The following is a 72,089-nucleotide window of genomic DNA, read 5'->3' on the forward strand; positions in this document are numbered from 1 at the left end:
CAATTGATCTATCCTTCTTGGTCTTGATCATCTCCCATTGCGCGTCTCGACGTCCACAAATTTGGTAAATTGTATCCTTAAGCTCCTGGTGGTAGACTTCTCCAATGCGTCCCATGGCGATGTGTGCGGCCATGCTCTTCCCTAAATTCCAAGTTGGTGCTTCGAAAACCAATCTCATGGGTTCCGTAATTGGCACAAACGTCCTTCCTGGAATGATAACTTGAATCTTCCAGCTCTCCTCTTCGAGTAATGTGGCGTTGTAGGTTCCGGTGATGCTTGGTATTCCTATGTTCAAGTACTTGGTGACTTCCTTCAAGTGTCGACCAAACGGCGTGTCTTCATCTGGTTGCATGAACTTGCTCCTTGCATTCGCCATTCCTAAAAGAGTAGAAAGTGGAGAGGGGTCAGAAATGAGAAGAGAGAAGCTTTCTAGGGCTTAAGCTTAGTGGTCGTGTCCTATAGTCAGCGTGTGCTCTGATACCAACTTTGTAGCGACCAGACCTCAAATGGCCTGTGCTTCTGTGCACCAGTGTCATCCCTGGATCAATAATGCTGACACGCACAGTACAAACGAAGGATTTATAACAGAGTAGCAATCACACACTTATTACATCGAATAACTCCGAAGAGTTTAAGTATGATAAACATGGCTTAAGGCCATCTAACATCGATAACAGCGGAAGACTTGGAAGATAAGTGAGTCCATCACTCCAGCGGCATCACTGAGTATAAGACCACGACCTAAGGCACCTTACTCGTCGTCTGAAAAGTCTGCAACATGAAACGTTGCAGCCCGAAAACGGGTCAGCACATAGAATATGCTGGCAAAGTAACACATAGAGAGCAATGAACAATAATAATGCTATACTATATGCATATATGGCTGGTGGAAAGCTCTATGGTTACAGTTTTTGCGAAAAGCCAATTTTATCCTACTTCAAAAGGAATAAATTTTATTTAACTATCATGGTGGTTGAAACATTGAGAAGGTACCTCCAACTCAATCCCAATTAAGTATCATCATTAACCCAACAAAATTAATTATAAGTATCACGGTGATGAGATTCAAATGATAATCCAGGTACTAGATACTCAAGTTGTCCATAACCGGGGACACGGCTAATCATGATTAGTTTGTACACTCTGCAGAGGTTTGCGCACTTTTCCCCACAAGACTCGATCGCCTCCGCTTGATTCTCGCACTGCATGATGTTTGAGAAACGGATGACCGAGACACAGTCTTTCAGAAACAATCACTCTTTACTCTGGATGGACCGGTACACCTACTTTCCCCTACATCTGCTAGTCCACCTCTTCAAGAGATCCTGTAACCTACTCAGCTATGCTAGAGCCCATAATAGCTTGTGGCTGCACACGGAAGTTTCTAGCATGAATAATCTTATGATCCCTTTGAGCCTGGGTGGCGGACCTTATACATACAGACAACACTGGGTTCTCCAGGTGCCTCAATCCACCCAGATGTGAGTTTTAGTTGCCACCTTAAGTTGAACCATTAATAAACATCTCACATCTGTCATGGATATCACTCAAACCCAATCCACGTCTACGAGCATAGCATGGCAATATAATAGCAACGTAGAAGTAACTCCCAAGGGTTTGATAAAGTAAAACAGGTAATAGGTACTACCTCAACTACTTCCCAGTTCCCACAATTTAATTAGATCCTAATCATGCAAGTGTTTGAGGGAAACAGATCTAATGCAATAAAAACTGGGTATGAACGGGGTATGATCAAAGTGTTACTTGCCTTGCTGATGATCCGCAAAACCTAGCGAGTCGAAGTAACAAGCGGCACACTCCGGGTACTCTATCGCAAACAAACAAGTATACAATCAGTACTCATCTAATGCACAGGTAAAACTCGAATGAAAGATCCAACCAGAAAGGTCAACTTAAGAACTCCGGTTTGCAAAAAGAATCAACTCGAAAGAAGCAACGAAAGTCAAACGGCGAAAGAAAGAAACTTCGTTTGCTAATCTGGATCTAGGTCAAATTTTACTGTAGCAAAAACTTGTTTGAGTAGGTTAAACGGAAAGAGAATTTCGAGACGAAACTCTAGGCGCTTGAATCGGCTGATTCCGATAAACGAGCGAGAAGTTAAACAGAATCGAAGATTCGATCAGAAATCGAATCTGAGAAAATAACGAGAAAATCCGACGAAAAAGAAAAACGGACGAACGGTTAAATAACGGACGTTCGTTAGTCAGAGAAAACCGACGAACGCGTTCGTTAAAATGAACGGTTCAGTGAACGCTCGCAAAAATAATAAAACCGAAAAAAAAACCGATCTAGGGTTTTTTTTAAAACAAAGGGTTTTTTTTACAGAAAACCGGCAACGACGGAAACGGGCGTCGGCAGTACCTCGACGGGCGGGCTCCGGCGGGCGCGGGGCTTGGCGGCGGGGTGCGGGGCTCGGGGGGGTGCGGCGACGAGGGGCGGCGGCTCCGGCGGCTCCCGGCGGCGGCGGCGGTGAGGCAAACGGCGGCGGCGGCGAGGGGAGATGCGGGCCGCGGCGGGGCTACTCCGGTGGCGGCGGTGCGAGGAAAAAGGAGAGGGGGGTATTTAAGGAGGGGGGGCGAGGTGGCTTGGGGGAGGGGGCGGGCGAGCGGGAGGCGTGCGGCGGCCGGACTCGGCAAGGGCGGCGGCGGTGCTCCCGTGCGGGAAGAGGAGAGGCGCGAGGCGGGCCGTCGGCTGGGCCTTTGGCCCAGTCGGCGCGCGGGCGTTTTTTTTAAATAAGTTTCACGGAAAATAATACGTAGAAAAATAAATAAAAATCAGAAAAATATGAAATAAATTTTTCCCCGTCTAGTTAGAAAATCTAGAATAGGGTGAACATTTTTTTGAATCAAAATAAATATTTTGAAAACATGCAATATTTTTAATGCAATAAAAATTGCAAATAAAATCCAAATAAATTCCAAATAATGATTTTAACATTTTTCCTCCAGTATTTCAATTGTTTTGGAGAAGTCATATTTTCTCCTCTCGTTTATTTAAAATGAAATATTTTTCCGGAGAGAAAATAATTAAAACCAAAATCCTCGTCTTATTATTTGATAAAATCAAATATGAAATTTAAGAAAATCCCCAACTCTCTCCGAGGGTCCTTGAGTTGCTTAGGATTTATCGAGGATTTTGTCAAAATGCAATAAAACATGATATGCAATGATGATCTATGTATAACATACCAAATTGAAAATTTGGGATGTTACAGCTGAGGTAATAGCAGTATAAGCATCATGCAGCTTCAGAACATCCCTCCACCAGAAAGATCCAACATGAGTTGTTGCCTGTGGAACCCCATGATCATAGTAGTTGTTCCATATCAGGGTCACCCAAGGAATATCAACCATGTTATAGAATTTGTGAAGATGCTTGATAAGAAGGCCTTTATTCTGGATGTTCAGATTAAGAACACCTAAACCCCCTTTATCTATGTTAATAGGTTAGTCCCAAAAATAATATAAAAGTGTATAATAAAGCCCAATAATGTCCAAAATAGAATATAATATAGCATGGAGCAATCAAAAATTATAGATACGTTGGAGACGTATCATCGCCGCAGTGCCTGGCCAGCGGTGGGAGTAGTAGGGGGCGGTGTGGCCTCCGCGGCATGACAGCCGGCCATGGGAAGCAGGAGCACGCGGCACGACGGGCACTGGTTTGGGCTGCTGGAGCAACAAGAACACAAGTTGAAGAAGCACTACCACCGTTGGATGGACATCATACGGTCACTGGAGCTAGATTCGTTCATATTGACTAAGTTGACAAAGCCCTCCGTCCCTGTCAACATAGTAGGCCCACAAGTCAGCCTCCCACTATGGAGGGTCCCAGCTAGCAGGGGGTATTCATTTTTTTGTGCGTAATAAGGAGGCACTTCCTTGCGTGCGAAGATATAGCTGGTGGGTCCGACCTGTCAGCGGGGGGGAGGTTTTTTTCGCGAAATGCAGAGGCCCTTCCAATGGGTCCCAGCTGTCAGGTGGAGGAATCATTATTTTGCGCGTCATAAGGAGGCATTTCCTTGCGTGGGGCCGTGGACCCAGCTGTCAGCCTCTCCAATCACAGTCTAGTTACGACGGATGTCGTTCGTTGACCACGTTGACTACTCCACGCCGAGCGCATCCAAGGTGGTGGACGACGGCGAGGCCCCGGACAACAATGAGACAGAGATTGGAAGACGCAGGAGTAGAGTCGCAGACGGAGAGGTGTACGTGGGTTAACTGGTTCTGGTGATGTGTGGTTCGGCAGTCGGTGGAGCAGAACAGAAGGTGTGGAGGGGTCGAGGGATGGCCTGGCCAACGGTGGGGCAGCGCTTCACAGCGGAGCGTGCTAAGTAGAGCTGCTAGCAGCAGGAGGCGGGACCAGGTGGTCCAGGCGGCGCTGGAGGAAGAAGATGAGAAATTAAAGATGGATGTCGGTCGTTGGATGTAAATCCAATGGCTAACGATGTCAGAATCATTTGTTGACTAAGTTGACAACGACTTGCGTTGGCTTCGACCACTTGGCCCACATTTCAGCCTCCAAAAACGTGGCACGTATTCAACCCATATTTTCCGAATTTATAGCCAATTTGATATCTTTTTTTTAGAATTACAGTCCATTGCTGGGCTGGGTGAACAAATAATGTAGCGTCCATGCGGCCCATTTATTTTTCTCCTAAAAACTTACATGCCATTTGCACTTTCTCGAAATACACGATTTTGCTAGGCTGATTCTAATTATAATGTTGGGTTGGGCGCAGCAATGTTATCAAAAAATAAACAGGGCCTGAGCATTTTGTTATAAATATATTTGAATAATAAGTGATTTATTATTACATTGGTCCTTAAATCTTACCAAGCTTTTGTACACAATCACCAGGATTTTCGTTGCCAAAAAAATCCAGTATTTTATTGTTAAGAAATTATTTTTATAAGTTAATAAGATGTGGGATATTGTTTTCTTACATATGTAAGTATCTTTTAAATATATGATGACAATAACAATAATATATAATAGCATATAAAATAATTTAAATATATATAATATAGTTAGAAGGGAAACAAAAGTTGGACCAGGCGTTCCTATTCTTATATAGAAAAATAGAACAGACCTCTGTGTTTTCTTCAAAAAAATACATAAATTGGGCTGCCGATGTTTCATGAACAATAAAACCTCGGATGGGAGGTCCATAGGCCGGTCGATACATGACGGCCCTCAAAAAAATACAAACCGACATGTCGTGGGCTGTGCATGTTAAAAAAGAAAGCCTACACGGGGCAGCCCAAAAACCAGCGAATACTTGCTGCCCAGTAATAATAAATGATACTACCTGCCAGCTCCACAGCTTCGTTGTGAATTTATCTCCTACGTTGAAGCACCTAAAAAAGGTAACTATGTTGACAAACCCGTGGGCCCCAACGTCAGTATAGCATTAGGAGGAAGTTTTTTCGATGAGGCACTTGCTTGCGTACGGCCATAGACCTGGTGGGTCCTGACTGTCCGCCTCTCCACGTACAGTCCTCTCCAGATTCCTCTCGTTTATTCAGCATGTTCACAACGACAGACAGCGGCGCTGCGGCGAGCGCACAAAGGCGCAGGAGGTGATCGGACCATCCAAGGCAGTGCCTTATTTGTAACGAAAGTACTGAACTAGCCCAGTGGCTAGGTGACACTACCCGACAGTTGTTCCGCCCGGGTTCGATTCCACCTGATGCAGGGAAAATATCTCCAAATTTTTGCCTCTACCATTATTGACATGTGGGTCCCCATTGTCATCTACGCACACCACATCCAACACTTGCCAAAACTTCATCCCTCATTTTCTTTGTTTTTCACACACTCGACATTGTGTGGGCATATTGAAAATAGCATATCTTTTTGACTGTGCATCATATGAATATGTGCTATGCATGAATGTTGATCAACATGATGTTAACTGGCTAGAAGTTCCATTTTCGACCATGAATAAAACTTCCAACTTGATGTTAACCCTGTTTGAAAAGGCCGTGTTAATATAAATGCTCTGCCTCTGAAAGTTGCAGTTTCTTATCTGAAACTGAACTTGCAGTTTCTTATCTGAAACTGAAACTTGCAGTTTCTTCTCTGAGAATCACATTGTCTGCACTTTTATACTCCTATGAAACTACATTTTTTTAAGTGCTAAAAATAGAAATCTAGAATTCATAAAATACTTCATATGCTCAATACTACAAATCTGAAATTCAAAAGACATTCATATCTGAAAGTACTCTCAAAATACACAACACAAAACACAATTCACAACCTGCAAATACTGACAACCCTAAGCTCCTCCTGACAATTCAGAACCTGCCCGACTATTGGACTTGGGGGGGGGGGGGTAGTCCCCTCCTATTCCTCGGAGGCAGACAGCCGCCCCGTGAGACGATGTGAATGGCGAGGGAGAGGATGGCGGGGAAGTGTCGTCGGTCCAACTACTTTTCTCCTCTTGCAGCTGGGTTCGATCGACGAAGACTCCACCGGCTCGCTCTGGCACGACACCCTCACAAACGGCACCCTGTAGATGCTCTATCCTTCAATCTCTGGTGGATGCTCCATCTGGGATCGATACTCCCACCACCGATCCCTCACGATCGGATTCGGTGGATCTGTTTGCTCCATGGTCCAGAGGAGCAGCTCTATGTACTCCCGCGTGACTCCCTTCGGGAGTATCGCCGCCTTTTCGCTCTGTTGTAGATATTTGGCCATGGATGTCGCCGTCGCCGCTAGTTGGTCCTTGTTGTCAAACCAAGACTGTATCTCCAACATCCTAGCTAGCTTCACAGGAGCGCCGTCTGCGATCCTCACATATCGGTTGTACTCCTCCATCGATCTACTTATCCACAGCACCTTCACTCGCCGGCGGTGGTTTTTGAATGGAAGAGGAGAGGAGGAGCGCTGGTTTTGGATTAGAATGGGAGAGGAGCGACGCTGGTTTTGGATTGGAACAGGAGAGGAGGGGCGGTGGTTTTGAAATGGAAGACGTGAGGAGCGGCGCCGGATTTAGATTGGAACAGGAGAGGAGCGGCGGTGGTTTAAGAGGAGAGGAGCGGCGCTGGTCTTGGAAGTATTTTTTTGTTTTGTGTATTTTGGTTCAAAGTTTGACCAAATACTGTATTTGACAAGCAAAATGTGAATGCATGTCACCAAAAATTGTATCGTTTGGTTCGTATCTGAATGTACTTTCAAATTATATATTTTTGCGACATATAACATATATTTTATTTGTGAAAATCATGGTCAATTATGACCCAGAATAAAAGGGAGACTAGTTAATGTGGGGTCGCTTTCTTAATTGAACGGTAAATTTATTTTGATTTTGATCCAGTCACAGCGCACCGGCCCTCTCGTCCAATTCTAAATCGTTGTCGCACGCTCCTCTCCCTCTTCTCCATTGCAAAACCACCACCTCTCTCCTCGGACAAGGATCCCCTGACGTAGCCCATCCTGCCATTGAGACACTGACACATGGGTCCCACCAAGCGCGGGGCCCACCTGTCAGCGACCGAAAGGTAGGGAAACCTCTCCTCTCCATCATCTCCATTCCAAAACCACCGTCTTGCCTCTCCCTCTTCTCCATTTCAAAACCACCCCCTCTCCTCTCCATCATCTCCATTCCAAAACCACCATCTCGCATCTCCCTCTTCTCTATTGCAAGACCACCGTCTCTCCTCCCATCTTCCAAAGCTAGCACCGGACCACTCAGAAGGACATCTATGGAGAGGATGCAACAGTGAATCAGGCGGACCGCCGGCGGCGACCAGGCAAAGTTAGCCAGGTTGAAGGAGATCCTTACTTGGTTTGACAATGAGTGGGAGATTTCATGGACGGTGAGGGCCGTGTGGCAATGTATGCGAAAGAGCGAGACGACGATGATGTACTCCTCGGCGGCAGTCACGCCGTAGTCCTTCGAGTTCATTGAGTATCTCCTCTGGGCGATTGAGCAGACAGATTCGCCCGAGGCGAAAGTCAGGCGGAGGTGGTGGGCATACAGGTCGAAGGTCGAGCACCCAGAGGATAACGAATCTATCGAGTATGGTGTGCCATTCGTGAGGGTGCAGAGCTAGCCGGAGCCACATGGGTATTCATTCTCCCACCGCAAGAGGAGGTCGGTTGGCGCGACGTCGCTTCCCTGCCATTCTCCGCGGTTCCCTCGACGCTCGCCTCATTTCAACGGTGTCCGTAGGGTTTAAGGTAAGCTTCGCACTAACCTAATCTTCCATCTGCTCATGCTTACAATCAGTGTGACAGCTAATAAAAATCATGCTTACAACCAGTCTCCGAGTACTACGCCAATCACCCTAAAATAGCTATGTACCTTTGGGTCAAAGTTGTGACACTGTGTACAAATAAAGAAAAATAGATTGGTGCTTCTTTCAGAAAAGAGTACACCCCTAGAAAACTGCCAATATAAGCTACTAGTATTTTTTTGAAGTCTAAGCTACTAGTATTTGGTTAGAGGATTTGCTGCCAAGAAAGATCCGTCCACAGTGAGCGCCACACATCCCACTGATGGTGGTGGATGCCAATGCTTAGATGGAGCAGGGTTGGTGTCCGTAATTTTTACTTGGCACCTCACACTCTGCATATATGCCGGTTCAATCTGTACATTTGCGCAGTTCCACCAAAATGCAGCTGAATAACCCTGTTTGCACAGATGATGAAAAGCCGTGATTACATTATAGTGGCACTAGTTGATGAAACATACACTAATAAATAGAAGAAAATATTGCGCTACTATCATAGTATGCCATGTTGCGAGGGCGAGATGGGCCCTGCGACGCCTAATACTGGAAATCCACCCAAGTCTCCCTGATATACCTTCTCCTAGTGATGAACATCAGTGTACTGCGGTAGTACAAGGAGGGGCCTTGATACATTCGAATCTCTATTTTTGTGCAGATCAACTAAAATTAAGCACCCCATTGCAGAAACGCTTAAACACTAACAATGGGACTAGTTGATGAAACATATACTAACAAAGAGAAGCACTTTCTTTATCTAATTGGAAATGAAATGATAGAGAGGACACTCGCTCTATTTTAACTGTATTATTACTTCATTTTATCAGCGGCACTAGGGTCGAGCAGGTGGCAAACGAGGTGTACCGTGCGTTGCAAGGATGGAGGCCGGGGGTGCTTTGACTGGGATGCTGAAGCTGGCTCTTTCAGTCCCTATCTTCCCCTCTGATGTTTCTTTGGTAGCATTTGGGTTGTAATCCAAACTTGGTCGAGCTGGTGCTGCGTCCCCTACCTTCCTAGCTTATGTGGCGAACTTGTCTCCTGCTAGTACTCAGTCCGTTCTAGTAGTAGTTGCATAACTGCCCGTTTACACTGAGATGTTGTCGGATAATGGTTCTCTATGGTTGGATTTCTTTAACAAAATCGGAGGAAACCCCCTCTTTCGATATATAAAAAAAGTCAGTGCCAAAACATTTCCTCAAATTAATAGTGCCACGAGATTAAGGTGCAAAATAATAACATTACAACTTTATCATGGCAGTGCCAAAACAGTAGCACAAGAGCAGACTCAACATACATGTCGGTGGGAAACGACACCTATGGGATCACAAGAATCCCTACTACGGTTGCCGGGGCGCGGGGTTGTGAGAAGAGCAGGATTAGCAGTCAACACAAGGATCGTTTACCCAGGTTCGGGCCGCGAGGATGCATATACCCTAGTCCTGCTATGGTGTGTATTTGAGAGAGTTCTTGAGCTCTCGAACTAGCTACCGTGGCTGCGTAGTCCAAAAGAGCCGAATCCCCCTCCAGTATGCCAAGGGCATCCTTTTATAGTCGAAAGGGGCTGCCGTAGTGGCACACAGGAGGTGGAAAGGCCTACAGTGCTGCGAGCTTATCGCTCGTGTTACATTAGAAGAAGCATTTAATGTGTAGCCTAGGTGTCCCTTAGCTTTATTGGGGACGGGAACGAGGCCCGTCCCGTCCATTGCCGCCTCGGCTTGCTTCGACACGCGCCCAGGCCAGCGGTGCATGCGGCGCCATGTAGGCAGGCAGGCAGCTGAGGTGGCGCGGTGGTAGGGTCTTCACGAAGATCTGCATGCCACCACGCAGGTGCTTGCTGAGTTGGCGTAGAGGCCGCCCGTCGCCATGCAGGTGCCTGCCCAGCTGGTTGAGCTAGCAGCTACTTGGGGACGGCGGTGGAGTCTTGGTCGTCGCGGGCCTGGCTGTGGCCCCGCTAACGCCCTCGGCAAGGGTCTTTCCGTGGCGTTGCAGTCGTCCCCGGCAAGGCGCTTGCCGGGGGTCTTGGGGATCTCCTCGGCAAGGATCCCGCCGAGGGTCGCCGTCTTCTGGTTCTCATCTGATCTCATATCTCTATGGTCTTGACAAAGATTTGCATGCTACCACGGAGGTGCCTCCCGAGCCCTAGTTCCAATGTGTTTGGTTGAGTTGGAAGCCATGGGCTCATGGGTGGCTCGCTCTGTTAGCATCGGGCAAGTTGCCCCAGCAAGGCTCTTGCCGGGGCCGCGGAGGGCCTTGCCGGGGGAGTCCACCTCGCCCTCTCGCTCTTTGGTATCTTTGGTCTTAGCGTTGCCTTGGCCATCTTGTGCTTTAGCTTCTCTCCGGCTCCCTTGCTCTACCCTGCTTAGTGTGGCAGTGGCGCGCGGCTCCGACTGCCCATGCACAAGTAAAGGGGTACAAAGGTGTGCCCCTACTTTTGTACACCGACAGGAGCCCCCGGGCCTGGGCCACACATAAGCGCGACACATTGTTAGGCTAGGCCCAGAATGGTGCACGGGCAGGCGGGGCAGATTTTCACCGCAGTAACTCTTCGTCCGCTACGTTTCCCCACGACCAGCGTTGAACGCGCATCATGGAGGATCGTGCGTGACGTGGGGGGTATGCGTGGGGCGGTTCTCGCATGCATGCGTCACATCGCAGTTAATGGGAAAGGAGGCGGCACGCGCCTTCCCCGTAAAAAGGAATAACCGCGGGCGCACTGCTCACTTTACCCCCTTCCCTGCGTCTTCTCCAATCTCAGAGCCGCCGCCCCCTTTCTTCCTCCTTCTTGAGTTCTTGCCTTCGCTTGCCGCCGCTGCGTCTCCGCCGTCTTCTGTCTCTTGCTCCCCCTAGTCGCTATGGCGCCCAAATCCACCAAGGGCAAGGGAGTGGCCAAGGACGCTGGAGCGACGGAACCGCTGGAGAGTGCATTGGGGCGCAGCTGACACAGCTCGCCTACTTCCCCTCGACGGTCGACGTGTTCGAGCTCTGGGAGGCCTTCAAACCCCTGTGGAGGTGCAAGACGGGGGGAGAGACGACGGGGCATCCAGCCACGCGTGTCATCCCCGACAATTGCGCCGAGGCCGCCCCAAATCGGTAGCCTTTCTTTGTCGACTACTTCTCCTGCGGGCTCTGTCCCCCTGCTCCGATTTCTTCAATGACGTCATGCACACCTATGGCTTCCACGTTTTGGATTTTACTCCGAATGCCGTGGCGTGCATGGCTCTTTTCGCACACCTCTGCGAGGGCTTCGCCGGGGTGCATCCCAACACGGCACTCTTCCGCAATTACTTCTTCCCTACGATCCAACCAGGGGGCGCCATTTCTGGTTGTGTCGCCTGGATCCCATGAGCCAAGGGGGCATGCCCGGAGGGCGCCATGAAGGAGAGGTGGGAAGAATGGCGGGGCCGGTGGTGCTGGATTGAAGAGAAGGACCCGCCGAACTTTTTCCGGGTCCGCGATGTGCCGCCGGTTCGCCGGGGCGACTGGAGCGATGTCGATGCCGACGACGCGAAGCTCACGGTCGCCACCACCAGGATCCTTCGCCTTACCGAGGCCGGGCTCACCCTTGAGATGATCGGGGCGGATTTCATCCGCCGCCGAATCACTCCGCCACATAACAAGGGGAGGCCGGCCTGGCTCTTTACGAACGCCGCCGACATCATGAGGCTTCGCCCCGGCCTCGACCATAACTTCACGGTGATGGGGTACGCCCACTTCTGCCAGCGACTCTTCCAGCTCGACGTGAACCGCGACGGTGAGGTCGAGCGGACCGGCAAGGCCGCGAGGGCTGCCGCGAAGGCCGGCAAGGTCGCCAAGGGGACCTTGTTCAAGTTGCCGGCGGGAGTGGTTCCACTGAGCAACAACTCACGCCAGACCGACATCATCACCATGATGCCGGACTTCAACGCGCACGGCCTTGACTCGAGCTGGGTCCAGCCGGACGAAATTCAAGTCTAGGTGTTCTTTGACACCTTGCACGAGGGATACGTCACCACCGAGCCGCGACTCGTCCAGGACACCACCCAGGCAGAGCTGGACTACATCGCTGCCAGGGCGATGAAGGTGAAGCTTGCCGAGGAGGCCGGCAGCGCCGGTGGCGTGGAGGACAAGACCGCGGTGGAGGCGGAGGAGAAGGAGCTCACCCAGCGGGCGGAGGCCGCTGGGGAGGTCAGCAGCGCCGGCACCGGGACTCCTCTCGTCGAGGAGGTGGTCGACGAGCCGTCGGAGGAGGAGGCTGAGGCTATTGACCCGCCGGTCATGGGGAGAGGGTGAGTCCTGCGGCGGGCCACTTCCGGCGAGCCGGTACGGCCCGTTAAGGCTGCGCAGCGGCCAAAGTCTCCGGAGGAGTGCGCGAGTCAGACGAGGGCCGCGGCGGCGAAGAAGGTCGTCAAGGCCGCGGTGGCGAAGAAGAAAGCATCTGCCTCCTCTTCGTCCAAGCACGTGCAGACTCCGCCCTCCTCCCCTCCTCTGGCAGACGTCGACGCGGGGGTCACCTTTGACTTCGGGTCCCTCAGCCCAAGGAGGAAGAGGAAGGCAACAGAGGAGGAGGTGGATGACGAGTAAGTATCTTGCTCTTTTCTGTCATCTCCGTCTCCTCAATCTGTACGGCTTTTCTTGACTTGTTTTCATCTTCGCAGGGATGCGGAGAGCTAGCCCGGACGGTGAAGAGGGCCAAAGCCTCGGCGGGCGATCAGCCCCCGGCGGGTACTTCGAGGGCACCACTGGTGGTGCTGAGCAGTCCGGACAGCAGCCCCCGGCACAGCCCCCAGCGTAAGTTCATCATTAACCCCTCATCAACATGCGTTGGGGGGCATGATCTCCTGGTGCTGACCTTGCCGTAGTCGCAGGAGGAGGACAGCAGTAGGAGGAGCCACAGAGGGCTACCCCTAACACGCCACCCCCATCGAGCACGCCGCCCCGAGGGGCGTCCCCGACAAGGGCGCCAAGCACCGAGCCACCATCAAGGACGTCGCCAAGGCCGCCGCGGCAGAGGCCGAGAAGCTCGCTGCCGAGGAGTCCGCCAAGGGTGCTACCGAAGACGCCACCAAGGGGCTGCCGGGGAGCCCGGCAAGGGGCCTGCCGGAGAGGCCGGCAAGGCCGCCACTTAGGAGGAGGTGGTCGATGACCAGCCTTCCTCCTCTGCTGCCTCTGGCTCTGGCAGGTATCTGAGGGTGACGGACGACCTCTTCATCCACCTCCCAGGGGCGTCTAGTTCCAGGGCGCCCATCGAGGGAGAGGTGTTCGACGAAGAGGTGCTTGCCGCCACCGGGCTCGAGGTCGTCGATGAGCAGAGCACCGGTGGCGACGGCTCTCGGGAGGAGCGGCTTCTCCAGGCCATGGGAGCCAATTTCCGGAAGCTCCAGGCGCTCCACCGCGCCTGCCTGGACAAGGCCAAGTCCAGGATGGCAACGGTGGACAAGGCAGAGGCGGACCTCAAGGTGCGCGTCTCCGAGCCGCTGACTTGGTTCCGCCAAGCTAGCAAAGAGCTGAAGGCCGCCCAGGGCGAGCTGGCCAAGCGCGACGCGGACCTCACCATGAAGCTGGCCGACATCGAGATCACCCAGGAGATGGCGGAGGGCCTGGCCGCTGCAGCCGAGGCCGCTCGGACCCAGCATCAGGCCGCGTTGAACTCCTAGGAGGAGGACCTCGCCAAACGCGAGGCAGACCTCGACGCCAAACTCCACGCCAAGGACGAGGAGGTGGAGAAGCTTATCGCGCAGCGGACCCAAGAGCTGGAGCAAAGGCACATGGAGACGCTCGATGCCCAGGCTCTGGTTCATGCCGGCAAGGTGAAGGAGCTGGAAGTGGAGCGGGATGGGCTGAAGGAGCAGGCCCTAAACCTGTCCCAGGAGAAGGACACGCTCAACGGCGCCCTGACGAAGGCGCAGGGTGCGGCCGTCAGCAGGGCCGGGGAGCTCTCTAAGGCCAACAACTCCATCAAAGACCTCAAGCTGAAGCTGGAGGGCATCGAGGAGATGCTCTCAGAGGCCAAGACTCGGGAGGAGACCCTGGCCAAGGATCTGGAGGCCGAGAAGCTGCAGCGGAGGAACGAAGCCGCCAGCCACAAGGATTTCGTGGAGGGCGAGAATCGCTGGATCAACCGCCTTGAGGACGTCGCCGGCAGGATCACCACGCAGCTAGCTAGCATGGGGATGCCAAATGTGAGGTACGCCCCAGAGCGCAGCGGGACTACCAACGCCAAGCTGACCCTGTTCTTCGAGGGTGTTCTCGGGGCCCTGGAGCAGTTCCATTCCAATAGGGCGGCTTTGCTGGCCGACGAGAACCGAAGGCTTTGCCGGGGTGCCATGACCAAGGTCCTCACCAAGGTGGCGTACTAGAACCCCACCCTTGACTTCGACGCCGCGCTGGAGAGCTTGCCGGAGGGCACTGACCTCGCGCCGCTCAAGGAGTGTATCGAGCCCATCATCAGCCTCATCGACGGAATTCAAAGGGTGGAGGGCCAGCGCCGGGATTAGGCACCCCGTTTCTTATCGCCGCTGCAGGTTCATGACCAAGACAATTTCTATCTTTAGTTAGAACCGCGGCAACAATTTGATGTAATATAACTCTGCAGTACTCTTGATACAATGCATGTTATTTTCCTGTTTGATTTCCCTTTGTATGTCCACCCTACGTTAACCAAGTAGGCTTGCTGGCGCGTAAAACCAGGGCGGCGTCTTGAGGACGGATCCCCATTGGCCTGCCGGGTGCACTTCCTGCCGGGCAAACCACCCCACCGCCCTTAACGCGGCCGCTCGACCTGTCGAGCTTGACTCGAGTCAGAATCGAGAGTGTTGCCTAGTGCGGAAGGCTACCCTGCCACCCTCGACGCGGCCGCTTGAGCTGTTGAGCGGACTCGAAACAGAACAAGGGCGTTGCCAATTGCGGAAGGGCCCCTTTACGTGCGGGTTTTCCATACATAGGCAGGATCTCCGAGGACAATAAACTCATGTATAAAAGGAAATTGCTCAAGGCTCTAGATGACTTAGCTTTTCCGTTGCTGCGTTGGCGTCCTTCGCGCTTGCAGGCGGCGTAGTTTTCTCCTGGTCGTCTTCTTCCTTAGAGGCCATGGCGATGAAGAAGTGCTAGGCTAACTACTAGACCAGATTCTCACAATTGCGCCCCCTACCTGGCGCGCCAAAGATGTCGGTGGGAAACGACACCTATGGGATCACAAGAATCCCTACTACGGTTGCCGGGGCGCGGGGTTGTGAGAAGAGCAGGATTAGCAGTCAACACAAGAATCGTTTACCCAGGTTCGGGCCGCGAGGATGCATAATACCCTAGCCCTGCTTTGGTGTGTATTTGAGAGAGTTCTCGAGCTCTCGAACTAGCTACCGTGGCTGCGTAGTCCAAAAGAGCCGAATCCCCCTCCAGTATGCCAAGGGCCTACTTTTATAGTCGAAAGGGGCCGCCACAGTGGCACACAGGAGGTGGAAAGGCCTACAGTGCTGCGAGCTTATCGCTCGTGTTACAGGACAAGACGCATTTAATGCATAGCCTAGGTGTCCCTTAGCTTTATTGGGGACGGGAACGAGGCCCGTCCCGTCCGTTGCCGCCTCGCCTTGCTTCGACACGCGCCCAGGCCAGAGGTGCATGCGGCGCCATGTAAGCAGGCAGGCCGCTGAGTGGTGCGGTGGTAGGGTCTTCACGAAGATCTGCATGCCACCACGCAGGTGCTTGCTGAGTTGGCGTAGAGGCCGCCCGTCGCCACGCAGGTGCCTGCCCAACTGGTTGAGCTAGCAGCTGCTTGGGGACGGCGGTGGAGTCTTGGTCGACGCGGGCCTGGCTGTGGCCCCGCTGACGCCCTCGGCAAGGGCCTTGCCGAGGCCCCGGCAAGGGTCTTGCCATGGCGTTGCAGTCGTCCCCGGCAAGGTGCTTGCCGGGGGTCTTATGGATCTCCTCGGCAAGGATCCCGCCGAGGGTCGCCGTCTTCTGGTTCTCTTCTGATCTCATATCTCTATGGTCTTGACAAAGATTTGCATGCTACCATGGAGGTGCCTCCCGAGCCCTAGTTCCAATGTGGTTGGTTGAGTTGGAACCCGTGGGCTCAAGGGTGGCTCGCTCTGTTAGCATCGGGCAAGTTGCCCCGGCAAGGCTCTTACCGGGGCCGCGGAGGCTGCCCCGGCAAGGGCCTCGCCGGGGGAATCCACCTCGCCCTCTCGCTCTTTGGTATCTTTGGTCTTGGCGTTGCCTTGGCCATCATTTGCTTCGGCTTCTTTCCGGCTCCCTTCCTCTGCCCTGCTTAGTGTGGCCGTGGCGCGCGGCTCCGACTGCCCGTGCACAAGTAAAGGGGTACAAAGGTGTGCCCCTACTTTGTACACCGACAATGCAGGATCTTTGGAAAACAGTCAGACCAAAAAGGAACATACCTCGTGATGGGAACCATGTCTGCAGTCAACGCCATCGTAGAAGGGATGACACCAGTCACAAAGATGGATGATTCAATTCTTGGGACCTTTTGGTGCAGTTTACCAAAAATGAAGCAATGTCCCATGAGCTAGTAGCTTCTTCTTCATTTTGTTTAAGAAAAGGGCTCCAGCCCCGGTTCCATTTCCATCAGAAAACGAAACCCACCGAGCTTCTTCTTCATTAGTTGTAGTAAAATTGAGCAACATCAAGGTTGGTTGTGAAGCTCCTGGAATTTCAACTATAATTTGGATATCATTTGTCCAGTTCAATTAAGATCAAGCATGAAATGTATGTCTCTGTTTGCACAAAAAAGGTGGAAAGGAGGGTGACAAACAAGTGATGAAACATACCTCAAATGAAAAGAAGCATGTTCCTTATCTGAATGGCAATCCTACAAGGACAGTAGCAATTTCTAAAGCAGCAGCATTGCTAGATATTAGTGTGGACATTAGGATTAACTATGACAACTGTTAAATACGACTCTACTTTAATGGTGCCATTGCTTCATTTTACCAGCAACATTGGTTTAACATGTCCTTACTTTTAGCAGTGCGACTGCTACATTTTACTAGTGGCATTACATAAGAGTGGCTCGGGGAAACAAACATGAGAACAGGATATCTGGGTTGGTCCCGTTTTTGTTCAGTATAGCCACCATATACTACGTGAGGCTAGCAAATCTAGTGCTGGACTTACTCTATTGACTTGTCCCCCAGTCCCCACTTTCTTTCCTTTTTCAACCAATAGATCGGGTTTATATTGAGTTTGAACTACGTTTCCCTTTATTTCCCTATTAGACTTAGAGACCAGTTGGATAGCCAGTCTCTGCTACTTTTCGCCCCCATTATTTCCTTTTCGACCAAGTCCTAGATTCAGGTAACAAATCTCCCCCACCCCCACCCCCTTTCTTCCTTGTTTGAACCAAGTAGTACTAGATTCGAGTGCATGAACTAGTTTTACCTCTTAACAGTAAAAATTTAGGTGGCTTTCGAACAGCCAATAGATCCTATCTACGAGGGGGCTTGGGAAATAGTAAAAGATACAAATGCAGCGACGTCAGGAGCTCAGGAAGTAGTGCAAGGCCGGTTTCGAAGGAAGTTATACCTGAGGGTCGCCGGGATGTCGCTAGGTGGGCGGCGGGAGGCCGGATCTGCCCACACTATGGCAGCGAGGAAGAAGGGGTCGGAGGCCCTCCCTAGCCAGCGGTGCTTGGGAGACAACGGCAAAGCATGCTGATCGGGACGCGCCGGCAGTGGGCAAGAGCCATCACCGAGGACGACCGCGTGAACGTTGCACCTTCTCACCTTCCCCGGCGGAGAGGATACGGCTGGATCTGTGACCAGCGGTGAGCAGAGAGAGAGAGAGTGTGGCCTCCGCTGTCGTGTTTAGATCTTGAGAGGACGAGACAGTGTGAAGAGAGCAACACTAGCAAGAAAGCGGGGAAGCTCCTGCTTATATAGTGGAGTACTACTAGTTTTCTTTTGTCTACCGGAGCCGGCTTGACCTCGTCAATGACTGTCTTCACGCACGTGCCCCGGAGGCGCAGTTGTCCTCATTTTGAGCTAAAGCACCAGATTATAACATGACAATAAACCATAACCTCACTGCCCAAAGGAGACAACATGAATCCGGATGGACAAACTAGACGAGGATCAAAGCTCAAATAAAAGATAAACTCGTAGAAAAGGGGTCCATCGATAGATGCACTAAGTAACATAGCTGGCTTGACATAGATGGTAGCCGAGTAGTCTTCATGGATGTGGCCCCCATGACTAGCGCCTTGGAGGAACTCAGTTGTCGCTGTTTAACCCTCACAATGATTCGAAGCACGTGACACCTAATTTTGCGAGATGACAAGAAACTTTTTTTAGATTTCTCACCAGAACTACAGCCCTGCACAACACAGCCTGCACGATATGTAGACGATAGCCAATCTAGGCGTGTCTGCTGGAGTCTAGTCACATGCATGGACGAACTGATTTTCCGTGTCATGCAGGGATCGTCCAGGCACCAACGCCTGTACAACACTTCTCTAGTACTATCGCTCGTCTCTCTCTTCTATTAACTCACCCGACTTGCGAGGCCGGGGAGAGTGCCTATGGTCGGTTCTCAATTGCGGTCCCACATGTGTGTGCAAACGCAATATGATGCGCATTCCATTCGGAGAGCGGCGTGCCAGACCGACCGACCGTCTGGGGTGCGACGCGAACACGATGGGCGTGCTGTACGCCGTAAATGTGTACCGCCATTTTCTTGAGGCTTTGCTCCATGGCGCAATCCATGGATACAAAATTAGTATACTGTACTATTTAAAAGTCGAGGGCGGGGCTTTTCCCGCGTGGTAGGCGGGGAAGTTCCGCCTAGTCGGTTCGACGGAGATGCGAGAAGATGAGGGAGTAGGCTGCTGCAAATGTAGGGCTGTGTGATTTGACAGCGTGTTACTACTGGACAGGTGGGGCCCGGTGATATGACTTGCCATTATCATTTTAACCGCGGCGCTACGACCGGCATGAGTGTCCCGATTCCTGACCAACTCCATACAGGTGCCTCTACTGATGCTCCACCATGTAGAGGCTGGCTCTTGCTTGAGAGCCCACTCCTCCAATTTTTCCTTGCCTCTTTCCCCCACATATGCAAAAATGCCATGTAAAGCGAGCTTATAGCCCACTATTGTACTTGATCCTACAGGTGCTAAGCCTGCCACATAGGCATAAAGTATGATGTGGCAGGTTAATTAAGAAGAGAGAGACTAGTTTGGTGACCCCAGGAAGAAACGGTGCTAAGCGCGTGTACCTAGATGAAGCAAACTTAGCAACAAAAAACTAAGGACCTATGCATTGGGGACTTGAGTTGCTAAGCCATTTAATGCCCATAGCACCTCATCTAAGCACCATTTCATTGAAAGAGGTCACTCCTTGGCAAATGCAATAAATACTACGAAGAAAGAGATAGAGAGAAGTAAAAAAATACTCTTATAGCCAACCTTATAGCTAACCTTGTTGTAGTATGAGTGACTAAGTGATGACTATGTATGACATGCCAACATCAGATAGCCTAACGCACCATGTTAAATCTCCAAGGGCGCGACCGCGCAAGCGAGGCGACGGTCGTGGTAGGGCGACCATGATATGGGCTGCTGGCAGCCCTTGGATCTGAGATCGAACGGTCGCATGCTAAGTTGCTAAAAAAAATCAGAATAACCCTCTAGGATAGGATATTCACCGATAGGTCTAGAATCACGCCATGCAACCGTTCGATCTCAGATCCAAGGGCACTCGAAAGCTTCATATCACTTGTAATTTTCCCGACGCTTGACATGACATCGAAAGCCATTTAATTGGACGTCAAGTAGACATGACATCTAATTGGGCCCCCATAGTACTGTGCATGAATCCATTTATGCACCAGGCAAGCCACTACCCTGCCGTTCGCATGCCCCACTCAGCATTTTTACAAAAACTGCTGGCAGTTCTCGCTCGTACTCGTCCCCGGATTTCCTTTAATATTACGGCAGTTCGCTCCTAGTCATCTCGTCCTTTCACATTACGGCAGTTCCACTAATCCTAACCCTCCTCCCAAATCCATGGCGTCCCAAATCTCCATGATCGGCGGTGAGTACAAGGTTAGAACCATCACCCGTGATAAGTTCGACGTCATCTACACCCTTTCTTCCGCAACGGTGAAAGGATGCCTTGCTTGCTTCAGAAACATGTTCGAAAACTCAAATAATGAGTGGGTCGCTGGGCTAGATGTTGAGTACACCACAGTCCTGGGAAGCGAGAAGAATCTAAAGGAGGCTGAGAAGAAGAAGCCCGCCGTGATCCAGGTTTGCGTGCATGACTTATGCTTGGTCTACCACATATGCCATGCCGATGTTGAGTGCGAGGAATTTAAGAAGTTCCTCAAGAGCGGACTAGTCAAATTCGTTACTGTAGACTTTTGGAACGTCAAGGAAATCCTGGGTCGGATAGGCCTCGTTGTAGGCAACCCCATTGACCTCCAGAAGAAACGGTTGGTGCCCTCCCGTGATCAGCCTTCAATGCTGACCCTGGCAGGAGCCATGGTTCATCCTTCATACGGTACACTAAAGAAACCTCCGTTCAACTTTCATCATGCACGGGAGTGGAATGTACTAGATATAGACCACATCCACTACGCTGCAATGGATGGATACCTTTGTTTGAACATCTACAAGGGTTGGATGAAGAGCAAGGTCCAAGTGTGCGGTTCAAGCAAAGAAGTATCGCCCAAGAGGAAGAGGGACAATGACGAAGTCGAGCACGTGGACGAGGAGTCTGAGTAAGGTGGCAATGTCGTTGCTCATGGTGGTTCTAATGCAGTGTCTACCGGATTAGTTACTTAGTTTAATTCAGGTGTGCTTAGTTTTATTTGAGCGGTGTGTTGTGCTGAGCCCCCAGCAGAACTATGTTATGTTCCTTCTCGTTACTTTAACTCTTCAGTACGTACATACTAGTATTTCTTACAATTCATCTTTTAGTTGGTATAGTACTACCACTCATTTCTTCACATTATATACGTACAATATAGGGCCAACATCATATAGCCAGCAGTTTAGTTGTCAAAGAATTTCAGGGTGCTTAGTTTTATTTGAGAGGTGTGTTGTGCTGGACACCATTATTGTGACTCAAATCTCTTTGGCCATTTTATAATGACATAAGTACCGATGGACCAACATGCCAGCTCTCCCACTATCTCACTACAGTAAAATAAAGTGTGGGGCCTACTTGATCCCAACATCGTTCTTATTTTTCTATAAAATTATTCGCTTGGTTAGTCCTAACAAGTGGGGCCACACTTATCATTGTGAGAATCGGCTTATTTTTTCATATAACATGTCAACGGGTTTGACGTGAAAATAACAATGTCTAATGGCGTTTTTGAGCAAACATCTAACTTAACGATGGCCTTTTTGAGATATCTAATTGCATTTTTGAGCAGGCATCTCATGGATCGATGGCATTTTTGAGTAGTTGTAGCTTCTAATGGCAAAACTGAGTAGTGATACACAACTAGTGGCATAAAAAATAAGAACCCAAGAATTAAATTGGTATGCTAATTTCTTTAATATAATTTAGGACCCCATTTAAGCACGTACTAGCTTTATTAATAGTACTATATGCATAATTTGGCGACGCCTGCTCTCTATATGTACCACCTTTTTCTTTAATTTCATCTTGTTAGTTTTGCTCCATGGTGCAATCCATCGATACTACTGTACAAAAGTATACATTTTTTAAAAGGCTAGAGGGAGGGGCAGTCTAGCTTGGTCGTCGGTTTGAAAAGAGGCTAGGGCCTTTGTGATTTGACAGCTCATTACTGCTGGAAGGCGGGGCCTTGTGATTTGACTGCTTGTATAAATGTGGCGACGACCTGAGGAGGAGCAAAGAACCGTGCGGTATACTCAAGTTTTCCACTGGAGTACGACGGAGGAGCACGAAACACGGCAGCCCAGTGCCATATCCTCTACTCTCTACTCTTATTATAAATTACTAGCATGAGGCATTGTTCTATTGGAGATAAAGAATGATCTAATTTACTAGTCATCTCATTTTTAGCATTGTTCTATTCATGCCTCGCATAGAAGGTGACACGTGCGGCGAAACACCCAAAGCAAAAGAAGAAACACAGGAGCAAAAGAAGAAGGAAGATTATCACCCCAAATAAAGAAGGAAGACGCGCACACAAGTCTGGGGCGCTGCTCTCACTACATGAAGGGTTGCTGGCCGCGGAGTCGTAACTGCTTCTTCATCCCCTCCACGACCTCCATCTCCTTGCACGTCTCCTCCGCCATCTTCTTCATTGTGTCCATGATGCGGTATTTCTTGACGCGAGCCTTCACCATCTGTTCCACGGCCGTATTACGTACCTTGACAGCAGCCGGGTGCTCGATGCGGAGCTTCGCCAACTCATCCTTCTGTTCCATGACGAGGTCCTGCAACATCTTCATCGAGGAACTACTATTCTCATGCAGCTTCTTCCAACCGGCGTTCTCCTCCTTCAGCAGGTCGAGCTCGTGGCAGAGCTTCGCCTTGTCCTCCTGAAGTTGCAGGATTTCGCCGGTCGCCTTCTTCTCCGAGGCAATGCTCTTCTTCAGCAGCATCACCAAGCCGGCGGTCAACTCCCCCTGCTCATTGAGCTCAGCGGGCATGTCGTCGAGGCTCTCCTTCAGCAGCTCCACCAAGCCGTGGATGAACTCATTCTGCTTATTGAGGTGCTTATTGAGCTGATCGGGCATGCCATCGAGGGATAACGACTCTAGCGCCACCAGCTCGGCATGTTCGCCTCCGCGGCTAGGGCACTCCTGGGAGCCATCGCCTGCCCGTGAGAGATCTTTCGAGGTCTCTGCGTGGCGGCGAGCCCTCTCTTTTTTTTCTGCAGCCTTGGTTGTCGCTTCCTTGTTACGAGTAGTTCGGATAGTTCTCGACCTAGAGCTCTGCACACCGGCCATGGCAAGGACGAACGAACAAGGAGGACTTATGTGGAGGAAGGTAGAGTAATTTTCGGTTAGGTAGTTCCCCCTTTTATAACCTAAGTACTAGCACTAGTACTAAAACCTGCATAGTGGGAACACGTTCAGGTTTGGTACGTACTGGTAGGCGTGAGCAGGCTTGCACTTAATTGTAGCACTAGTACTTTGCAATGTGATGGGAACAAGGTAAAGATTAATTGATGGTTTTGGTTTCGAGGCCCGAAACGGCTCCCGATGAGTTTAGTGGAACATTAGTTTCAAGTACTCCCAATGAGTTTAGTAGAACATAAATTGTTTAACATAAAAAATATATCATTAAAAAATAGAATATTTGAAGTTTGTAATGATATATTTTTCGTAATGTATTGCTCTTATTAAGTTGGTCAAATTAACGACCTAGGTACACGTGCAATACTTGTAAACTGAGATAGAGGTAGTACTACACTGCTCAAATGCAGTCGCAGAAGTCAGTGATATAACTGGTCGTACATGTCAGACCAAGCCGATGCGTGTCCCTTCGGTGAGACGCGGGTCCGATCGACCGTCTGTTGGTGCGACCGACCGTAAAGTACTTATGCGATGGAGACTTCTCGTTGTGGCTTCGATTGATTGTCACGACCAAGCATTCTAAAACTAGTGATAAATCAATTACCATCTTTTTCCAAATGACCAAGTATTTTTTACAGGAAAACAATACATATAGATGGAGTGATTGTCAAGGTTGCAAACAGACATAGCGTTGCAAGTTCACTGCAGCAGCAACCGCCTCGGTCACTGCATTGCTGGCAGGGAAGGAGGGCAGCTCACCTCGCCTACGATGCATGCCCAGCGGCGCCGCCGCAACTGGTCTCGGGATTTGGCTTCTCCTACTGCCCATTTGAACAGTTGCACCGGCTGCTGATGCCATTTCGCAGGCATGCGCGTTCTTTCCTCCGCAGTCGACTCCGTGAATATGATCTCTGCCATTAGCCCTAGCTCGAAATCAACATGACGCTGCCGGATGCTGACATCCCTCAGCATCTCTCCCCTAAGATCGACTTGCGCCTCCGCCTTGTGCTGCGCCAGGCGCAACTCCTTGGAACTTCTCTCCGATCGATGCGATGCTTCCTCGATCCGATTTGCCCTTGCTGCCCACCACCTGAAACGCAGCCCTGGCATGTCCTCCGGCGCCACCGATCTGTGATTCCAGAGCAATGGATCCCCTCTAAAACACATGTGGGTTTCGCTCAAAGGCGGCAGTGCTGCGGACCGTAGCGAGAGGGCAGCCCGCGGGATCCTGGGATCTAAGGGATTATCCATGGCGGGATCCTCCATGGCGGGATCCGTTGGGCGAGGCGGGGAGGCGAGCCTAGGCGTTGGGAGAGCCCTACGAGGCTAAGATAAAGATAGTACTACTCCACTCCGTCCTTATTTAAATACAAAGGCCACCAACAGTAGCCCTGGCAAAAATTGATCATGCTGCCTGCGTCCTGGTTTATTGGCCCCCTTTTTTGTGCCACTTTTTACGACATGCATAAATATTATGTTACTTACAAATATGGTCAAAAATTGGCACAAAATACGAAGGAGACCAATGGAAGTACTGGCACCCCGTGATTTAACTCGCATGCGCGCAGTGGAGTAGTAATGTCTTTCTTCCGCCCTCACGTCCACTCAATTTGCATGCGCTGTATTAATTGACCATCCATGAAATGAAGGACTTTACACGCGTCAAATTATCACATGGGGTGGATCTTTGTAAAAAAATGCATCGCCCCGTGTACCCGCGTGTGCGTGCGAGGGAATGAGTGCGTGCGTGGCGTGCGTTCACATCTTCGCTTCGTGCATGTACCGCCAGTGTGGCTCAGAGAGGACGAGTACATTCTTCTGGAAGCAGCAGCACGTCACTGTGATCAATCCACACAAGGAGGTCGTGACAACGCCTCCACATGTGCCACGTAGCTTCATGAATTGTAAGAGAGACAGTGTGTAGCATGCCATTGGAATTCTAATTTACGTGTTTGCACATACTCGAAGTACTAGTAAGGTACACGTGCATTGCACGCATCAGATTTGGCAACCAAATTATGAATAAATACCACACTATAGCATGTAAGCTCTGAGTCATATATGCCTGATGTAGACCTTCGATTAATTTTTATAGTTCATATCATTCAAAATAAATTAATTTTTATTAAAAAAAAAAGATAGGGCCTCTTTGATTCGTAGGATTTCCACAATGCGGGAATAGGAAAAACATGGAGTTAGAGTGGAATGTCGTCTTGAATCCTACAGGATTGTACGAGTGTTTGATTGTGCATAGAAAAAACACAGGATTCTTTCAAAGTGGTTTGAGTGATGGGGATGTTTCCTATGAAATCTAGTGCAAATGAATCCTATGGAAAAATTTCTATGGTTTACAAACCTACGAATCAAACAACCAAGATAGGAAAAATTCCTAAGGATTAGAATCCTCCAAAATTCCTTTGAGAATCCTTTGAATCAAAGAAGCCCTTAATCTATTTTATGATTCATGGAATTGTGCATTGTAAAGCATAAAGTAGAAACAAATAACGGCAATTCAACTAGAAAAAAGTTTGGGCAGTTATGATACGTCAGATTCTAGAACAAAGGAGAAGCACTTGTGTTTTGAAGTTTGTGCATTATGCTTAAGTTCAACCATGGAGTCTGCTAGATTGTACATGTGGCAAAATCCGGTGGGGGGAAAGAAGATGGTGCGAGGGGCCAAGTGGAGGGAGACTATGAAGGAGTGCACAAGTGCGAGATCGATATTTGAAGAGAGGGGGCGAGAACATGCGCTGTTGCGCGCAGTTGCGGAGCCATGATAAAAAATGAGCTAGGGGGGCCAGCATGGCTAATCCTTTACGAGGAGGGCCAATTCACCAACTTAAACCATTTTACCAGCAATTGTCTAATGATCACATTCATATTAGCCTCGATATATAGTGATGTTAGGGGGGGGCAGGGCCCTTGCTGCCCCCTGTCTTCGCCACTGTGCGCGCGTCTGAGAGATGAAGCCGAGGCATGGATGATGAGAGGGGGACGTTGGATATATAATTAATGTGGGTGTATTAGCTATGTAATCCTATATAGAGAGGTATAGATTGATCGATGTGGACGTGGGAAAGAGGGTGAGACCTCACTAGATATATAGATTGATCGGTTTATGTGGAAAACTGTGAAAGACCTAGCTATATATACACACACATAGAGGAACATCGATCGTTGCGCATGCACATGAGAGATTAATAATGCCCGATATTATGTGGAGGGGGAGGTGTGTGTGTGTGTGTGTGCATACATGGGAGACCAACCTGAAGAAAAAGATTGCATGTGTGTGATGGTTAATGTCGACTGGTACTGTGTGTGCATGCATGCACGAGAGAAAGTTAATGATACAATTATAAAGAGAAGATGACTGTGTGGGTGTAAAAGACTAGGTGATGTCATAATCAATGTAAAATAGAATTCAAATATTTGAATAAGAGATCATGATGTTTGAAAGCCATGCATGCAAGAATATAACTGAGATATGGGTGGTGTGGTTTGGAAACGAGCATGTTGTACTGTATACACACTGAACAAGGTTAGACTGATTTTGTATTTGAGATATCGATGGCAGACATCGTTTGGCCACATTGCATCCGTGCATGGATACACTATTCTAATTGGAGATGATGGGTGGCTTTCGCATCACATATCTATATCTATACCCCTATATATATTATATTTTATATTTTTTATATAGTGTGCGGATAACTTTAACTTTGAAAGATGGTCATTGGATGAGGCCAATCCGATGGTGTAGAGATGGCAAATTTGACCACAACTGGCCATTGGATATCATCTAGATTCCACCAAATTTTGCCACATGTACAATCTAGAAGACTCCATGGTTGAACTTAAGCATAATGCACAAATCTCAAAACACAATCACTTCTTCTTTGTTCTAGAATCTTCCATATCAGAATTGCCCAAATGTTTTTTACATGATTTGCCATTATTTGTTTTTACTTTATGCCTTACAACGCACAATTCTATGAATCTTAAAATAGATTAGCTTTCTTATAAAAACTAGATGATTTTGAATGAAATGAACTATAAGAATTTAAGAAACATCTACATCATGCATATATGACTCAAAGCTTACATGCTATAATGTGGTATTTATTCATAATTTGGTTGCCAAATCTCATGCATGCAATGGACGTGTACCTTACTAGTCTAAATGGTGTTTGTGTGTGTGTTGTTCTTGTTAAACACATTGTACGTAGTATATCATACATGGTTTAGATTCTGAACATCTAGCTAGAGTATACATGTACTATTATTTGAGTTCAACATAAAATCTATACATATATTTGAATTTGAGATCGTATGTACATGTAGTTCGTATTTATATAGGAATTTACTTCTCCTATATTCATGTCATGTGTTGTGAAGATGATATTTAGATGGTTGTATAACTAGCCCGAGTACAATCCCATTCAAACAGGGAAAATGTACTCAAATTTAGTCCATATGCTAGACAACACACATTCTTTTTTTATTGTTGAGGGATGTGCAAATTGTTTTGGTACTGTACACGTTATATTTGTTGTCCTGATTTTTTTTGTTTTTTGCTGTATTTGAATGCATTTCTAGTGATATAGTAAAACAGGACATAGCTCTCTCTAGTGATAAGGTGCGAATTGTCTTTTTTTGGGTATACGTTAAGCTTGTCCTCCCGAAATTTCAAGCCAGGCCTTGTTATGCCGAAATTTCAAGCTAGCGTCTCTGTCTATCGTGCTGCGAAACTCCCGCCTCTTCAACCCGCGCCTTGTTACCCCGAAATATTTAAGATATATCTTTGTCTTGTTGTGCTCCGACAACTCCCTCCATCTTAATCCGCTCCTTGCTATTCCAAAATTACAACGCTCGCGAAAACTCCCACCTCCTGTGAAATCCCGACACGTGAAATGCCCGTGATACCCCTGAACCAAAAGAACCGCCTAGCTCAAATCAGTGGGGGTAATTTCATAACTTACCCCACATTTCGGACAAGTGCGTCCCTAAGCCATGGTTCACCACTCCCATCCCATCCGCCCACCCATTCGTACCCCGAGGCCGCGAAAACCCGTGAAGCCCCACACCCTCCTCCGTCCGCCACACAGTCGGAGCCTCTTCCCTGATGACGTCGTCCACAGCAACACCTCGACGTCCCTCATCCACCGTACCAGATGAGGATCCTTCATTGATCTTGTCGTCCCGCCAGTTCAGCTACCCCGTCCCCACCTCTAAGGAGCTGCCCCGACGTTCCCCTCGTCTTTCGCGCCACCTCCATTCCCACACCGCCGTCTTCACCTGCACCACCAGAAGAGCATCATCATCACCATTTCCTCGGATGAAGCTGAGGCCTAATCGGCACCACCAAAGAGGTTGTACACTAATCGCCGCATTTTCTTCTTGATTCGATCTCACGGTGCTGCCGGCGCTCGGTCCCGAGACGACACCGCGCGGCTTCATCCACGGCGGCGTCGCCGGCCACCTCCTCCATGGCGTCACTCCCTCGGCGGCGATGTCCACATTAGTAGGAGCTGCTTCTTCTTTAGCTCTCGCTGGTGCTGCTGCTCTGCTCTTGCTCTTGGTCCCCTGCTTGGTCTGCTCTTGTTATTGCTCTTGCTCGCGCTGCTGCTCTCGCTCTTGCTCTTGCTTGGGATGCTGCTCCGATTTAGCTACACTTCAGTCGACTGAATCAACTTTTGGGTCAGTCGATTTTCAGGGGGGGCTCGCCGGAGTTAAGGAAGAACCAGCCGCAGCGGGGAGGGGGCTCGCCGGAGAGGTACCCCAGTATCTATCTTAGGGTTCAGGGTGGGGCGGTGGTCGCCGGCGGTGGTGGGGCGGTGGCGTGGGGATCACCGGAGAAAATGCTCGGCACGGGGGGGGGGGGGGCTAGAGTGATGGCCGGGGCAGCGGCAGACCGGTGGTGGGGAGTGGTTTCGGGGCGGGCGGGGCGGCGCACCGCCGGCCGCGGGCGGCGGGGGGCGGCTATTTGGCCGGTGGTGGCTGGCGGCTCAGGGTAACCTCACCTGATGCTGCTACATGACCGGCTGCCCCGGCTCTCGCACGTGCTGCTGCTGCTACTGCTTTTCTGCTACTAGTGCGTTCAGTTTCGACAGTTAAGTTCAGTTTCGACAGTTAAATTCAGTTTCGACAGTTAAGTTCAGAGATGAGCGGCTGATGTATTTTACATCTAGCACTTTGTGGTTATGTATTTTACGTCATATATTGGAGATGCTATTAGAATTCCACTCAGGTTAACGTTGTCTCTCTTGTCCTGCTTCAGCCTCGGCGTCGTACAACTCACCGGGGCTGCTCCAATGACGAAACCCTCCATCACAGCGGAGCAGTACCTCGAGCTCCATCTCCAGACGCCTAAGATCTTCTTCCCCTCCTCCGACCGCCAAGTCAGCCGGATCATGCTCACCGACCAACCCAATCACGCTGAGATCGACATGGCTTCGCCAAAGAGGTTGTACACTTGTTGCATCTCTTTTTTACTCTACATGTTATATATATTGTTCGCTGAGCACACACAGCAACGTGAAATACGATTAGTTTCTCCTACTATATGATAAGCAGTGAGGTACCAGGCAACTTAGCTATCCGTGATGGACTGTCTTGAACGCCATTATTATTAATCTCTGCGCGTTTGAGCTGTGCATTTGTCGATGGGCCTGGGAGTTGAGCTAGTAGGGAAGTGGCTTGGGTCCAAAGTAATAGAAGTAGCACAAAAACTTTTTTTGAGTGTAGGCTTTTCCGTGCTCAAGCTTGCCTACTAGAATTGCCAGTGCTTAAAAGGAAAAGTGAAGGAAAAACATAGGAATTGGAAAGTTTCCTATGGTACTACTATTCATGAATTTGGTTCAAAGGAATGGAGCAAAGGAAAACTGTAGGATTTGATCCTTTAGTGTCTCCTTGAAAGAAAAACCGTAGGAATTTTAATTTCCACTTGTCCTCCTTTTCAAATTCCTATTCATGAAGCACAAGACTAAGAGATAGTAGCATAATAGCATTATAATCGTACATTTTCTTATGGTTTGACTTAATCTCACCTTGCTTCTTTGCATCATGTGATCTTCCAATTCTTATGAATCAAACACCCAGATTGGCATAAATCCCGTGTTTTTAAATTCTCTATTTTGCACGTGCATTCCTATCCTATTCCTGTCTATTTCCTATCCCTGGATTGTTAGAATCCTCAAATTCAAACAAGCCCTTACACAATTACTTCTGTTACAGATATGTGTCAAAGAAAACCTTGTGTGGTTTGTCCTGCTCCTGCTGTGCTGTGTTCCACCCCAGCTCAGCTGCTCCAACGACGGAAGGGTTCACCACATCAAGGATCCGCTCTCCAGACTGTCTTTCGCCGCCTCAGATCTTCTTCCCCGCCGCTGGCAGCAATGAGAACTGATCAGCGAAGACTACGACTTCACCGTCCTTTGGATCAGGTCTTATTTATATCCCTGGCGCACGCCAATGATGGACTTCCTTGGCTGACAAGACGCCCACTTGAACATATTCATTCAGAGCTTGTTCTGTCGCAGTAGAAGTGACCCAATCGCACGAAGTGGCTGTCGTAGTCATTTTATCGCAAAACGTCCTAAAAAGCGGAATAATGGCGGGTCATATGTGAGATGCTAAACCGCCCGATGGTTGCAGGAAGATAAATATATCGTGCAAATCTGGTTCATATGCGGACAAGTTACTGTGAGAAAAGAAATAGTATGGACAAATCAACAAAGCACAGTTGGGTGATATCAACATCAGACAGTTGCAGCTGACTTGAATATTGGATGAATAAGCCGGCTGGTATTTGGCGGGTCATCAAGTAATATTTTGAGCCACCTACATGGTGGTGGATGCAGGAATTGATGGATCTGAGTTTGAGGAAAGTTCCTATATGTGTTACATGAACACGTTCCACGGATCTTTTCTATAATGTTGGATCTACAGCAGGTTCAGAAAGAGGAATGTAATTGCTAAGCCTAAGTATAACAGTGGAAGAACATATGAACTGGGTTTGAATCTCAGGGAGATAAGATGCATCTACAGTTGGAAGCGCATGATAAAACTGGTACCATGCCACTTCCCTACCACTTTTTCGATCAAACTGAGCATTGGTGAAGAAATGTGCCGATAAGCGTGATGAACTCCGACGAACACTGAAGAACTAGAAAATCCTAATGTGAATCTGAAACAGAAGAAGATGGGTACCTAGGGATGCTGATGGACTGCGGATGTGTGTTGCGGTTCTCTGATTCGTTTAGGTTGATGCAGCGGCCTGGGTCGGAGCTGTTGAAGAAGGTTTGAAGGCGGCGGTGGAGCTCGGGTCACAGTAGCGTCGCGAGGAAGGAGATGAAGAGCAACAAGCATGGGTAAAAAGTTAAGTTGAGGGCCCCCTGTCCCTATTTATAAGGGAATGATAAGATGGTACGCGCGAGAATTGAGGGGGCAAAATGATTACGCTGGCAATGCGGCGCCTCGATTTTCGGGAGGTCCATTAAGATAAAGATCCGTTGAGGTATCCTGGGCTTTGTGCGGAATTAATGAGCATGATGTCATGGCGGGTTACCATGGTTCTGCTATGAGACGTCATGGCGGGTTACGGCGGGTTGGTAAGGAATTGATAATGGAAAATTCTGCTAAGTCAAGTAATGGAGATTGATGTGAACAAGTTCAAATCAACCTGGGGCCTAATGTTGAGGATGTAACACCGAGGTATGACCCACCCAGGAGGGGCCGGTTCACACCATTGGTGGCCTAAGGTGTGAAGGCCCAGGAAATCTGAAGGCCCAAGATCTGGAGGTGACTCAAGGCCCAAATGTGTGAACCGCCATATGATGGCTTGTTCTGTAAGGAAGGTTTAGTTAGAAACCGAGCCGGTCACATTTGTGTGAGCCGGCCGGGACTCTGTAAAGCCGCCGGGCATCAACCTATATATAAAGGGGTGACCCGGCGGCGGGTTAACTCAAGAAACAACCAGTCGAGAAGTTGGTCAAGCGTATTAGCTCCCTTGTACTTGAAACTCAAGCAATACAACTAGAAGCAGGAAGTAGGCATTTACCTCGTTGAGAGAGGCCGAACCTGGGTAAACTCCTTGTGTCCTTTGTCCCATTCAACCACTTTAATCTAACCTAGTTGCGATGGCTCCACACCTAAGTACTTTCACTAGGGCATCTGCCGTGTGAAATCCACGCCAATGAGGATGGCTTTCCAGTATATAGAAGGTGAGACAATGCAAGGAAGATGAAAAAGGGAGGATCAACGCTCGACAACAGATCTGTCGTGCCATACAACAGAAACCTTTTGGTCAAATTCCAAGCTAACATAAACGTGGAGTGGTGCAATAGGTCCAGGTCAATCAAGTACCTATTTAAGTACATCCATAAAGACGATGACCAAGTAACAACCTTACTAAAGGAAAGGGGTGCGACAAATGACTACGATGAGATCAAAAAATACCTAGAGATGAGATACATATCAACAACCGAAGCATGCTGGCGGATATTCCAGTTTGATCTTCACCATCGTGATCCACCGGTCGAGAGTCTGCCATTGCGCATTGAAAATGAGCAACAAGTTATTTTTCCGGACTCGACTGACATTGAGAAGATAGTAAGAAGACCAGGATCCACAAGTACTAAGTTCACAGAGTGGATGGAGGCAAACAAAATACATGAGGTGGGAAACGAATTAACCTATGCAGAATTCCCATCAAATTTTTTATGGAAAAGCGAAAGCAAAACTTGGGAGGAGCGGAAAAGGGGCTTTGCGATTGGAAGAATCTACTATGCACACCCCGAAAGTGGCGACCGGTATTATATGAGAATGCTTCTAAACACCAAGAAATGATGCACATCATTTGAGGATATTAGAATAGTTAATGGAGTTGTTCACCCAACATATAAATCAGCATGCCAAGCGCTTGGATTTCTTGATGACGACAGTGAGTGGATTGAATGTGTCAATGAAGCATCAAGCTAGGGATCAGGCACACAATTACGACAGCTATTCACCACAATTGTATGCCATTGTGAGGTGACCAACCCAAAGATGTTGTGTAATTCAACATGGGAGGCACTATCTGAAGATATCTAGTACAAAAGAAGAATTATCCTAAACTTTCCTATGCTAAAGCTCACTGATTCACGGAAAAGAACATATGCTCTGATCGAGATAGAGAAACTAATGAGGCAATCATGAAAGACACTGAAGGACTATCCAGACATAGAACTACCAAATGCTATATAATTTGAACAATTTGGGAACAGAATGATAAACGAAGAACTTAGCTATGACATGGAGGCACTAAAGAGGGAGCACCAAACAATAATACGCAATCTTAACCACGACCAGAAAATGGCTTTTGATGCAATAATAGAATCAGCTGAGAGAGGACCTGGAAAACAGATATTTGTAGAAGGCTACGGTGGCACAGGAAAAACCTATCGATGGAAGGAAATTACAACAAAGCTACGATCAGCGGGAAAGATAGTGCTTGTGGTAGCATCATCTAGCATTGCAGCTTTGCTGCTCCAAGGTGGAACAACAGCGCATTCAAGATTCCACATTCCAATAAATATCATGGAAGAATCAACATGTGAAATAAAACGGGGCTCACATTTGGCTGAACTGGTAAAGAAGACCTGAATTATACTATGGGACGAGGCTCCTATGGCAAACAAACACTGCTTCGAGGCACTAGACAAAAGCCTTAGTGATATTCTAAGGTTCACAAACCAAAATAGTGACGAAAGGCCACTTGGTGGCATGACAGTTGTGCTAGGAGGCGACTTCAGACAAATACTTCCAGTGATAACAAAGGTAAAGAGAGAGCACACAGTAAATGCCTCAATCAAAAGGTCATACCTATGGAAGCACTTTGAAATATTTAGACTAACTGAAAACATGCGGCTGAAGTGCCTGTTAGAAGATCCAATACAAAGGCAAAATGTGGCTGAATTTGCAGAATGGATATTCCAAATTGGCGATGAAAAAAAAGATGATGAAGGAGATGATTGGGTAAGAATACCTAAAGACATAATTCTACATCAAGGAGAAGACCCGAAAGAAGAGATACTCAAAAGCACGTACCCAAACTTGCAACAAAACTATTGTGACCATGAATTTCTCGAAGAAAGAGCAATACTATGCCCAAGGAATGAAACAGTTCAGAATATAAATAACTACATAATGAGCTAAATACAAGGTGAAGAGGTGACATACCTAAGCTTGGACACTGTATGCAAGGCAACAATGAAGTACAACACAATGGAGAATATGTGTCCAGCGGAGTCCCTTAACAACATGACCTTCCCAGGAATTCTAAACCACGAGCTTAAGATGAAGGTAGGTTTGCTGATGATGCTCCTACGAAACATCAATCAAGCGGCAGGTTTATGCAATGGCACAAGAATGACTATCACAAAACTGGGAAACAAGTTCATTGAGGCACAAATAATAACAGGAACACACGTCGACGACAAGGTATATATACCTAAAATCATTATTGTCACCAAGCGACTCAAAATGGCCCTTCGTGCTGAAAAGAAGGCAATATCCTCTATCAGTTTGTTTTGCAATGACAATAAATAAAAGCCAAGGTCAATCCCTAAACAAGGTGGGCCTATATTTTCCTAAGCAAGTCTTCTGCCATCGCCAACTATATGTGGCATTATCAAGAGTCACAAACAAAGAAGGATTAAAGGTTCTGATCGACGACACGAAGTGCCCAAGCGAACATAGTGCAAAGAATATAGTATACAAAGAGATCTTCTAATTTTTTTTGTTATTCAAACAAATGCATACAAGGGCCAAATCACCATGATTAAAAAATACAATGTATGGTTCAAAAGCGTGTCATCCATGTGTTATGGCCAGAAATACTGTATAAAAAAGTATGTTATAGATTGGATTTCTTATTATTTCGTGAGCAGGAAATAAGAACATGACAATGCATATTATTATTGCCATACACTGCTTTCATGCTTACAAATGCTAACAAGTGTGTATATGTGGCTTAATTTCTACATGTGCAAAAGTTTAAAAATCTTAATACAAATTTGGAATAATAACCACTCCGACAAACATGATTCTCACATATCTTATTAGACGATAGGATTCCATAAGAAAGATAAGAAACCATATCTGTAACTAATTCATGCACCTTGCATTTGTGTGTGCACCATATAACATTGTGTATGTTCAACATATAGCACTGCCTCTATGTGGTAATTAAGACGCAAGAAGCCGACATGAAAACTAGCCGCACCTAAAAAACTGAACTACAAAACTTAAACCGCAGCTAACCACATGCACGCCTCACATTAAGCTGATGCTTTTGCCACATAGCTTAGTAAAAATTTTATGTAAACTAACTTCTTTTACTACAATCAATAATTAGATGCAAGGGTCTCTTGCTAGGTTCAGTTAGACTTAATTCAAACAGATCCACATGTTTGCTTTACTGTGTTCTCTACTGCATAATTCAGAGAACAAGTAAAGGTGCACTTCTAACACAGAAAGTTGTGGTATCAATTCTGATTTGATACGAAAAGTTGTTTAGCAATGGAAACATAAAATCCTATTCTGATTTCTAGATCATTCAACTTCACAGAAACTTATATGGTTGCAACAACATTGACATCCGGTAGAAGTCCGGACAGCAGGAGCGCAATAACTAAAAGCCACTCGTAGAAAATACTCACATATTGCTGATAGTTTTTCCTCCGCGAGCTCCCTCAATGCCTCCGCAGCCCCAACAGCCAGAGCCTCCAGCTACGATAAGTTTGAGCAGCGCACACGTTCTCCCTGGACATCTCTGTGACCGCGTTGCCAGACTCGACGAGGCCGCTGAGATCCACGCACTCACCCAGCCACATGCGCCACCACCAGGGAAGAAAAATCAGGAGAAAAGAAGCGACATGTGGATCCAGGATAGCATGAGGATTTGTTTCTTGATGAGGCACAGTGACATCGTCCTTCACCGGCGGCAAATCGGAAGAAATGGCGGATGTGCAGGAGGAGCCTGGTGGCGATCGCACGGGGGGAAAGGAGAGAGAGTTCTTTTTTTTGAGAAGGAGATAGAGTTCTATGTAGATGACTGGGACTACGGGCTGTTTTACTTAGATTTTTTTATACGTAGTGGTAATCATCTTCACTCTAATGGACCTGCACAAAATTACGCTGGGCATGACACATGATACATCAGCTGTGCAAGATTGGGTATGGTTTTTCTTTTTACTTCTCCGTATTAAATACTGCAAAGATCCTAGCAAACATCAAAAACCATTAAAATGGTCTCTTTTTTGCCGGTGAAAAAATACTCTTAAAAAGATGGATCTTGTACTTCCCTTAAAAAATTAAAAATAGTTGAAAGTTATACATCATTCATCAAACGATCATACGATCTAAACATTTAGAATTTTTACCTATACATAATCAGCAAGGTTAGTAAGAATTAACAAACATTTTTGAATAATAGGAAAAAATTAAAAGCCAAAAACAATGTTGCAAAGTAAACAACTTGTCGGGGGTGTCGTGCAACATATGCCAAAGGATGGCTTATCATGGTGGGGGAGAGTAAGACATTGCCGGTGCCTGGAAACGGGATTAGGTGTAGACATGTACGCCGACGCATCTTACCGAGGTTCGGGGCTCTCCTAGGAGATAACACCCCTAGTCCTGCTCTGCGGGGTCTACGCATGATCACTAGATCAACAATGGTGGCTACAAGCTTGCTCCTTGAGCTGTTTCTCTAGAGGAGGAAGAAGAACAAGGCTAGCCCTAGCTTCACTCTCTCTATGTGTGAGTGGTCTCTATAAGGCTGACCCCTTTGCATGGGTGCCCTAGGGGTTTATATAGGCCTACCATGGGTACAATGATAATACGGCCAGGTGTAGGACCCGGCTGTCAATGTCTATGGACGCCGGCTTCTCCGCCGGCTGTTGGGGCCCGCCACTTGGTGGGTCCCGCCAGCTGTCTCGTACTTCACCAACAGGCCGCGCCCGCCGCTTGCAGGTCTTGCTAGCTGCTAAGTACTGTGGCTGCGCCACTGATGATGCATGCTTTGTCGGGGAGAGCATGGCTACAGTGCCGCCGCCTGGTGGGCGTCCATTGTAGCCACTCCCCATCTCTTTTGATTAATGGCGCATAGACTCCGAGGAAGGGGGAGGGCCGCTTGTTGGGAGGGCCGCCTGCTGGGGGCGGGACGAGTCTCCTGAACACGGCCGCGCACGACGTTCAGGCCCAGTTCCAGGCCCAAGGCGCCGCCCTCCAGCAATATACGCAGGCGTTCTTGGCGACACGAGCGGCCGTCTGGGTATGTCTCTTGTGCCTTGTTTTTTATTCTTGTAGTCTTCCGTGGGGGCGCGCCAGCGCACGTACTGGGTGTAGCCCCCGAGTTCCGGGCCGGCTGCTGAGCAGGCAGCTCGGAACTTTAAGGTAAGTTCCGAGTGCTGACTTTTTCTTTTCTCTTGTTGTCTCCGTTGTAGGATTACCATAACGTCCGCGTGGCCGCCTGCAACTCCCCAGTCTGGGAGCTGGCCAAGCGAACCGCTAACCTGTCCGACAGCCGGAGTAAATACTTTGATCTTATTCTCGCGGGGGCGCGGCAGTGCACCCGCGGGGTGTAGCCCCCGAGATTGGGGCCGACTGCTGAGCAGTCGGGACGGATGTTCCAGCGACTACTTTTTTCTTTTGTTGGTTTGCTGATTGTCTTTCCTTTCTTGTCTTCTGCAGGAGCCAACGCCACTTTGCAGCAGCACCTGGGCGAAGGCCAAACCGCGCTGAGTGCCAAGGAGGAGGAATGCAGCAAGGTGGCGCAGGAGCGCGACCGCCTAGTTAAGGAGTTGGCGGACCAGGTAGACCAGCACAAGGCGGTAGAAGACTGCCTCACGGCCGAGAAGGAGAAGGCTCTGTCCGACGGCTACGGAGATGTCCTTTCCTTCCTTTTGCCTACCGACTTCTCATATGAGCCGACTTCCGACTTCATACTTCTTTTTCCTTCTTGCGCAGAGTACTTTCCGGGTCACGCCGTTGCCGCTAGCCAAGCCATCGAGGCTCGCCGCGACGAGCGAAGGTTGGCTGGAGCAGAAATCGCGCCCAACGCCCCATGGACCCTTGGCGAGCAGCTTCTCTCCGTTCAAGCTCGTCTCCGGCCGGCCCATCGGGCGTTCCGCCGTCTGCAGCGCGTCGGGGCCCAGGTGGTTTCCGCCCTCTTGCCAGGTGTTCCAGCTCCACGCACCCCTAGTCAGACAGCCGATTGGTTAGAGGTGGCCGTCGGCCGCTTCGAGGCGTGGAAGGGCTCCTCAGCCCGGGCAAGCGCACGTCGGGCTTTGGAGTTCGTCAAGGCATGGTACCCTGGGCTGAGCCTATCCCAGTTGTCCACGTTCCGGTTTGAAGCCGGCGAAGAGTTGGCGGCGGTGGCGCCCGCAATCTATCATCGCACCGCAGCAATCGGCGAGTACACTGATACCAGTGTCTTCCTCCCCGAGCGTGATGAGGAAGGTGCCAAGGTGCAGCCCAACTGGTTTGGGCTGAACCTAGAAGACGGCGAGGACTCAGTGGAGGAGATCGCCTCTAGCGATGAGGGTGAGGAAGAAGAGGGCGAGGACGGCGAGGACGATGCGCCGGATGATGGAGCCGACAGCCGGCCTCATCCCAACCAAGTCTCAACCAACGAGCTGCGTGTCGGCGAGCCGACTGCTGCTGGTGCTGACCAGGCCGAGACCAACCAGGCGGCGGTTCCACCACCCGGAGGCTCGACCTCCGCCGAGCCCTCCAATCTGGTTGCTGCTCCTCTGGCCTAGGCGGCCAAGTTATCTTTCTTTCCTGTTTTGTAATCTCTTCGAACAACTTGTTAATTTTGCGCAGTTCCACCCGTTGGGGGTGTATTCAAACTCTGTTGAATGTAAATTAATTTCGCCGAGTTCTAACTTGTCTTTATTTTCTGATCCCTTGGCTTTTTCCTTTGCCGCCTTCCCTTGGCTGCCGCCTTGCCAGCCAGACAATCGCTCTGTGGTCTGTGGCTGGGTCATGTACTTGGCCATTTTGGGAAGGCAAGTACTTCGGCCGTTTGGAACATAGCAAGTTAAGTGAGAAGCTGGTCGGCCGGCTGCTCAGCAGCTGGTCGGTGAGGTGAGGAGCCGGCTTGGCCTATGCGAGTGCTTTGTTCCTTAGCCATTTTTCGTGTGGGCACTGTTTCCTGCCTTTAGCTCTTGCCAGTCGAACAGTCGCTCTACGAGTTGCGGCTTATGGCAAGAGAGGGCTTAGGTGCTGGCACACTACTTGTCCGACTGCAGGAGCACCGATATAGTATAAGGCGGCAAGCCCCCGGGCCGACTGGTCGAATCCGGTGCCACGCGGAATAATGAAATAACACATTTATAGGCATAAAGCTTATCATATAGATAAAAAGGGTAGCCCCCGAGTGCTCCTCAAGGGACCCAATGTCTTAGCGCTTAATACAAAAGGTAGCGTCGTACATATTGCATCAACTGTAAAATCTTCGGAAGAGATGTGCATTCCATGGACGCTCAGATTCCTTGCCCGAGTCGTCTCTCTTGCGTGCTCTTGGCTTCTGTGCGTCGATGAGGTAGTAGGAGTCGTTGCCCAAAGCTTTGCTGATGATGAAGGGACCTTCCCAAGGGGCCGAGAGTTAGTGTTGGCCGGCTGTTCACTGGATCAGCCGGAGCAAAAGGTCTCCCTCTTGGAAGGATCTTTGCTTGACATTCCGATGGTAGCGGCCCAGGCTCTGCTGGTAGATGGCTGACCGGCTGAGTGCCAACAGCCGGCCCTCTTCCAGCAGATCGACGTCGTCTTCTCGTGCTTCTTTCGCCTCCGCCTCCGTGTACATGGTGACGCGAGGTGATTCAAACTCAATGTCAGTTGGGATGACGGCCTCGGCCCCATATACGAGGAAGAAGGGAGTGAAGCCGGTTGACTTGTTCGGAGTGGTGCGGAGGCTCCAGAGGACGGCCGGCAGCTCGTCAATCCAACACCAAGGCATAGGACCCTGGAAAAGGGCATCACTTCCAGGTGGTCTGCACGGCTCCAGCTGATAGGCTTCTCAGACCAGTGCATGAACTATGGGGCCGTTGAGGCAACGGCGTTCACTTCACAGTGCTGCTGACGTCGGCTGTGTCTGTCGTTGGCCACACTGTTGAAGACGACGTAAGCACCATGTTCTTCAGGGAATTCATCCTAGATCGCACCAACTGCTGGACGGGCCGCCGGCTGCTGGGGAGGCAGAGGCAGCGGGCCAGCAGGCGGAGGTAGCAGTCCTTCGCCCTTGGCAATGCGGATGAGCCAATGGCTTTTTCGGGTCGTATGGTTAGATGGCTTCGCACCACTATGGAACTTGCAGGGAGCATCGAGGGTCTGCTCAAAGGAGAAGGCAGGCAGCCAAGCGGGCTTGCTACCCTTCTGACGCTTGGGGCCGGGTTATCCTTTGGGCTGTTGGTCTTCGACTGTTGCCACCTGCCGGCTGCTAGAAGCCGGCTGAGGGGCTTGCGCTTGTTGTCGTTCGGCTATTGGCGCCGATTGCCGTCACCAGCCGGCGTCCGAGGAGCCGGAGGAAGTACCTTTCCGGAAACGTCCACTCGGAGCTTCGACTTCATGGAGGAGTCGGCAGTGGCGTACTTGTCTGCTATGATCAGCAGCTCGTCGAGTGTAGCAGGCTCGTTGTAGAGGAGTCAGTGCTTGGGGAGAGTGCCCTCTCGGCACCCGGCGGTGAAGTACTTGATTGCTTGGACCTCATGCACCCCTTCGCAGGAATTGCGCAGTTCAGCCCAGCGCGTCAGGTAGTCGCGGGTGGACTCATCTGGGCCTTGAACGCACAGTGAGGGCTGGCGGGGCATGGACGGCCGCTTGTAGGTGCTGGTGAAGTTGCGGATGAAGACTTCGGTGAAATCTACCCAGCTCCTGATGCTGCGGGGCTTCACGTTGTTTAGCCATGTCCGGGCCGTGCCCTGGAGCATGAGCGGGACGTACTTCACGGCAATGCGCTTGTTGCCGTTTGCTATGTTGACGGCCGTGGAGTAGTCGACCAGTCAATCTTCTAGCTTCACAAAGCCGTTGTACTTGGGCGTATCTCGTGGGAGCGAGAACCCTTTGGGGAAGGGCTCGTCGCGAATGCGGGGGCCGAAACAAGCTAGGTCCATCGCGTCTTCTTCTTCTAGAGCTAGAGATAGAGCGAGGCGGTCGATCTGGTGGCGGGCATCATTCTCTCCGACTCCTTCTCGGCGGCCCAGCCGGTCTCCGAGAGTCGGGTGCTCAACAGGCGGCGGGGAGGCACGCCTCTGCCCGCGAGGAGGAGGAGGAGGCGGACAGTCGTCCCGTCGTTCCACTGCTCGTGGGCGGCCATCTTGGTCGCGCTCTATGCTGAGGCGTGTGCGGCTGCGGCTAGCAGCCGGCTCTCGATCTGGTCGGTCGCGGACGCCGCCTGTCGGCGTCCGGGAGGTCGCACCTTGCTCTCGGCGAGGGGGCGGGTTCTCAACCCATTGGCCAGGTTCTTCCATGTAGGAGCTGGCTTCTTGCTGCGTGGCAGCCGCGTCAATGAGCTGCTGAACACGCTCCGTCATGCAACACCGCTCGTCACCCTCCAGGTGATCCAGCTCGTCTGCTGCCGCCTGGGCAGCTCGTATGTTCTCCATGGGTGTGGCGTACACGGGGCGGTCTTCCCCGAACATGCTGGCGACGGTGGCGCCGCGCTATCAAACCGTACCAATGCGGCTAGGCCCGCCAGCAGCCGGCATGCCGCCAACGGCGCGGTCGATCTCGTGCTGATAGGCCTCGGAAAGGCGTCTCATGGTGGCCAATTTCTTGGCGCTTTCGACGAGTGAGACGCGGCAGACCTCTAGCATCACGGCGTTGGCGTCTTCCGCGATGGGCGCAAACAGGTCTCGCAGTGCTGCTTGCAGCGGGTCTTGAGCAGCCCCACCAGAGGCTCCGTCGTGGCTGATGACGAGCACCTCCATGATGGTGCCGCCGCCACTGTCCGCGCGAGGGAGCGTGTCGTCGATGACCACCACATTAGTGGGGAAGGGGTCGAGGGATGCCGTGTCGGAGAGACAAGCATCGGGTCGGTGGAGCCGATCGACTCTAGGTCAGAGGCCGGCTCGTTGGCGATGTAGAGCTTGCCAAGGAGGTCGACGAGGCAGCTCTCGGAGCTGGCTGCTCCCGCGTTGGGCGCGAGCTCGTCGGAGAGGCGGACCTCGCCAATGAGATTAGCGAGGCAGCTCGCCGCGCAGGCGACTTCCGCGCCATGCAGCGCGTCAGCGCAAACGCCATCAGGCGTGCTGGGCTGGCTGCGCTCGCTAGGGAGGAAAAGGGTTCCTGTCCAGAACAGACCTCCGGACGACGGTGCACCTAGCCCCATGCTGGGCGCCAAATGTCGGGGGTGTCGTGCGACATATGCCAAAGGATGGTGTCAGGACCCCGATTCTAAGTCACACCGATCTAGTATGTAACACCTCATATCACTTTGCGGCCTCACGCACGGTATTCCCACGGGTGTCGCCTTACCTGGCCCGGGACCATTTGCGCCTTTTGGCTCACGTATATGATAGTGTCGCTAGCATCCATATAACAGAGAACCCGGGCCGACATGACTAGTCATGAACCCAAAGTGGCACTAACTTACAGGGATAGGCACACATGAAACAACATCGAGCATGTCGGTCATCAGCGTGTGAATCCGGGCTGTAGCAACTGGGCTAACAGGGCTCCGGGAACCCGGGCTGTAGCAGGCTAGCAGGACTCCGGAAGTCACCGCGTGACATTTCCCCGAAGGGTCAGACACAGGAACGATGTGAATCACATGCCGGCCAGTCTAAGTGTTCCGGAGCAGTAGTGCTGGGCTAGCAGGACTCCGGTAAACCGGGCTGTAGCAGACTACCAAGGCTCAGTGGAAGCACCAGACTACATTTATCCATAAGAGAGGCTACCAAGGATAAACAACTATATTGTCGGATCCCACACATACCAAGCATTTCAATCATACACACAATATGCTCAATATGTGCAAATACAACATGGCATCACAACAAGACTCTACGACTCAGAGTATTTATTCATTAGGCTCCGAGGAGCCAAGTATTACAAACATGGGTCTCATGACCCAACATACAGAACATACAAGCAACAAGCACATGCGGGAGCTTAACTTGTCTGAGTGCAGACAACTACAAATGAAGAAGGCTGAGAAGCCTGACTATCTACAAGACCCCCCCCCCCAAGGGTACAAGATCGTAGCTGAGGTAACAAGCTAAACGTCGAAGTCCACGCGGAACTACTAGCGAGACTGAAGTCTCTCTACAAAACATAAAATAAGCAAACGTGAGTACAAATGTACCCAGCAAGACTTACATCAGAACTATCTACATATGCATCGGTATCAACAAAGGGGTGGTGGAGTTTAACTGCAGCAAGCCAGCTTTGACTCAGTGGCTAACCTGAACTACGGCTGCAAGTAACTCTTTGAGGTGGCGCACACGAGTTCACATATTCACCATATCAATACACCGCTATGGATCCGCTCCCGTCTCCCTACGAGAAGGCCATCCATAGCACTCACGCTTATCTTGCGAGTTTTAGATTATCCCCTTTCACTTTTCTATGAGCTGTACAGGCAACCCAGAAGTCCTTTACCGCGGACACGGCTATTCGAATAGATCATGTTAACCCTGCAGGGGTGTACTTCTTCACACACGCTCTCGCCACTTACCACCATGTACACGTTGTGTATCTCGGCAACCTTTAAGCGGAAGCCTGGCGAGGGAGTCGGCCATGACCTGACTAACCACACAAGTCTCTAGTCCAGGTTTATCGTCTATTCGGGTTCCATCCGCAAGGAGATCCGGCTGGGGTGTCACTCACGGCCCCAAACGATGTGTGCAGGGTTCCCAAGCCCACCTCGACGGATGGATCTATGCTTGGTACACCGTGCCACGGTGCCTAGTCTGTCCCAAGCGCACCTGTACTGGGTACCACTTGGTAGACTACTAACACAACCTACAAACACCAGAAACTAGTTGCAACTCGTGGACAGAGATCATGTTGATTAATAAGTCGAGAGGGGCAGTTAAGCATTCCAATGTGTGGTAGTAGCTGTTCATGGATCACAAACACAGAACTCGGTTCCTGAGGACGGCTTCAATGAGACATCCCACCATGTACTCCTACATGGCCTCTCACCGATACCTTTACCAAATCGTGTTCACACACTTAGCTCACAACAGTAGGACATGTTCACACGCCTCTAATTCATCCCCGATGAATCAGACCTGACTCAACTCTAAGCAGTAGCAGGCATGACAAACAAGCATGAATGAGTAGGCACATCAGGGCTCAAACAACTCCTACTCATTCTAGTGGGTTTCATCTATTTACTGTGGCAATGACAGGTCGTGCAGAGGAAAGGGGTTCAACTACCGCATCATGTAATAGTTGAATCATTTTTGTCCTAATGCAGTAAAAGAGAGCAGAAGCGAGAGAGTGGGATTGTATCGGAATGAATAAGGGGGTTTTGCTTGCCTGGCACTTCTGAAGATAGTATAGCTCTTCATCGGTGTCATCGAACTCATCGTTGGAACATATGTCTACTGAGGGGGGAACAACCACCGGCAACAGAGAAAGAACACAATCAATGCAATGCAACAATATGATGCATGATCATGACATGGCAATATGCTAATGTTTGAGCTAATGCAACTAGCAATCAGATTAAATGATGTTGGTTTGAACGAAAGGTTCAAATTCACTCCATATGTGATTATTTAAATGCCAAACATATGATTTGCCTATTCAGCAACTATAAGTTGTTCCAGCATGCATGAAAATAGTACAGATGGATAAATTTGATTTCTCTGATCATTTTTCATATATAAATTATTTCATTTGGAGCTACGATTGATTTTCTATGATTTTTAGAAGTTTAGGATATTTTATGAAATAAATAAATCATTTCTGATTTATTTAAAATCCAGAAAGGCCTTACTGCGTCAGCACTAAGTCATGCTGACGTCAGCTGGTCAACTAGGCCGGTCCAGGTCAAACCTGACCTGCGGGACCCGTTGGTCAGTGACCCTGGGCCAGTTAAGTCGCCGACAGGTGGGTCCAGCCAACGATGACTAAGTCAAAGTCAAGCTGACACGTGGGGCCACATGCTTAGCACTAATCTAAACAGAAAAATTAGGCCAACCTAAATGGGCGCATGGACCCACATGGCAGTGGCTCTTGGATGATTAGTGCGGCCATTAGCAGCTAATGGCAAGGCCACGTCAGCGGCTATCACCGGAGCGCCGCGGTGCTCGTCGGCCGGCCGTTTCCGGCCACGTCTGGACGCTCCGAGGGCACCGGAGGCAAGCTTGCGCTCGCCCGCATCCAGGGGGCGCGTCAGGGGGTCGCGGGGTGGTCTGGTTCGCCGGCGGCGAACACTTGGGCGACGGTCGGAGGTCGGGAGCAGTCGGGCTTGGCACTAGAGAGCGTGGGAGGGGGGGCTGCTGGTGGTTACGGGTTGGCAGAGACGTCCTGAGCACACTGATGTGCTCGGACACGGGCTGCAGTGACCGTGGCCGTGGCTGCATAATCGCCGGCGGCGAGGAGCTCACGGCTCTGGCGAAACTATGGCCTAGGCGAGGATAACGACGAGGGGAGATGGGGGAAAAGGATCGTGAGCTCACGGTGGTTCGGAAGAGAGGCTCAGCGGGCTCGGGGGCGCAGCGAGGTGAGCGCAAGGTCACCGGCGATCTCGCGGCCGGAGGTTGAAGAAGGCGACTTAGTCGGCGAGGCGGGGCTTCCCACGGGGCGTGGCTCGGTGAGGAGGTCGAGGATGAAGCGGCGGAGCATCTTGGCGCGTCGGCAAGGCGAGGAATGTCTGGTGGGCGCGTTGGCGGCGACGGCGACGATGAGCACGCTCGGGTGCGTGGAAAGGAGAGAACAGAGGAGGGGGAGGAGCACGAGGGGGAGGCCGAGAGGGTTCCACGGGTTGCGTGGCGTGCGTAGGGCGCCGGGGACTTAGCAGAGAGGCAGGAGGTGGCCTCGCGCGTGTGCGCGCACGGCGGCCACACGCCCTCGTCCTTCTGGCGCAAGGAGAAGGACGACTGGCATGGCCAGATGGGCCGGCTGGGCTGCACAGGTAAGTGGGCTGCCAGGTTAGATTTTTTTTACCCTTTTCCTGTTTTCTATTTCATTTTCTCTGTTCTGATTTAGTTTAGCCACTAAATCATTTTAAAAATTCGGTAGGTTATTATATGGCTTGCTAAAATATATACAAAGCCACTCACAAACTTCCAGAATTATTGGAGTTATATTTAATATATATTCAATATAAATCCAAAGCAAATAATTATTGGATTAATTCAAATGGCCAAAATAAATGTTTCTGAGCTCCTAAAAATGTTGGTTTGAATTTTACCTCTTGCCAATATTATTAGAGAAAAACATGAACATTTTCTTGGGCCAAATTGAAGAAATTTTTATCTTGATCATTTTCAAAATGATTTCTGGGGCTTTCACAAGTCCCCATTTCAAATTCATTGAATTTTAAACATGATGCACACATGACTAGCTAGCCCAGAGCAAACCAGAACTAGGGATGTGACAGATGGCTTATCATGGTGGGGGAGAGTAAGACGTCGCCCGTGCCTGGAAACGGGATTAGGCGTAGACATGTACGCCCTCGCATCTTGCCCAGATTCGGGGCTCTCCTAGGAGATAACACCCCTGGTCCTACTCTGCGGGGTCTCCGCATGATCACTAGATCAATAATGATGGCTACAAGCTTGCTCCTTGAGCTGTTTCTCTAGAGGAGGAAGAAGAACAAGGCTAGCCCTAGCTTCACTCTCTCTATGTGTGAGTGGTTTCTATAAGGCTGACCCCTTTGCATGGGTGCCTGGGGGGTTTATATAGGCCTACCCCCAGGGGTACAATAGTAATCCGGCCGGGTGTAGGACCCGGCTGTCAGTGTCTATGGACGCCGGCTTCTCTGCCGGCTGCTGGGGCCCGCCATTTGGTGGGTCTCGCCGGCTGTCTCATACTTCACCGACAGGCCGCGCCCGCCGCTTGCGGGTCTTGCCGGCTGCTAAGTACTGTGGCCGCGCCACTGATGATGCATGCTTTGTTGGGGACATCATGACTACAGTGCCGCCGCCTGGTGGGCGTTCACTGTAGCCACTCCCCATCTCTTTTGATTAATGGCGCACAGACTTCGAGGGAGGGGGAGGGCTGCCCGCTGGGAGTCGGCCTCCCCTGTGCCGACTGGTCAGGGCTTGCCGTCTTCTGGCGTCTCACAGACAGGTAGGGCCCGCCGCCTGTGGGCCGTACCGACAGCCCGTAGTGGGAGCATGGCCTCCTCTGCCATGGGTGATGTCATGGGCTGCGTGGCAACAGTGCTGCGCTAGGCGAGGGATGTCCACCCAGTACGTTGCACTGTGGCCACGCTCCGCCCTGGATTCGGGGGTGGCAGTCTACACTGTAGCCATGCCCCGTCTCGTCATTATAATGTGGTGCAAACTTTAAGGGAATAGAGGGGGGCCGCCTGCTAGGAGCCGGCCTCTCCGGAGGCCGCCTGCGAGGAGTGGGCCCACCTCTTGGCTGTCTTCTGGGGACTGCCGCCCTCCAGCAGCCGGCCGCTTGGACCAGCCGGCCCTGAGAAGGCGGCTCTTCGTCTTTGATGCTTCCGGGGCGCAGCCGGCCGCGATGTTTCGAATCACCATAAGGAGCAGATGAGGCTACCCGTGGTCATTTACTCTGACACGACTTTTAGTATTTCTCAAAATACTACCAGTGGTACAATGTAAACAAAATTTTCAAAAAAATATGTATACGCAAATACCTGAATTCAGTTTTAAAACAATTAATTTAAATGCAATTATGAAGCAAATTATGTAAAGCAAGAGGCGAATGGAAGAGTACAAAGCGATCATAGCTGTCAGCACATCCGCAGCCTAAGACAACATGAGCGACACACAAAAGATAACCCGAACCCAAAGACAAAGCTATATGTCCCAGCGCCAATGGACTTGAACATAAGCGACAATGATACCTCACTACTGGGCGACACCTGATCCGCAGCACGTGTCCCGGCCTCGGCAAAAAATGGCCAGCAATATGATCTCCTACAAGCTTTGGCCATGGACATGGACTGGCAGGGCAATAAGATTTGGTGTAGCAGCCTAAATTATGAAGCAAATTATGTAAAGCAAGAGGCGAATGGGAGAGCACAAAGGGATTCATACCTATCAGCACGTCCGAAGCCTAAGACGACAGGACCGACACACAAAAGATGGCCCCTGAACCCAACGACACAGCTATATGTCTCAGCGCCAATGGACTACATAGGCAAAAGTGAGATTCCGCATCGCTGGTGGGGGACGCCAGATGCGCAACGCATGTCCTGGCCTTGGCAAAAAAATGGCCACAAAAATCACCTCATCCAAGATTTGGCCATGAATGGCTAAGCAAATCAATCTGCTACAGCAACTACACTTCCGATTTGGTAGAGCATCTCCCCATGGACGGGCAGGGCACACAGATTTTGGGCAGCGGCCTTAATTTAACTTTCCCCATGTGATCTGGTATGGCTTAGACCCATGGACGGGTAGGCCACTCAGATTTGGGGCAGAATCACACATGGACGGGCCACCTCAGTTACTTTCAACTACACTTCAAAGGCAAAGAAGAAAGGAAATGTGTTTTGACGCTAGCACAACTAAGAAGGAGCAGCGTACATCCTTTTTTTTGCGGGGGAGCGTACATCCCTTCAAAAGAAAGGAAAAAAGACGTGCACATTTCTTCTAAAAAAACAGGTGGGATGGGAAGCACATTACACTATTTGTTTTTTAAATGATGAAACACGTTTTACATAGTTTTGACTAAACTGAGACGGGTAAAACAATTATATGCAACTTTATATTTCATTTCTAATATGATTGGGTCCATTTGCTTCATAAATTCATAAACAATAAATCAATCATAACCATATAGTTCTACAAGAAATTAAAAAATGGACTAAAGATCTAACATATAGAAGATACATTTTTTTAAACGCATACATGAAGCAAAACAAAATACATGAGAAGGTTTACAAAAAACAACAATTTAAATATTATGTGAATGTCACAAAAAAAATTAACATGTTAGACAAACAATAAATGAAGATCATTTATCAAAAATATAAAAATAGGTCAAATCTACATTACATTGCCAACACCATTCACAATTTTCTATTTCTTCGTCAATCCAATTATTATTAGTTACCATGTGTATCATAAACTTAAAAAATAAGGTGCTTGTCAATAACTACAGGACTCTCATCACATAAGACCTTATGCCAATGAAATAAAACCGAACGGGACAAATTAGCTATTTTCCGTGATAAAGCTCAAATCACCCTAATTTAGTGTACATGTCGTATCTCAGGGAAGCAACATGAATTTCATAATAAACATATCATTCTTCGGGGATGATAATAGTTGTTTAAAGTGCACCAAACGGTAGAGTTTTGTAACAAAATCACAAGACAACCATATATCATCCTGTTATACTAAATACCTTTAAATAAACAAACTAAAAATGGGAAAACAACAAATATTAATAAATAAATAAAACATGGAAATTATAAAAACATTAAACAAGTGTTAAATAAACAAAAAATACAAAAAAATATATTAATCTAGCCGCACAAATGCGCGGGGTACACCCGCTAGTTATATATATAATTCCATCACGATGAAATAGATGCATATAGGATAACAATTTTGGTGAAATTCTAATTTCAATTGATTCCAGTTCCAATATCTAATATCATCACATAGCCTATACGATGCCAATGCTTTTCCCTTCAAAGATAAAAGGAAAACCTTCTTCTTATCTTCATCTCCAGGTAAACCTGCAAGCTTAAATAATCCGCAAATTTCATCCACATAGATCAAGTGAATATAAGGATGTTCTGTTCCATCTCCTGCATAAGGATTAGCTAGCAGTTGTTCTATCATACCCAAAAGAAAATTCATAACCAATATTTTCAGTAGGTGCCTTTCGATAAGTAAGAGTGTCGAACCCAACGAGGAGCTGAAGAAATGACAAGTGGTATTCGGCAAGGTAATTTCTGTAAGCACTGAAATAAACGGTGACAGGTAGTTTGATAGCAAGATAATTTGTAACGGACAAGTAACGATAACGGTAAATAAAGTGCAGCAAGGTAGCCCCAATCCTTTCGTGGCAAAGGATAGGCCAAAACGGTTTCTTATAATAAGCAAAGCGTTCCTCAGGGTACACGAGAATTTCATCTCGTCACTTTCATCATGTTGGTTTGATTTGCGTTTGCTACTTTGATAATTTGATATGTGGGTGGACCAGTGCTTGGGTGTTGTTCTTATTGAACAAGTCTCCCACATATTGTTAATCCCCTCGCAAGCATATGCAACTACAAGAAAAGTATTAAGATAAAATCTAACCGTAGCATTAAACATTTGGATCCAAATTGGTCCCTTACAAAGTAGCGCATAAATAGGGTTTAAGCTTCTGTCACTCTAGCAACCCACCATCTAATAACTACTTCACAATGCATTCCCTTAGGCCCAAAGATGGTGAAGTGCCATGTAGTCGATGTTCACATGACACCACTAAGGGAATCACAACATACATATCATCAAAATATCGAACCCATATCAAGTTCACATGATTACTTGCAACAAGATTTCTCCCGTGACATGTTGAACAAAAGTAAAGAGTCATAAATGATAATCATGCTCAAGATCAGCGGGATATTAAATAGCATAATGGATCTGAACATATAATCTCCCACCAAATAAAGAATATAGTAATCAACTACAAGATGTAATCAACACTACTAGTCACCCACTGGTACCAATCTGAGGTCCCGGTACAAAGATTGAACACAAGAGATGAACTAGGGTTTGAGAGGAGATGGTGCTGTTGAAGATGTTGATGGAAATTGGCATCCAAAAGATGAGAGGGTTGTTGGTGATGACGATGACTTTGATTTCCCCCCAGGAGGGAAGTTCCCCCGGCGGAATCGCTCTGTCAGAAGGCAAAAGTGCTCTTGCCCAAGTTTCGCCTCAAGACGGCGGTGCTCCGTCCCGAATGTCCTCTCCTTATTTTTTTCTAGGTCAAAATGACCTATATACCAGAAGGTGGGCACCGGAGGTGGGCTGGGTTGAGCACAACCCACCAGGGCGCGCCCTGGTGTATTGTGTTCACTAGGTGGCCCCCCTCCGGTAGTTATTTGCTCGAGTATTTTTATATATTCCAAAATAATTCTCCGTAAATTTTCAGTTCATTTGGAATTGTGAAGAATAGGTAACTCTGAATTAGCTTTTTCAGGTCAAGAATTCCAGCTGCCGGCATTCTCCCTCTTTGTGTAAACCTTGCATATTATGGGAGAAAAGGTATTAGAATTACTCCATAAAGATTCATTATGCATAAAACATTGTAAATAATAGTAGGAAAACATGATGCAAAATGGATGTATCAGGCGATGTGCGTTTTTCTTGATGGGGTGTGCATTGGGGCACACCGCTAAGTGTTGCTCGATCACCTCCCTTGGCACACCGAACAAATGAGATGCTTTCCAAGTGAAAACATCCGAGTTTGCCCGAAGGAAGGCGACAAGCGTGCCTTCCTATGCGGGAGGAAAGCCGGTGCCGATGGTGAAGGCGGGGCCTGAGCTGCTGCCATCAACTGTCACCTTCTTCGTCTCGATGCGGTCCTGAGAGAACTGCTGCTTCTTCGCGGGCGCAGTCTCAGGAGGCTCAACCACATCATCGTCAGCCGGATGCATGACTGCGGTGGCCTTGTAGGCGTGCTCGAGGGAGCAGACTGCGTCCTTTTCGTTGCAGGTGACGATGATGATGCCGCTGCAGCCAGGCATCTTGAGGACGTTATAGGCGTGCTGGGTCGCTGCCATGAAATTGTCGAGATTCGGGTACCCCAAGATGGCGTTGTACAGCAGGCCAATGTATGCCACATCGAAGTCGATGAGCTTAGTGTGGTAGTTCTTGTGGGTGCCGATGGTGACGAGGAGGTGGACTTGCCCCAGGGGATGGTAGAGCCATTAGTCACTCCGGAGAAGGTCTGAGTTGGCATGAGTTGGTCCTAGGTCACTTGAAGCGTCTCGAAGGTCTCGATGGAGATCACGTTGAGGCCAGCACCTTTGTCGATGAGGGTCTTGGTAACCATGACATTGCTGATGGGGAGCGCACCTGCGACGTCCGCAGACTTGGAGTGGTCCTCTGAGTCGAAGGTGATGACATACAGTGACCAATTGAGAGGCAGCGCAGCCTCAGGCTTCGGGAGGGTTGCGTTCACCTCGCGAGAGAACTGCTTGAAGTGGTGGTTGGATACACGAGCCTAAGCTCCGCCGTGGATGCAGGCAACCGCGCGAGGCTCCTGGTAGCCTCCGGTGCCCTCGTAAGCTGGCTGACATTGTTCCTCCGAGGTAGTGGTGGTAGTGGCGGGAGAGCGGCATTGCCCTAAGGATTTGCCTCACGAGTCTGGTCACGTAGGCGCCCTCACGAGGCTGGTCGCGCCAGCCCTGGCGGGGGTTGTTGTTACTGTTGCGGCTATCCTGGCGGTTGGCGCCACGACCAGCACCATGGTCACCTCGGTGGGCCAGGTGCTCGTCATAGAGCAGCTTGAGCTTCTCGCAGTCTTCAGTGTTGTGGGAGCGCATGTTGTGGTAGACGCAAAGTAGCGGCCGCCCTTGCCGTCCTCATCGCGGTCACGGCCGCACTTCTGCTCAGGCTCCGCCGCAAGCACGGCATGACCCTTGCACTTCACATCCTTGCTCTTGGCCTTGGCAGCATCGAGTTCCACGTCAGGGTCGTCGTGGACGAAGAAGCGGCCTTCTTCGGCCTTAGTGCACATGTCGGAAAGGTTGAATAGCTCAAGCACCGACTCCAACTCGTTGTTGATGGCGAGCTTCTCGCGCATCCTGACGTCCGTGATGCCAATGGAGAACACGGAGATGACAACCATGTCAAAGGCACGCGTTGCACACCTGGCTAAAAGCACGGGATGTACTTGTGGAGGGTCTCATGGGAGTGCTGCCGCACATGTCGTAGGTCATTGATGGTGACAGAGCCGTCGTGTGTGCCCTTGAAGTTGGCAACGAACTTGCTGCAGCGATCGTTGCATGAAGAGATCGATGCCTCGGGAAGGTTCATGAGCCAGGAACACAGACCATCCTTGAGGGCTGTGGGGAGCCAGTTCGCCATGACCTTGTCGTTATCAGTCGGCACCTCAATGCTCAGCACATAGAGCTGAAGGAACTCTAGAAGGTTGGGGTGCTGTCATAGCGCGGGGGTAGCACCGGATTGAACTACACGGGCCACACCACCCGACGTAGCTCACGGGACAAGGCTCGGCAGCCCATGCCGCTCGAGGGAATGCCTCCGGCGAGAGCGACACTTTATTGGCGCCCAGCCGCCGCGACCTCTTGGACCACCTGATCTTAGCTCTTGCGCTGCTGCTCAAGGATCACACGTGCATCAGGCGGCACGCGACGGATGATCTGGCAGCTTCCCTCATCTTGGACCAGCGGGGATACTCCACGTGAAAGGTCACGCGCCCGCGCGTCATGCCAAGGCCCGATGAGTTCATCACGTAGAGGAGGTGGCGGGGGAGCGCCATGCGCTACGTCCCCGGCGCGAAACGGCGGAGCGATTTGGAAGGCGCTGGAGCATCGCCAGCGGCGTCGACGAGCCCGGTGATGTGACCAAGCCAGGTGTTGTAGCCAGTGTCTGTTTGACGGTAGCGGGGTAACTCACGCGCCCTGAGTAGCATGACCTGCATGCTCGGTGGCCCACGGCGGGCGTGGGAGGAAGATGTCGTGGCGGTGCGGCCCTCTGCCTGCACGTATGGGTGCAGGGAGGAGTCGTACTGCTCACGAGCAGCATGGTAAGTGGCGGCAGTGGCTACGGCACTGGTACGTGTCGGTCCTAAACAAACGGTTTTTAACCCCTTTCCACAACGGCATTTGGAACCGTCGCCAAGTGAGTGTGGGCGATAGGGGGGGTCCTTCCCACACGACCCAGAAACCGTCGGGGATATGCCCTCCTGGCACACACACTCGGCAAAATGAGGTCGTGTGCGACCGGCGAGCGCTCAAATACGGAAATACGTACAGTAGAGCTAAAAAATACAATTACACAGTCGAAATTGTTTCCGGTCGCAAGTACATCCCACACAGTCAGTCCCCGCTAAATGTTTCCGTTCGTATGTACATCCCACATAGTCGCTCCAAGGAAAATGTATCCGTTCATAGGTACATCACACACAATCTTTCCCGTTAAATCGTTTGCGTTATTGAATGTATCACACACGGTCCGTAGAAGAAACTGTGTGGCAAAGGCTATCCATCACACACAGTTTTTATGTGGTAAGCGTTTGCGCAAGGTGGCCTAACGCAAACAGTTTTCAAGAGAAACTCGTGTGTGATTGTTCATTGATCCAACACGGTTTATTCCTAGAAACTGTGTGTGTTGCCTGACGTCATCGCCCATGGTATCTTTTCAATAACCTTTTGCAATATCAAAACCAGATTAGCAGGCTAATTTGCAATTAGTAGGCTAATTGCCTTATTATTAATAATCCATTTATTAATCTAATTGACATTCATATTAGGCACAAAATATATTTCATTTCCATATTAAGGAAGCAGTGTTTCATAATTGAAATACATCAGAGTACAACATGACATAGCTTCAGCACTCAGCTACCCCATTACACAACTGCACCAGCACCAAGTTCCCCATGCAACATGTAGAACCTTTCAAAATTAGCATCATAGACGGTATATAGACAGATGCATCTCATCTGGAAAACTGCTGAAGCGGAAGGCGAATATTCTGCCTTCATTCGTGTTGAAGGTCTTTGCAACTTTAGGCCAGTGCCTATGGATGATTGACCACCCATCCTTCGTCCTCTTCAGGAACACTTCAATATTGAACCGTGGGTGTTGAATGAAAACCTACCTTGCCTCCTGACTATAGAGGTGGGTTGAAAGGTAATCATCAGTGAACTGCTTTGGAAAGGCCTGAAAACAAGGATGTGCATAAATATCTTCTCTATATTGGAAATGGGGCAAAGGAATAAGAAAGGGCAAGGTATAATAGTTAGTACCATCTTATAGTGAACTGATGTCTTCTTCATTGTGCAGACAAAGATCTTGTTTTTTTGTTGCTAATTTCTTTATCCTAACAATCTTTCTGAGTTTTTTGATTTGATTGATATTCATGGATAACTCATTTCCCCATATGCAAAAAGGGTCGAACTGTGGGTCAAAACCTTTGACAGCAGGACCTACAGGTGCAAGACCAAATTTTTAAACCAAAATATTAGAATGGTTCCTGCAATTGCACAATAATGTGCTATTAGAGAACGGACCATGCACGTGCTAACCTCGATTGTAAACCTCAGTGCTTCCCATTGTTTCCCTGCAACACATATAAGGTAGTTAGTCATCAGGTTAAGTAGGGGTTCGCATGCTATCAGTAAAATATCTTGATGAAAAATAAGCACATTGGAGATTCATCAGATTAATTCAAGTCACACGAAAAACCCATTTATCCAAACGAAGCATGATTAAGAACTAGAAAATATAGAACTTGTATATGTTTCTCATGTATTAAGTGTAGCCAAATTCAATTTATTCCTCACATCCACAACAATACAAAATTCTACCCATGACAATTGGACATTGCATTGCAGAATTGAACCAAGCAGTTAACTAAACACCACAACAAATAAACTAAACACTAACTGAGCACCACATTGCACAATATAACATACTCCTAATAGAAGATCAGACAGTTAACCAAACATTTAACTATAGCCAATTGTACCAATTGTAATTGTTTCTCATGTATTTAATACAGTCAAATTCAATTTATTCCTCACATGGTATACAATAACAGAATGCACCCACAACTATTGAACATCGCATTGCAGAATTGAACCAAACAGTTAACTAAACACCCCAACACAAATGAACCAAACGTTAACTGAGCACCACATTGCACAATGTATAACCAAACCAAGCACGCTTGACAACTTGCAAATATAGCAATTGTATTCGTTTCTCATGTATTTTGTAAAGATAAATTCGATTTATTTCTCACATGGAAGATGTAGCGATCCGACCTCAGGCGGTCAAATCTCTGTGCATAAGTGTCATCCCTGGATCGGTAATGCTGACACACACAGTACTTGAAGGATTTATAACAGAGTGCAATCACACACTTATTACATCGAATGTCTCAAAAGAGAACTTATTACAACAAATATGGATTAAGGCCATCTAAATAAGATAACAACAGAAGGCTTGGAAGATAAAGTGAGTCCATCAACTCCAACGGCATAGCTGAGTGCACGACAACGACCTAGCGCATCTTACTCTTCGTCTGAAAAGTCTGCAACATGATGCGTTGCAGCCCGAAATGGGTCAGCACATGGAATATGCTGGCAATGTAACATAGTAGAGCAATGAACAGAATAAATGCTATCACTACATGCATATGAGGCTGGTGGAGGCTCTTCGGTTATAATGTTTTGCGAAAAGCCATTTTTTCCCTACAACAAAGGAATATATTTTGTTTAATTATCATGGTAGTTGTTAAACATTGAGAAGGTTCCTCCAACTCAATCCCAGTTAAGCAGTATTAATAACCCAACAAATTAATTTAGAGTGACGAGAACAACATGATAATCCAAGAACCAGATACTCAAGATGTCCATAACCGGGGACACAGCTAACCATGATTAGTTTGTACACTCTGCAGAGGTTTGCGCACTTTTTCCCACAAGATTCGGTCTCCTCCGTTGGATTTCTCACACTACATGGTGTTTGAGAAACGGATGACCGAGACACAGTCTTTCAGAAGCATTAACTCTAACCCTGGGTAGACAGTACCATCCTACATCCCCTACATCTACTAGCCTACCACTAGAAGAGGTCATGCAACATACTCAACTATGCTAGAGCTCATAATAGCTTGTGGCTACACACGGAAGTTTCTAGCATGAATAATCTTATGATCCCTTTGAGCCTGGGTGGCGAACCATAGGATGATCACACGGGTACTCCGGGATATCCTAGGACAACACTGGATTCTCTAGGTGCCCGCAACCAATCCACCCAGATGTTTTTTTAAGTAGCCACCTTAAGTTAACCATTAATTAACAATCTCACATCTGTCATGGATAAACTCAAACCCAATCCACGTCTACGAGCATAGCATCGCAATATAAGCATAGCGTAGAAGTAACTCCCATGGGTTTGATAATAAAAGGACAATAGGTTCTACCTCATCAACTACTTTCCAATACCCACATGTTAATCACAACCTAATCATGCAGTGTTTGAGGGTTGTAACTAATGCATAAAAACTGGGTAATAAAGGGGTATGATCAATGTGTTACTTGCCTTGCTAATGATCCGCAAACCCTAGAGAATCGTAGTAGCACGCTTCGCATTCCGGGAATTCTATCGCAAACAAACAATAGCATACATAAGCACTCAAGCAAAGATGCAAGGGTAAAACTCAAATAAGAAGATCCAATCTGAAAGTTCAACTGAAGTGATTCGATTTGCAAAAAGAATCAATCGAATCGGAGCTACGGAACTGAAACTATGGTAAAAAGAACCTCGAATTCAAATCTGCATGAAACCAAATTTTAAATCGTCAAAACCTCGTTCAAGTTGATTAAACAGAAAGAGAGGCTCGAGACGAAGATTTTGCGTTGGTTTCAATAGATTTGGCTAAATGGTTTAGAAATGGCGAGGGTTTGAAGATCAGGGGCTAATCTGCGATAAAAATAATCGCGGATAGGTCCCTGGCAGAAAATAAACAGAAAAAGAAAAATCTATCGGACGAACGTCCGCTAACATAGATGAACGGGCGAATTCGTTCGTTAAAACGAATGAACGAAGAACGTTCACAAACGAACTAAACCGAGAAACCGAACCGATCTAAAAAGAAAAAAACTAATCTAGGGTTTTAAAAAAACGATCGGTTTTTACCTAAACCGAAAAAAACAAACGACGGCGGCTCGGATCCGACGGCAGCGGCGCGAGTCCGGCAAGGCGGTGGCTCGGCGAGGCAGGCGACGACGCGGCGTGGGCGGCGGCTGCGGGGCGCCGCGGGGCAGCGGGCGGCACGGCGCGAGGCGGCGGTAGCAGGCGCGGCGGCCGGGTTCAGGACGAGGAGAGGAGGGGGCGGCGGCAACATATATAGGGGGAGGGGGTCCGACTTGGGGGAGGAGGCAAGGCGCGGTGGCGGGGGCATCCTGCACTCCGGTTGGAGTCCGGCTCGGGCACGCGGGCGAGCGGGGGAAGGTGGTGGCGCGCGACTGGCCGGCTGGCCTTCGGCCCAGTTCGGTCTGGGAGTTTTTTTTAAATAGATTCCGCCAAAGAAAAATCCTAAATAAATATAAAAAATTCTATGAGTGCCAAAAACAATTTTCACCGTCTAAATAAAATATTTAGAACTTAGTGAACATTTTCTTGGCCTAAAAATGCAATTTTGAAAAATGCATATTTTTCTAATTCAAATAAAATAGCAGTAAAATGCAAATAAATTTATTTATTTGATTTTAATATTTTCCTCCAATATTTCTTTTATTTTGGAGAAGTCATATTATCTCCTCTCATTTGTTTTTATATTGAAATATTTCGGAGGGAAAAAATAATTAAAACCAAAATGATCCTCTTTTCAATATTTGAGAAAATTCAAATATGAAAATAAATGAAATCCCCAACTCTCTCCATGGGTCCTTGAGTTGCTTAGAATTTCTAGGATCAAAACCAAAATGCAACAAAATATGATATGCATATGATGACCTATGTATAACATTCCAAATTGAAAATTTGGGATGTTACAAACATACCCCCTTAAGATGAATCTCACCCTCGAGATTCGGGTTGGCTAGAAAATAGGCGTGGGTGGTCTTTCCGTAGATCTTCCTCTCGTTCCCAGGTGGCTTCATCCTCGGTATTGTGGCTCCACTGAACTTTGCAAAACTTGATAACCTTGCTGCGTGTAACTCGGCTGGTAAACTCGAGAATCTGGACCGGTTTCTCCTTGTAGGTCAGATCACTATCCAACTGAATTGCTTCCAGGGGCACTATATCTCTTAGAAGGATATTGGCCATCTCAGCATGGCACTTCTTCAACTGGGAAATGTGAAACACATCATGAACTCCTGACAGTCCTTCGGGTAACTCCAACTTGTAGGCCACTTCTCCCATACGTTCCAAAACTCGGTATGGTCCTACAAATCTCGGGGCTAACTTTCCCTTAACTCCAAAACGTTTAACTCCTCGCAGAGGTGACACATGAAGATATGCTCTGTCTCCGATTTCGTAGACTACCTCCTTGCATTTTGAGTCTGCATAGCTCTTCTGCCTGGACTGAGCTACCTTCAGTCTATCTCGAATCAACTTAACCTTCTCCTCTGACTCTTTGATCAAATCTGGTCCAAACAACTGACGGTCTCCAACTTCATCCCACATCAACGGTGTCCTGCACCTTCTTCCATACAAAGGTTCGAAAGGGGCCATCTTCAAACTGGCTTGGTAGTTGTTGTTGTATGAGAACTCTGCGTAGGGAAAATTATCATCCTAGCTAGATCCATAATCCAACGCATAAGCTCTAAACATGTCCTCCAGAATCTGATTGACTCTCTCGGTCTGTCCATCTGTCTGCGGATGAAAAGCTGTACCAAACTCTAGCCTGGTACCCAAAGTCTGGTGCAGCAGGTGCCAAAACTTTGAAGTAAAATGTGTTCCTCTATCTGATACAATGGTCCTCGGAACTCCATGCAGACATACGATCCTGGTCATATATATCTTGGCCAACTTCGCACTCGTATAAGTGGTTTTCACTAGGAGAAAGTGAGCCACTTTGGTCAAGCGATCCACTACTACAAAAATAGAATCATATCCCGATCGGGTCCTAGGTAATCCGGTGATAAAATCCATGCCAAGCTTGTCCCACTTCCATTCGGGTATCGGCATAGGCTACAGTAATCATGCTGGCTTCTGATGTTGTGCCTTCACTCTCTCACATACATCACATAATGCTACATACTCGGCAATATCCTTCTTCATTCCTGTCCACCAGAAACACTCTTTCGAATCCAAATACATCTTGGTGTTTCCGGGGTGTATCAAGTATGGCGAGTCACGAGCTTCCTGAAGTATCAACTTTTCGATCTCTGCATTATTGGGTACATAAACACGGTCCTCAAACCACAAGGTGTCGTGCTCATCCTCACGAAAACCTTTGGCTTTTCCTTTACTCATTCTCTCCTTTATCTCAGCAATTTCCTTATCACCCTTCTGAGCTTCTCGAATTTTTCCCAATAATGTTGATTGAACTTCCAATGCTGCAACAAAACCTCTAGGGACTATCTCCAAACGAAGCTCCCTGAGATCTTCGGCCAACTCCTTTAGTAAAGCTCCGCTTACGAGGGTATTGGCATAACTCTTCCGGCTGAAAGCGTCTGCTACGACATTGGCCTTGCCTGGATGATAGTGCAACTTCATATCATAATCTTTTATAAGCTCCAACCATCTCCTTTGCCTGAGATTCAGCCCTTCTGTGTGAAAATGTACTTCAAACTCTTATGATCCGTGTACACATCACAATGATTTCCAATAAGAAAATGTCTCCAGGTCTTGAGCGCATGCACTACAACTGCTAACTCAAATCATGCGTGGCATAATTTAACTCATGCGGTCGAAGTTGACGTGAGGCATATGAAACAACTCTTCCATCTTGCATAAGTACACCTCCCAGTCCTAAGCGAGAAGCGTCGCAATACACTTGGAAATCTTTGCGTATATCCGGCAGAATCAGCACTGGGGATGTAACCAAACGTTTCATCAACTCCTGGAAACTTGCCTCACATTCATCTATACATTTGAACTTGGTGTCCTTCTTCAACAACTCCGTCATAGACTTTGCAATCTTAGAGAAATTCTCGATGAATCTCCGATAATATCCTGCGAGTCCCAGAAAACTGCGGATCTCTCCTACTAAGGTGGGTGCTAGCCAATCAGTGACAGACTGAACCTTGGTAGGGTCTACTGCTATACCTTCTCCTGATATAACATGTCCAAGAAATCCAAGTTCCTTCAACCAAAACTCATATTTGCTGAACTTGGCATATAACTGATGTTCCCTGAGCTTCTCGAGAACTAAACACAAATGCTCCTTGTGTTCCTCTTCATTCTTCGAGTACACCAAGATATCATCAATGAACACCACGACAAACTTATCCAAGAACACCATGAACACCTTATTCATCATACTCATAAAATAGTCAGGGGCATTAGTTAATCCAAATGACATAACAGTGTACTCATATAGCCCGTACCTTGTGGTGAAGGCTGTCTTAGGTATATCCTGTTCTCGAATCTTCAGCTGGTGGTATCCTGATCGCAGATCGATCTTGGAGAATACTTTAGCTCCTTGCAGCTGGTCAAACAAATCATTGATCATCGGCAGCGGGTACTTGTTCTTGATTGTCACTTCATTCAATGCACGATAATCAACAACCATTCTCAAAGATCCATCCTTCTTTTCAACCAAGAGCATTGGGGCTCCCCATGGTGACGAACTTCGTCGAATGTAACCTTTCTCCAATAACTCCTTGGTCTGCATCTTAATCTCCTCTAGATCATTTAAAGGCATCCGGTATGGTCTCTTCGATATCGGTCTGGTGCCTGGCAACAGTTCTATCAAAAACTCAATGTCTCGATCCGGTGGCATGCCTAGTAACTCCTGTGGAAATACATCCGGATAATCCTTCACTACAGGCACTTCTTCCTGAACAACTCCTGAGAGGGAATTTACTTGGGTTCTCCTTGGCGCATGCCTGGATACATACTTGATCCTTTTTCCCTTCGGGGTAGTGAGTAAAATTGACTTACTGGCACAATCGACGTTTCCTCCATACATCGACAGCCAATCCATTCCTAGTATCACATCCAATCCTTTTGACTCCAAAATTATTAGGTCTGAGTGGAAAACATGGCTACCAATGGTTAAGGGTATCCGATCGCACCATCGGTTGGCCATATACTCTGCTCCTAGTGAGCTTACTAGCATGGGTGACCTAAGGGCTAAGGTGGGTAACTTAATCTTGTCCACAAATCCCCTTGAAATGTATGAACGTGATGCACCAGTATCAAAAAGAACGAGAGCGGTAAATGACTTAACCAAAAACTTACCGATAACTGCGTCAGGCTGCTCTTCAACCTCCTCCACGTTGATGTGGTTCACCTTACCTCTGGTTAAGGGATTAGGCTTCTTCCCAGAACTTCCATTGCCATTACCATTCTTTGGTTCAGGGCACTCATTGGCATAGTGTCCAGTATTCCCGCACTTGAAACAAGTAATGTGACTTTGGTCCTTCTTGGCGGGTGTGGCTGGGTTAGAGCGGTTCTGATTACTGCTTGCTCCATTCCCATTTCCATTCTTGGGGCCACTGTGGTTATGCGAACTTCCTCCATTGTGGGTATGGCCTCCATGGTTATGGGTATATCCTCCCTAGTTCGGGGTAAAATGAGGCTTCTGCTGAGCTCCTGAATTGTACTTCCCTTGTCCATACTTCCTTTTGCGGCTCTCAATCTGCTGCTGCTTTCCTTCAATCATAAGAGCCTTGTCTGCCAACTCCTGGTAGTTGTTAAATGTTGGCACCATTAACTGCATACTCATCTCATCATTCATCCCTTCCATAAACTTATCCTGCTTCGCGGCATCTGTGGCCACATCATCTGGGGCGTAGCGAGCTAACTTGCTGAACTCATCCACTTACTACCCCACAGTACGGTTTCCTTGACGTAAGTTGCGAAACTCGCGCTTCTTCATGCTCATAGCTCCAGTTGAGACATGTGCAGTGCGAAAGGCCTGCTGAAACTGCTCCCAAGTGACATTGGCTATAGGGAAAGTGGATGTGTAATTCTCCCACCATGAGGCTATGGGTCCATCCAATTGATGTGCGGCAAAACGCACCTTATCAGCATCTGTGCAACCTGCGGTGGTCAACTCCCTTCCAATCCTGCGTAGCTAGTCATCAGCAACTATTGGCTTGGTGCTACTGGAAAACACCGGCGGCTGCAACCTCAGAAAACGGGCTAAGCTATCAACTGGAGGTGGCAGCGGTGGGTTGTTGTTGTTGCCTTGGTTCTGGACTAATAGCTACATCAAAGCATTCTGCTGTTGGATCAACTGGGTGAGCTCCAGTGGGAAGACAAATCCAGGGTCACGTCTCGGAGGCATCTGATGGGTTTAGAGGGGAGAAATTAGAATAGAATGAGGTCTAGTGAGAAAGCACTACCCATATGCACATGAGACAAACACATTCATATCACTCCAAATCAATTCAAACAAGGGCATACAATCGATCTAACTATCGTTACAGTGCTCGGACTACTACTATATACATGGGGGAATACTACTAATAGTATGGTGGTCTACTAGAAATTTTGATCGGTGGAAGACTCCATGATATCTGCTCCAGCTTCGTCTTCATAATCATCATCACTACTGTTGGGGTCGGAGTCGGTGTCATCGATGATGATGTAGTCTTCAGAACGGATGTCATCGGGGTGGTCGTCATTTCATCCTAGCGTGGGGTCTCCCATGAACACTCCTAGCTTCCTTGTCAGGTCGTCATTCTTTTCCACTAGTATTGGAATTTCCTCCTCGTATCCTTCGCGCGTAGACTTGAGTTCCTCTTCTAGCTCCACGTTCCTGGTCATCACCTTCTTCAGTTCTATCATGCTTGTGCACATCTGGTTCTCCTGGCGACGAATGTGCTGGTTTAACTCCTGGATGAAAGCTGCAATGGACCTGTCCCTCCTGGTACTGATCATCTCCCATTGCTCATCTCGGCGCCCACATATCTGGTAGATAGTGTCCTTAAGATCCTTGTGATAATCTTCGCCGATGCGTCCCATGGCGATGTGGGCTGCCATGCTCTTTCCTAGACTCCAGGTTGGTGCATCAAAGGAAAACTCTATAGGTTCAGTGACTGGCGTGAATGTCCTTCCTGGAACTTGAACTCGAATCATCCAACACTCCTCTTCTGGCAAGGTGGCGGTGTAGGTCCCGGTGAAGCTTGGTATTCTGATATTCATGGACAACTCATTTCCCCATATGCAAAAAGGTTCGAACAGTGGGTTAAAACCTCTGACAGCAGGACCTACATGTGCAAGACCAAATTATTAAACCAAAATATTAGAATGGTTCCTGCAATTGCACAATAATGTGCTATTAGAGAACGGACCATGCACGTGCTAACCTCGATTGTAAACCTCAGTGCTTCCCATTGTTTCCCTGCAACACATATAAGGTAGTTAGTCATCAGGTTAAGTAGGGGTTCGCATGCTATCAGTAAAATATGTTGATGAAAAATAAGCACATTGGAGATTCATCAGATTAATTCAAGTCACACGGAAAAACCATTTATCCAAACGAAGCATGATTAAGAACTAGAAAATATAGCACTTGTATATGTTTCTCATGTATTAAGTGCAACCAAATTTGATTTATTCCTCACATCCACAACAATACAAAATTCTACCCATGACAATTCGACGTCGCATTGCAGTATTGAACCAAGCAGTTAACTAAACACCACAAGAAATGAGCCAAACATTAACTGAGCACCACATTGCACAATATAACATACTCCTAATAGAAGATCAGGCAGTTAACCAAACAGTTAACTATAGCCAATTATAGCAATTGTAATTGTTTCTCATGTATTTACTACAGCCAAATTCAATTTATTCCTCACATGGTATACAATAATAGAATGCACCCACAACTATTGAACATCGCATTGCAGAATTGAACCAAACAGTTAACTAAACACCACAACACAAATGAACCGAACATTAACTGAGCACCACATTGCACAATGTATAACCAAACAAGCATGCTTGACAACTTGGAAATATAGCAATTGTATTCGTTTCTCATGTATTTTGTAAAGATAAATTCAATTTATTTCTCACATGGAAGATGTAGCGATCCGACCTCAGGCGGTCAAATCTCTGTGCATAAGTGTCATCCTTGGATCGGTAATGCTGACACATACAGTACTTGAAGGATTTATAACAGAGTGCAATCACACACTTATTACATCGAATGTTTCAAAAGAGAACTTATTACAATAAATATGGCTTAAGGCCATCTAAATAAGATAACAGTGGAAGGCTTGGAAGATAAAGTGAATCCATCAACTCCAACGGCATAGCTGAGTGCACGACAACGACGCAGCGCACCTTACTCTTCGTCTGAAAAGTCTGCAACATGATACGTTGCAGCCCGAAACGGGCCAGCACATGGAATATGCTGGCAATGTAACAAAGTAGAGCAATGAACAGAATAAATGCTATCACTACATGCATATGAGGCTGGTGGAGGCTCTTCGGTTATAATGTTTTGCGAAAAGCCATTTTTTCCCTACAACAAAGGAATATATTTTGTTTAATTATCATGGTAGTTGTTAAACATTGAGAAGGTTCCTCCAACTCAATCCCAGTTAAGCAGTATTAATAACCCAACAAATTAATTTAGAGTGACGAGAACAACATGATAATCCAAGAACCAGATACTCAAGATGTCCATAACCGGGGACACAGCTAACCATGATTAGTTTGTACACTCTGCAGAGGTTTGCGCACTTTTTCCCACAAGATTCGGTCTCCTCCGTTGGATTTCTCGCACTACATGGTGTTTGAGAAACGGATGACCGAGACACAGTCTTTCAGAAGCATTAACTCTAACCCTGGGTAGACAGTACCATCCTACATCCCCTACATCTACTTGCCTACCACTAGAAGAGGTCATGCAACATACTCAACTATGCTAGAGACCATAATAGCTTGTGGCTACACACGGAAGTTTCTAGCATGAATAATCTTATGATCCCTTTGAGCCTGGGTGGCGAACCATAGGATGATCACATGGGTACTCCGGGATATCCTAGGACAACACTGTATTCTCCAAGTGCCCGCAACCAATCCAACCAGATGTGTATTTAAGTAGCCACCTTATGTTAACCATTAATTAACAATCTCACATCTGTCATGGATACACTCAAACCCAATCCGTGTCTATGAGCATAGCATGGCAATATAAGCATAGCGTAGAAGTAACTCCCAAGGGTTTGATAATAAAAGGGCAATAGGTTCTACCTCATCAACTACTTCCCAATACTCACATGTTAATCACAACCTAATCATGCAGTGTTGGAGGGTTGTAACTAATGCATAAAAACTGGGTAATAAAGGGGTATGATCAATGTGTTACTTGCCTTGCTGACGTTTCGCAAACCCTAGAGACTCGTAGTAGCACGCTTCGCACTCCGGGAATTCTATCACAAACAAACAATAGCATACATAAGCATTCAAGCATAGATGCAAGGGTAAAACTCAAATAAGAAGATCCAATTTAAAAGTTCAACTAAAGAGATTCAATTTGCAAAAAGAATCAATCGAATCGGAGCTACGGAACTGAAACTACGGTCAAAAGAACCTCGAATTCAAATATGCCTGAAACCAAATTTTAAATTGTCAAAACCTTGTTCAAGTTGATTAAATAGAAAGAGAGGCTCGAGACGAAGATTTTGGCGTTGGTTTCACTGGATTTGGACAAACGGTTTAGAAACGGCGAGGGTTTGAAGATCAGGGGCTAATCTGTGATAAAAATAATCGCGGGTAGGTCCCTAGCAGAAAATAAACAGAAAAATAAAAATCTATCGAACGAACGTCCGCTAACAGAGACGAACGGGCGAATTCGTTCGTTAAAACGAACGAACCAACGAACGAATGAACATTCTCAAACAAACTAAACCGAGAAAACCGAACCGATCTAAAATGAAAAAAAAACTAATATAGGGTTTTAAAAAATCGATCGGTTTTTACCTAAACCGAAAAAACCAACGGCGGCGACTCGGATCCGATGGCGGCGGCGCGAGTCCGACGAGGCGGGCAACGGCGAGGCGCGGGCGGCGGCGGGGGAGCGGGCGGCGCGGCGGCTGCGGCAGTGCGAGGCGGCGGTGGTTGCGGCGCGACAGCGGGGTTCGGGACGAGGAGAGGAGGGGGCGGCGGCGGCATATATAGGGGGAGGGGGTCCGACTTGGGAGAGGAGGCAAGCCACGGCGGCGGGGGCATCCCGGACTCCGGCCGGAGTCCGGCTCGGGCACGCGGGCGAGCGGGGGAAGGCGGTGGCGCGCGACGGGCCGGCTGAGCTTCGGCCCAGTGCGGTCCCGGAGTTTTTTTAAATAGATTCCGCCGAAGAAAAATCATAAATAAATATAAAAGAAAATTCTATAAATGCCAAGAACAATTTTCACCGTCTAAATAAAATATTTAGAACTTTGTGAACATTTTCTTGGCCTAAAAGTGCAATTTCGAAAAATGCATATTTTTCTAATTCAAATAAAATAGCAATAAAATCCAAATAAAATTATTTATTTGATTTTAACATTTTCCTCCAATATTTCTTTTATTTTGGAGAAGTCATATTATCTCCTCTCATTTTTTTATATTGAAATATTTCGGAGGGAAAAATAATTAAAACCAAAATGATCCTCTTTTCAATATTTGAGAAAATTCAAATATGAAAATAAATGAAATCCCCACTCTCTCCGTGGGTCCTTGAGTTGCTTAGAATTTCTTGGATCAAAACCAAAATGCAATAAAATATGATATGCATATGATGGCCTATGTATAACATTCCAAATTGAAAATTTGGGATGTTACAGAAGACAATACAAAATTGCAGCCTGAAGAATTGAACATCACATTTGCAGAATTGAACCAAATAGTTAACTAAAGACGACAACTAATTAACAAAACAGTTAATAAGTGAGCACCACACTGCACGACATATAGAACATATACACTAGAGCAACAGATTGCATGGTAAAATTAGATAGCACAATTCACTAGAATTTGTGAAGGAAAGGCAGGAGCAGCACACGCAATGGGAATACCGAGCATGCTTAACCGGCATAGCTAGCAAATGGCAAGGTGCTTCTCCAAGATCTAGGGGTCGGCACGAATGGCAGCCATCGCGACCTCATCCGCGCATGCGGCCGCGATTTGCTTCTCCACTTCCAAATGCTCCTTGGGATCCTAGCTATACTGCGTGCACCATGGCTTAGGGCGGCGCTTATTTGGTGGCGGGTTCAGTGATTTGGGTGGAAGGTGTTGCGCTCGTGCCGACGGTCAGGGCATGTGGGATCTGGAAGGAGGATGAGGATGGGGGTCGGGTGTGGATTACCTGCCTGGATAGATGAGGCCAAGTAGCATGAAGCAGGGTCTCCGATGAGGACGCGGCGCTGCAAGCAAGGTGTGAAGGTTTCAACTTGGAAAGGAAGGCGGAAAGAGGGGAAATGTGGCTTTTGGTATGGGGCAGGGGCGAGGAGGTAGGTATTTCCGCTGAAGCCGAATATTTGGAATCGCTTCAGCCAAAAAACTGGCACGCAAAGTGTCATCAGACACGGTCCCTTATTTAGAACTATTTACGATATGTGGAAATCAGAAACAATTCAGATAGCTTAACTCGTGTGTGATGAGTTTGAACATCAAAAGTTTTGGTTCGAATTTCCATGGTTACAGTGGTCATCCACGTCATTGCATAATTTGGGTACACAAAGGAGACTACAGCACACCCACACTTCTTAATCGAGCAAGTTCATCAATTAAACAGAGCTAGCTGACCTAAACATTACTCTAACAAATTAAAGACCGGCGCTCTTAATTAAACAAAACAAAGAGTACTACTACGGTTGGTGCTCGTCGATCTCCACTGCCGCCTCCATGTCCAGCTCGCTCCCGACGGTCTCCCGTGGAAGGGGCTCCATGGCATCCATCGCACCATACTCGCCAGTCGTGTGGGCGGCCTCCATCATGGCTAAGGCCGCTGCTACGGAATGGACAGTTGTTGTGCCGCTCTCGCCAGTTGCTATCCCCGAGGCAGATGTTGTTGCCGCCACCTGAGAATCAACAGCGGCCGTTTGGGCTGCCTTTGCCGCCCGGTCGCAGATTGCGGCCGCGCTCATGCACCTTGTTAGCACGCGCATGGCGGCTGCGGCCATGCTCTCGCCGTAGTGGGCCACCGAAGTTGCCCTCACAACGCTGGCCCACGTGCCCATCTTTCACCAGCGACGATTGAACAATGAAATGATATTTGGGGAGCAAGCTAGTGTGCTTGAGACGCCGGCTGAGGACTGTAGCCGATGCAGCTTCTCGCGTAAGACATAGGCGTACTATACACCGACGGTGTGCCAGGATATTTTGTGCTGCATCTCACATGGTTGGTGATAATAAACTATGTGCGATCTACTTGATTTTTCATCTTGATTTGCATTACATAAGGGGGTCACAACGGCAATGGATGGTGTTTGAATTGCTAGACCTTTTATATGGAGTGAACATGCAACTATATGTGTGTCGTAAAAGAATTGGAATTATTCAGGGTTTGTTTGAACATTTTATACATTAAATTGGTTTTCTAGCCATTTCAGGTGCACAATTCAAAATTAAACTACATGCATATGCTCCGGTGCACCAACATGGATTGTAAAATCATATATGTGTCCATGGGTTTATGCTTATCTCCCATGCAAGAAATGGGGATGAAATTCGAAGACCACGGCACCGTGGCTCTCCGGCAAACGTCGACGTACTTACTTTTGTAATTCTAGTAAATCCAAAATTCGTCCAAAGTTCATGAAACTTGGCATGCTATCATGGCGCGGCATCAAAATGCCGTGGTAAAATATCTATCCCATTTGGGGCAGGTTTGGGTATAAGCTTCTCATAAACCAGAGCTTCTCACAACAAGTGTGATGGTTTCGGTAGGAAACGTTTCACCTTTCTGGATGAAACGATATCCGTTACCTCTTCTCGATTTCAAATTTTTTCCTAGTGTCAGGATAGAACAACAGGAGAGTTGTGTCAATTTTTGGGATTTTTCCGGGTTCGCATGGACATTTTTATACATTAACTGAGTTTTCTATCCATTCATGTGCATAATTTAAATTTAAACTACAGGCATAGGCTCTAATGCATATAAATTAGTTGAAAATTCAAATCCGTGTCCTTGGTTGCTTGCTTAGGTCCCATGCAAGAAATGGGAATGAATGTCAAACACCCTGCCACCGTCACTCGGCCGCAAACATTGAGATGCCTGGTTTTAAATCCTAGTAAATCCAAAACTCGTCTGAAATTGATGAAACTTGGCATGCTATCATGGAGCGGCATCAACATGTCGTGGTAAATTTTTTGGCCCATTTGGGGTAGGTTTGTGTATATGCTTCTCACAAACCAGACCTTCTCACAACAAGCATGGTGGTTTCGGTAGGGAACGTCCCACCTTTGGGGATGAAACAATATCCATTGCCCCTTATTGCTTCCAATTTTTTCCCATGTCAACATAGAACAACAGGAGTGTTGTGTCAATCTTTGTTATTTTTCGGGGTTCGTTTGGACATTTTTATGCATTAACTGAGTTTTCAATGCATTTATGTGCATGATTCAAATTTGAACTACATGCACATGCTCCAGTGCATATAAATTGGTTGAAAAACCAAATTTGTGTCCTTAGGTGCATGCTTAGGTCCCATGCAAGAAATGGGATTGAATTTCAAACACCAGGGCACCGTTGATTTCCGCCAAAACATTGAGATACTTTATTTTTAAATTCTAGTAAATCCAAAACTCATCTGAAATTCATGAAACTTGGCATTCTATCATGGAGCGGCATCAGCATGTCGTGGTAAATTTTTTGTCCCATTTGGGGCAGGTTTGGGTATATGCTTCTCACAAACAAGAGCTTCTCACAACAATCATGATGGTTTCGGTAGGGAACGTCCCACCTTTGCGGATGAAACGATATCCATTGCCTCTTATTGCTTCCAAATTTTTTTCTCATGTCAACATAGTACAACAGGAGTGTTGTGTCAATTTTGGTGATTTTTCGGGGTTCGTTTGGACATTTTTATGCATTAACTGAGTTTTCAATGCATTTATGTGCATAATTCAAATTTGAACTACATGCACATGCTCCAGTGCATATAAATTGGTTGAAAAATCATAGTAGTGTCCTCGGGTGCATGATTAGGTCCCATTCAAGGAATGGGAATGAATTTCAAACACCAGTGCACCGTTGATTGCGGCAAAACATTGAGATGCCTAGTTTTTAAATTCTAGTAAATCCAAAACTCGTCTGAAATTCATGAAACTTGGCATGCTATCATGGAGCGGCATCAACATGCCATGGTAAATTTTTTGTCCCATTCGGGACAGGTTTGGGTATATGCTTCTCACAAACCAGAGCTTCTCACAACAAGCATGATGGTTTTGGTAGGGAACGTCCCACCTTTGGGGAAGAAACGATATCCATTGCCTCTTATTGCTTTCAATTTTTTTCTCGTGTCAACATAGAACAACAGGAGTGTTGTGTCAATTTTTTTGATTTTTCTCGGTTCGTTTCGACATTTTTATGCATTAACTGACTTTTCAATGCATTTATGTGCATAATTTAAATTTGAACTACATGCACATGCTCCAGTGCATATAAATTGGTTGAAAATCAAATATGTGTCCCTGGGTGCATGCTTCGGTCACATGCAAGAAATGGGAATGAATTTCAAACACCAAGGCACCGTTGATTGCCGGCAAAACGTTGAGTACTTTATTTTTTTAATTCTAGTGAATCCAAAAGTCGTCTGAAATTCATGAAACTTGGCATTCTATCATGGAATGGCACCCGACATGCTGTGGTATTTTTCATGTCCATTTTGAGAGAAGGCACACTCGAATAATGACAGCC

The 72,089-nt window shown here is 48.0% G+C and overlaps 1 long non-coding RNA gene across 2 annotated transcripts; it reads right to left on the minus strand.

Annotated features, from left to right (window-relative positions):
- Positions 1–8,183: 8,183 nt before the first annotated feature.
- On the minus strand, positions 8,184–36,309 carry LOC109779771 (uncharacterized). 2 transcript variants are annotated; one of them, XR_012182828.1, is made up of 5 exons: positions 35,913–36,309; positions 34,703–34,747; positions 34,432–34,575; positions 32,668–32,754; positions 8,184–8,665 (listed from the first exon to the last, which is right to left on the minus strand). It is a non-coding gene; the product is annotated as an uncharacterized lncRNA (long non-coding RNA). The 2 variants fall into 2 exon arrangements; XR_002236910.4 differs by lacking the exon at positions 8,184–8,665 and having other exon boundaries at positions 32,510–32,754; positions 35,913–36,306.
- Positions 36,310–72,089: the final 35,780 nt, after the last annotated feature.

Source organism: Aegilops tauschii, chromosome 4 (genome assembly GCF_002575655.3).
Source record: "Aegilops tauschii subsp. strangulata cultivar AL8/78 chromosome 4, Aet v6.0, whole genome shotgun sequence".
In the NCBI taxonomy this organism is placed as follows: Eukaryota; Viridiplantae; Streptophyta; class Magnoliopsida; order Poales; family Poaceae; genus Aegilops; species Aegilops tauschii.